The sequence below is a fragment of the Mercenaria mercenaria genome, chromosome 12, assembly GCF_021730395.1.
Source record: "Mercenaria mercenaria strain notata chromosome 12, MADL_Memer_1, whole genome shotgun sequence".
NCBI lineage: Eukaryota > Metazoa > Mollusca > Bivalvia > Venerida > Veneridae > Mercenaria > Mercenaria mercenaria.
This window is the reverse complement of record NC_069372.1, coordinates 38,203,840-38,275,928: the sequence shown is the minus strand read 5'-3', so window position 1 is coordinate 38,275,928 and position 72,089 is coordinate 38,203,840. Positions and strand designations below refer to the sequence as shown.

At 35.4% G+C, this 72,089-nt stretch overlaps 2 protein-coding genes across 2 annotated transcripts in view; one reads left to right on the top strand and one right to left on the bottom strand.

Moving 5' to 3' along the window:
* Nucleotides 1-16,363: 16,363 nt before the first annotated feature.
* On the bottom strand, nucleotides 16,364-41,348 carry LOC123534477 (uncharacterized). The gene is made up of 12 exons (XM_045316754.2): nucleotides 41,209-41,348; nucleotides 37,110-37,140; nucleotides 36,468-36,500; nucleotides 31,802-31,888; nucleotides 31,531-31,596; nucleotides 31,189-31,254; nucleotides 29,983-30,036; nucleotides 21,910-21,993; nucleotides 21,387-21,416; nucleotides 18,439-18,459; nucleotides 17,853-17,885; nucleotides 16,364-17,600 (listed from the first exon to the last, which is right to left on the bottom strand). Exons 1-12 carry the CDS (start codon nucleotides 41,275-41,277, stop codon nucleotides 17,566-17,568), a joined length of 609 nt encoding a protein of 202 aa, XP_045172689.1. The 5' UTR covers nucleotides 41,278-41,348; the 3' UTR covers nucleotides 16,364-17,565.
* A 26,237-nt stretch (nucleotides 41,349-67,585) lies between these two features.
* LOC123534815 (E3 SUMO-protein ligase NSE2-like) overlaps nucleotides 67,586-72,089 on the top strand; it is a 5,485-nt gene continuing 981 nt past the window's right edge. The window contains exons 1-4 of the mRNA XM_045317244.2: nucleotides 67,586-67,748; nucleotides 69,902-69,973; nucleotides 71,202-71,400; nucleotides 71,801-72,089. The exon at nucleotides 71,801-72,089 is cut by the window's right edge and continues 981 nt beyond it. Coding sequence (XP_045173179.1) covers nucleotides 67,742-67,748; nucleotides 69,902-69,973; nucleotides 71,202-71,400; nucleotides 71,801-71,909 — 387 coding nt within the window. The 5' untranslated portion in view covers nucleotides 67,586-67,741 and the 3' untranslated portion in view covers nucleotides 71,910-72,089. The remainder of the gene's footprint in view (nucleotides 67,749-69,901; nucleotides 69,974-71,201; nucleotides 71,401-71,800) is intronic.

The window sequence follows — 72,089 nt, the reverse complement described above, 5'->3', positions numbered from 1 at the left end:
TGTTAACCAGACCGGAAGTACCATTTTCATCATTATTTAAAAAATGACAACATGAATACTTCGAGCGTTTCCAAAAACTAGACAATTAATCTATACTAGCTTGAAGAATAATCATTTTTGTATTTCAGAAGAAAAAATGTAGCTTATTACAGTTTTTAAAAGTTATCGGTTCAAGAACAAGAGCTGTCCGTAAGACAGCACGCTGCTTGACTCTGAATTACAGCTTTGCCAGTAAAAGGGGCATAAATTTGTTAAAATTCTAATCAGAGTTATGGGGATTGTTTCTTATGGTGTAGCCTTTGATAGTAAATAACTGTTTTAAGTTTCAAGTCAAGAGCTTTAATAATAACAGAGATATTGAACGTTATATAAAACTTTAACCAAAAAATTCTAAGTTAAAAAGGGACATAAATCTGACAAAATTCAAATCAGAGTTACGTGGATTGTTTCTCCTGGTGTAGAATGTGAAAATAGATAACTACTTTAAGTTTCAAGTCAAAAGCTTTGATAGTAACAGAGAAATTTGACTTTATCAAAAACTTTAACGAAAAAGTTCTAAATTAAAAAGGGGCATAAATCTGTCAAAATTCAATCAGAGTTATGGGGATTATTTCTCCTGGTGTAGACTGTGATAGTAAATAACTATTTTAAGTTTCAAGTCAATAGCTCTGATAGTAACAGAGATATTTGACTTTATCAAAATCTTTAACCGACGCCGACGACGACACCAGGTCGAGTGCAATAGCTCTACATTTTCTTCGAAATGTCGAGCTAAAAACTGCAATTAACCACATTTTGTAGCAGCACTGAGTAAGCATATCAGCATTCAATATGACTGAAAACTAGGCAGGTCTTACTTTTCGTGTTTTTGCTGATTTACTTTTCCAGTTGGAACAAACTTTCCTACACCCTTTATAACGTTACATTATATTCCATAATACATACAACATAAAAATGCTTTCTTAAATCATGGAAAGTTGAAATCATTTTTATATTGTTTTTCCCTTAAACAACTGATTGATTAAACAGGCTTAATTTTAACTATGATTGAAAAATTTCTCTACACATATGACATATAAACTTTCAGATTGATATGATTTTCTAAAGTTGCCACCTTCAATTATGTTGGTCAGTTTTCAAGTCATTTGTTATTGTTATTACTTAGCACCCTAGGTGCACAGCATGTCTTCACTATCTAATCAGAATTATAATTGATGTAATACATTGCACCATGCCATTCACAGGTACCACTACAGTCTAATTAACATGAATCTGCATGCATGGGGACTGTAGACAGGAAAATAATTTTGTGACTTTTTGCAGAGATTTATCTACCCTCTGACATAAGTAAAAAATCTTTGGCGGTATATTGAATAAAATGTATTTAATTCATTCACAAAAATGATTTGAAGGTATCTTAAAAGAAATATTTTTTTTTTCAATTTCAAATCTCTTCCCACTGTTTTTTCTTATCAAGGATTAAAACAATTCGTAAATAGAATTAAATTGACAGTATTTTGATGTAATTTATACATTTTCAAATTTAAATTGTAATTTATTTATACTTACTGGGATCTTTTACAATTAGTGAAAATTGATTTCTCTCTCTACCTTACTCACCAAGTCATAAAAGCAAAGCACTGCTTATTGAACTCTTGGGGCAGTCAGCCAAAGGTTACATTACATCATGAACACGCTTGCAATGATCTTAATGAGATGGTGATAACTAGCGAGTATGAAATCTGTCCGGTTCAGAATCGCATTTGTCCAGTCGTTAGAAACAGAGGCAAGAGATTTTGTAAATTCTTTTAGAAAGTGGTATCAGAGAGGATTGATTTTATGGCCAGGTGCTTTACATTCAATGACTCTAACGACTGATGCCAGTAGGCAAGAGATTTTGTAAATTCTTTTAGAAAGTGGAATCAGAGAGGATTGATTTTATGGCCAGGTGCTTTACATTCAATGACTCTAACGACTGATGCCAGTAGGCAAGAGATTTTGTAAATTCTTTTAGAAAGTGGTATCAGAGAGGATTGATTTTATGGCCAGGTGCTTTACATTCAATGACTCTAACGACTGATGCCAGTCTAGTCTTCAGACAGTTTCTGAATATATCGGCGTTTAATGTGCTCGATTTCATCAATTTCTTTTGGTTTCTGATATGTATAGAATATCAACCAAGTGCGAGGTCTCTCTGTGTAAGAACAACCTGTCTATGAGCCATATGTGTTTCATGAAGGTCGTAGCAGGTCCTTATTAAAATGGAAATCCAATGTACGAGGCCGATATGTCAGATTAATTGTCAGTCAATTCCTGAAGAAGACGAGGCCAAAAAGAATTTAAAAATTCTTACGCTGCTTTTATTTTCTGAGCGTAAATTTGAAATTACCTGTCGGTATTATGATTATGGTGATCTTGAAATAGAATGATAATAATGGTATAAGGCCAAATAGCTAGTTACCAGAGTGTTTACATTTATGATTTTTTGTTCACATGCATTCAGGATAAAAATTGACAAGGGCAAAGATAGAAAAGCGTCTAAACTACTTTATATTTAATACGTAATCCCAAATGTCAAATGCGCACGTCGTGCGCACGAGATAAGATGTCGAGCGCACGAGGTAAGATGTCGTGCACACAAGATGAGATGATAATTTAATCTAAAAACAAGTAAATGCATGTCCTAAACATACCAACGTACATATTACAATTTTATTCAATGTGTTTAATAGTTTCAGTAAAAAAAACTCGTGTAGTATCCTGTATTTGATAAGTGTTATTGAAGATTTTAAAGTGGCCGAGAGAGTATCACTAACGACTAGTATATTTGAAATCTGAAGACTAAAGTGTTCATTCAGTCACGTTTTGAAAATTAGTCTGATTGGTCTATCACAAATCATCAATATGTATTAATTGCGGATAAAAAGGGTAGAAATGTATATACTGACGAGAGCTTAACAGCTTCGGCATTCTACAGTTGTAAATATACTTATTTCTCTACTCCGTCTAAACAGCTGATCGCATGTATTGACATGCTGCCGTTAGGGGTACCCGTATTAATTTTATACTGTTGCAAGTAGTCAGAAGCGACAGGCCATTCTTATTGACATATGCTTTAAATCTAGGTCACATCTCATCATGGCTAAAATCGGATGCATTAAAGAGTGGCTGTGAGTCGGTCGCTTCTTATACTCGTGTCCTAGTAATAAAATAAAGATTTCTAAGCACTATTTCGGTTAGTTCATTCCTTATATATTGCCCAAGTTTCAGCCTACATACATCAAAATATCCTAGAGTCAGCTACTGAAAGTTCAAGGTAACATATGACAGGTCATAGCTGTCTTCTGATGATGATAGATTGTGTAGTATAATTATTTAACTTTTTATCATTATTCGACCGTTTCAATTGGTTATGTGGTACTTTCAACTTTATATGCGTCGCCTTTATCTTTATATGCTGTACATTTAACTATGTATGTTGTTTCACCTTTCGTTGGTCCTCTTCATTAGGTGTGGTTCGATTTTAATATTCGGTACTTTCAACTTCATTTGCGGTGATTTCAAGTGTTTATGCGCTGCATACTTCATTATGGTTAAACAACATTATGAGATCCAGTTTATTACGCTAAATAACGAACATCGCCGATAACATTTTTTCATGCAGAGGACACAAAGCGCTAGAAAATAGCGCCAAGATCTACTTCGTCAAGCGAGCTTTCACTTGACAAAATGGCGCGGATGAACCGGTGTAGAAGAAGCATAATGCCCTCGAATAATATCCGAGTTTGTAGTTTGCACATAATGTTATTTGCACCGCATGTAAAGTTGAAAGCACAGGATATAAATATAAAGGTACAGCATATTCAATGAAGCGAACCGTTTATACAATTGAAAGCACCACATATAAAATACAATGCGCCACATATAAAGCTAAAATCACCGCATGTAAATTTAAATGAAATGCACACCCAGTTGCAGGCATTTCATAAACAGATGAAACTTGAAAATCCGCACATAAAGTAACATATTTTATTCTATACCTATTTTATCTATCCAATCGCGAACGTTCATTTGCAACACGTAACCGTACAATATATTACGGTATTTGGATGCACGTGCGTACAAAAATCCTGTATTTTCTGTATATGGACGCACGCGCGTACAAAAAATCCTGTATTTTCTGTATTTGGACGGTTCAACAGTCCCATGTTAAACAAACGATAAAGCCCGAAACGCGTGAAAATGTTCCGAATGTAAATCGGATGAAGTAGGCGCTCTATGTACAGAGTTTGATTTCGCGTCTTGAAATCTGGATTTAATTTGGGTTTGTTTTTTGTTTACAACACACAAAAAGCGATTCAATGGATAACAAAGCTATCTGATTTAGATATTAAAACGTTCGTTAATAATACAAAAAAAACTTAAAAATACAGAAAAAAAGGATCATCAAATGTTGAAGTATTTGAAAAGTCGCTAAAAGAAGCCGTTCCGAACGAAACCTAGAAATTGGTATCAGCCCTGACTGCCTGGATAGCTACCTCAGCAGTTTTTATTTAACGGTTAAAAAACAAAATGGAGAAGATTATGAATGGCAACGGACGGGCGGTCAGCATCCAAAACATGTCTGCTCTATAATTCAGTTTTCGTCGGATCTTCACCAAACTTGCTGACAATATTTGTGGGCATTATATCTCGGCCAATTTCGATAACCAGCCAAATTGTACCAGGCACTCTTTGATTATAGTCCTTGAATTACTCGAAAAACGGGGAATTTAGCCTTGTCCGCTTTTTTAAGTCGAACAGTTTTCATCCGATTTTCACCAAACTTGCTGACAATGTTTATGGGCTTATATCTTAGCCAAGTATTATTACCACCCAAATCGCCAAATGGCTGTTGTAGGGAGGTTGCACCATATACTTTTTTTTAATGATGATACGCAGAAAAAACAACATTCAATGAATTACGTATATTACGTATGAAGTGAAATGAATATAGAATAAAAAGGTTATCTAAGGTCTAACATTGTTCTGTATAATATATATTTGCACTCATACCAAGCTGGGAAAAACAAGAAAAGGCAGGAATACAATATTCAGTGAAACATTTTTAATTTAAACTATTATTATAGTAAGATAAAATAGATATAGAATAAAAAGGTTATTTAACATTGTACTGTACAATACGAGATATATTTGGACTCGTACCCAGCTGAGAAAACCATTATGAACTCGCCTAGCGGCTCGTCCAATATGTTTTTTCTCAGCTGTAAAGCAGATATCTCACTCCGTATTGTACAGAACAATGTTAAATAACCTAATAGTAATTGTTCGCTTCTGTAAAGCAGATATCTCACTCAGACATAGGTTATAGCCTAGATAAACACATCTGAAAAATTGCCTCTACTGTTGTCCCTATGGTCTGTAGACAATAGGTTAGTGATGAAGCATAATACTTCTATAAATACTTTTCTTACTTTATATATAAATCAGCAGTTCAATGATTGTTCTGTACGATTGGTCTATATTCAACACATAGTAGTGTATACTGGGCTAATAAATCAAAACATTGAATTTAAAACTCTGAAAACTAACTTCTGATGTCACGTACCTTCGAACTTTGTGCGAGGATTTGTCTACAGGCCTTCCAGCATGGCCTTGAAAAGAAGTAGGAGAAAAGTAGGAGGACCTTACAATAAAAGTAGGGAAAAAAAACAGGAGGTATGCGGACGAACAAGTAGGAAAAGTAGGAGCTTATTAACATGAAATGTAGTCCAAATCCATACCGAAACACTACTAAAATGTGCTATTTAAGCACTCAAATACAACCAAGCACCCTCAGCAGAGCACCACATGCGTATGAAGTTTCCAATGATAGGATTATAGGTACCTTAATATGAGGCAATGTATTGCAGGAGGCACCAAATGTCTCCAGAAACTGCAAGCAATGTGTTACACATCATGTCAGTCCATCATTGGCAAATATAACCACTGAAAAGGCTGGATTTTCCCCTTTTTATGTCAAGCTAAACAGTAGAAGAAGTAGGAGCTTTTCGTCAAAAAGTAGGCAAAAGTAGGAAGCATTTAAAAAGTAGGAAAAAGTATGAAGCATTTAAAAAAGTAGGAAAAAGTAGGAAGCATTTAAAAAAAGTAGGAAAAAGTAGGAACGCCGGAAGGCCTGTGTCTGTTGACTAAGTGTTGATTGGTAAGGCTGTAATTTTGTTTTTGGAGACTATCTAAATAACAAATAAGTCAATATGTTGGTGGAACAAAGTTTCTGGTGTAAGTTAAAGGAATTTATGTTCTCTTGAGAAATAAATCTATGTTATTTTTCAGTAGGTACGCATGAGCTATAATTTCTGCTTCTATTACTCGAATCCAGTCCATATAATATAACGTGCCTCGATTAATCACTTTCACGCACGAGTGGTTCACGTGTTGGGTCGTTTTGATCAATTATATATTTCAAACCGGTTCATTCCTGCATAACTAAGCAGGCAAGTCAACACTTCATGTATAAAAATATGTTCATCACATGTTTGAAGAGCTGGCGTTTTCCAGTAATGTTGCCACAGAGAGGAGGATGCAAGAAAAATGCAGATAAGTTTTGAACAAATTGTCTTTTTCCTTTACAGCGTATTTCATTAAATTAAAGAAGGGTGCAAGGCTGCAGTGGTTGGCCGCTGGGGCACATGAATGGATGTTTTCATGTGTTGTTTGTGTCCAACAGTCATTTGTTGTTTGCAGTATCAGGGGCTGGGTTCTTTTTGAGGGAAATCCCCGTTTCTATTGAAAAGTAGCAGCAATCGTCATTATTTGTTTGTAGCCGTTTTGTGGGGATGTTGTGTTTTGGATATTGGGTGACAGTTTTACACGTCTCATGTCAAAGATTTGACACGTCGCAAAATTCTAATAATTTAGGATGAAAGCTCAAAGTTTACACTGCTTATTCAGTCAAAACTAAACGACTATCCTCAACGAATAAATGAAATATCTTTGAACATTTCAAGACCGAAGGCCTCAATACGTGCATATTTTACAACAGCATTATCAACAACATTTTATTTGTTTCACTACTGCCTTAGATATACACTCTATTACAAATGAAATGCAAAAATTAAAAAACGATTGAAAATTGAGAATGAATGAACGCATCTTTCTATGGTTGTTGCTACTAGCAGTTGAATACTTATAAAGCGTAATAATTTATCAAGCTGTCCATTATGGTCATGTTGCTGTCGTTGCAGATGGTTATAATACTAAGTATACTAGAACGGATTTAGTAGATTTATGTACAGAAAAGGTCGATGTTGGTGAACACGATTAGTGGTCAAGACGATTCTTATGATGATATTGGAATGGACGATTTGGATGATGATCACAATGATTATCAATTTATTACTGACGTTGTTATTATGTCTCTCAGAGGAGATACTGGTCCAACGCACTCGTACAGGAGAATTAATTTTGTTTGTTTGTTCAAAAATGTTTTTTTACGCGCCGTGTTGATCACGTGAGCTATATAAAATTTATATGATCCACAATTTTGGTATGCCTTTTAAAGGTTTGATACTGCGGTAGTATCTTAAAATTCAAGCTCACTTCTAGGTTGGCCACTAGATCCCAGCATCTTAAGTTCGGCGTTCGACTGGCCTTCTCTTATTATTGGTGTTAAGGGCGTGCGCTTCGTAACCGTTAGAGGGGGCCTTGACCTACATGGTCGGCCGTTCAGCCAAATTCCTCGAATTGACTGTATCTTATATTAAACAGGGATTACAACTCTTCGGCCAACTGGTCTTTGACCCGTCGAAAGTTGTTTATAAATGTGTACTTGTAAGTCAGTACATACTATATATTTTATATATTTGTGGATCACTTTGCTACAAACCTCTAACAGTTGGGTATGTTGAAACAGACACCACCCCCTGTTTATGTCCTTGAGTGCCGCTTAGTGGACGCATTGGTCAAGAGGGCTAAGACGCTTTCCCACGGAGGTGAAGGCCCCTGGTTCGGATCCTGGCTACTCCCATTGCGGTGTGTCCTTGGGCAAGGCACTTTATCACGTTTGCCACAGTCGACCCAGCTGTAAATGGGTACCAGCAAACTGCTGGGGGTAAGGTATAAATGGTTTTAGCTGTTCTTAAAATAGGGTCGCTCAAAAGCTCTGCAGAACTTATGTTAATTGTTTCACAAAGCGACGGTAAATAAAATTACCTTTACCTTTACCTTTTACCTTTTAGTGAAGTTGATTGCTTGGAGGGTTAACTATTGCGCGGCACAATGTGCCCGACCCTGGCCTTTGCACCCGTGTCTGTTGCGTACAAATGTATAACTAAACAAATTTATCAGTTTGTGGAATAGTATTCTCCAGTATTTTGTGCGTTGGATATCAACTTATCTTTTCAGTTTTGCAGGTCCGCATAGTGGTGTGGTCGCCATATATTATTTATTCCTCTGTGTGTGTGTGTGTGTGTGTGTGTGTGTGTGTGTCCGTGTGTCCATGCGTGCGTGCGTGCGTGTCTGTCTGTCTGCGTCCATATGTCCGTCTGTCACATAACTTGTCCGCACTCTAAGATGAACATTTCACATCCGATCTTCACCAAATTTGACGAAAATGTGTTTGATCATAATATCTCGGCCAAGTTCGTTAACTTGCCAGATCGGCTCAGGCACTTCGGAATGAAGGCCCTTGAAACTTGTTTTTTATAATCAAAGCATTGAAAGTCTGATAAGGCAGTCACGGTATAATCAAAGCACTGAAAGTCTGATAAGGCAGTTGTGGGAGATATGCGCCTTTTTCAAAAGCATTTCTAGTTTAAGAAATATAATATCGTGGTTATTTACTAATTGTTCTTATTTTATAATTTTGATGGTATCCTCATGATGATGATGATGTTGATGGTGACGTGTGGCTAGTAATCATACCTTGGAACGCAAAATTAAAATATTGTGATGATGAGGACGGTGGTGGCGGTTATGATGATGATGATTAGACTATGCATTTTACTGTACATTGGGTAATAATTACAGCAGTACTATGTTGACTTTCCGAAACTGGAAATGGTTTTAAATTAATCATACATTAAGTATTAGATTGCGTCACATTTTATTCATTATACAGCAGTACAATCTATTGTTTTGTTTTATTTTAAGCAGGTATTGAAAGTAAATTTCTTTTGGGCGATGGGTAAAGAAAACAGGCATGTGGACAACAGAAATTTATGCTGGTGTTGGGTAAAGTAGTTAAAATATATTATTTGGTAGCATTACCTGAAGGTAAGTAGTCAGGTAAAAGCTACATGTTATTAAACCGTTGTCTGCGGTCCCTTTTGTTCTACCAGCTAAATCGGTTTATGACCACATTATTTATGTTAACGCTTTTTATCAAAAACTATTTTGATGTGGATGTCGTAGAAGCGAAAGATAAAAAGTCGATGTTATTGAAAAGTTGCCGTATATGATACAGACTATACATTGGTTTATGTCTGTAATATCTATGTTTACGCTTGTAATTAGATTGTTTTACTGTGGCTTTTGTTAAATCAAAATTTCTAAGGAGGTTAATTTGATCGAACTGATTTGAACGGCATAAGTCATATAAATTTTGCTTTCGAATTACAATTTTGACTGTGTTTTCAGTGCTATTTGGTGCCTGCGCATGCATGTATTATGTAAGAAAATATTCCGTATTACACTGCCAGTGGCTTAGTCGTACAGGAATTGCAGTAACATTGATTCTTGAATATTGCAATAGTATGGTATCTTAATGCCGCCATCTATTTAATAATTTTCGTCCACACTGCCAAATCTAGGGCTGTGCGCTTTGTGACTTTATCGTAATCACGAAATCATTTATCAATAATCAACATCTGTATAGTATTTCTATTATTTAGTTATTTGATTCCGAGGGGATAACCCAACATAATAGATAATAATTTTGATACTATATTTACTTTTATTTAGATGCTTGTGTATGCAGCTTCTATATCCTCTTGTCACAGGCGTTGTGCTGTCGATATATGTCATTATACCGGAACCAAGGAAGAAGCACTGTCGAGTCAAACAATACACTAGGAATAGAAGCGCAGCCTGAGAGTACTGTCGAATCATTTGGTGGTTTGCATGAGACTTTGCTAATTCTAAATATAAACTCGGAGTGGCAGGGTGACATGACCTCGGTAGAGTTCTTTCACCTTAGACTGGTGAAAGTAAATGGAAACTTTGCTAGCAGGGTAAGCAAAACACTATTAAGTAAAATTTTTGATCTATTCAAATATACGTTATTACATACTTGAATAATGGCTGTATTATAAAGTGCGCGTCTTACAAAGATTACCACCTGACCTATTTCGGGTTAGATCCAACAAATTATCAGGGAAAAAGTAACTGCTGCATATTATTGATTAGATAAAATCAAGAGAAATAATGGCCTAATAGAGTTGAATATAGCTTATATTGCCATCTTTGAAAATGAAATTATCCGGAAAATCTCGTATTATTAAAGAAACGAATGCTTGCATGTGGCTATTCAGTAATTAGATACAATATTTAATGTACCATTTTATGGACGAATTTTATTTCATAAAATATTTGGTGGCCCTCAACACACTTTGTGCATTTCGGTATGCAGTCATTCTCATTAAGCAGATGTAAATAATGTCGCTGGTCCATTTTGCCGTGATAATTTAATTTCTACCATTTTCATCGTTTGCACGCGATCTGTTGAATATGGATCTACAGTGTGTATAAGTCAGAGTATAATAACTTTTGAACTTTTTGAAAAACACGACACCAAGCATTCTAAAATGACGTGTTCGTTACTGTCGCCAATTACAGAACTCTAAAATACATTACAATTCATTTTACACAGGCAAATAAGGTACGAATTTAAGGGATTTCTTTTGATACTATACGTTGGTACAATCACTTCGTTCTTTTATTTATAACAGTTTTCCTCTAGATTGATTTTCCGTCAGCATTCAAATGTTTAAATTTGACTGTCGCCGAAATCAGTGAAATGTTCGTTATAGGAGCTATAATCAGTGGTAGAATCAAAATTATATAAGTCCTCACAAAAGGTTTTACATATATTTCACCAGCATAGCCATCCTTTGAAGTATAGACAACATACAAACAATTGTGACTGGAAACATTCCCAATATTTTCCTATATCCAAAGCTTGCTTGAGAGGTAAATAACAAACTGACATGTTCGTTACGTGGGCTATCTCAGTTACACTGCTAAGAAGAATCTTTGTTGCTTTATTGGAATTTAGATTGGTCCATAAAGTTTCTTATATTTAAAATTCCACTACTCGTACTTCCACAATCGCTCAAAGTTTTGTCAAAATCTCCTGTTTGAAATGTTCGTGACAGAAATGTTCGATATCACGCCCCTCATAAAATGAAGCAGTATGGTGCAGGTTTCTTTCAAAGCTATGACGTTTATATATGACATCATAATTTTGTCAACTGTGCAAGGAAAAATGGCCGCGGTGTTTGTTTTGGAGAATTAAACAAATATTTGGTGCTGCAATTGTCCACGGATTGAAGGTATGTTTTTTTTGCATTGGCATTTCACTTTAAAGATATTGCCAACTGGTATTTGTAAGTATACTTGGTTTTAGAAAAATATCAATTTTATTGCCCTGAAAACATTACGTTGCCACGCATGTCATCATATGCGAGAAAATAAAAGTGGAATATATTGAAATGTTCGTTATGCGATAGTAACGAACAATTCACATATTTTGTTACGATTCTTAAGTCAGATAAAAGCATACAGTATAACATAATTTAAGAAAAAATGTCACAATAACTTTTTTAACACACACGTTTATAGTCTAAATAGGAAAATCATCATTTGTTGCTACTGTTTTTGAAATAACAGACAAATAGATGGACTGCCTACAGTAGAAATTCAAGACAGCACCTACTCCCATTAATTGTTCAATAAATAAAAAGTTAATTTTCGTTGGTGTCTGTATCTTTCTAGCCTATTTTATGTTTAAATTGATATTCAATGATTTCAGCATAAATAAATACAACATGGATTTATTTCAACGTTAGGTTTTTCCTTAAAAATTTGGTAACGAACATTTTATGGAAAGGTAACGAACATTTCAGTAAAGTTTATGATTTTATTTCAGATATAATGGTCAAGGCAAGAGCGGAGATCCAGAAGGCAGCGGCTTAAAGAAAAAGACTATGTCCAGTATCTGGCAAGAGAACGAAGGAGGCGCAAAGCAAACTATGTCCCAAGCAGTCAACTAAGCAGAGCAGAACGTGCCAACAGAAACCAAAAGAACAGAGACTATTTGAGATCATACAGACAGAAAAAGAAATTATTAGCACAAGCAGAGATAATAGATAACGTTGCTGGCGAAAATGAAGAGGTTTGTAATACCAGCGGGTACGAGAGTGCATCCTCTGTAGCTGTGGAACCTCAAGCAGGTCCAAGTCACCTTGTAGTCCAGATACGGTTTCCTGCACGTGCTCGTGGGCCAAGAGTAAGAATGCAAAATATTTTGAATGCATGCAGAAGAGAGATGAAGGTATGGAAAGAAAAGTACGAGATCCTTCACAAAAAGTACAGAAGCAAGTTACGAGCAATACAAAGATCTAGAAAAACTAGCTTGAGTCAGCTTACTCCACGATCAAAAACAGACAAGCAAGTGAAGAACCTTGGTTTGAGAAAAGACCAAATAAAGTCAGTAAGAAAACAGCTACTTTTCAGCAACGTGCTTTGTGAAGAAGTAAAAAGCGCTAAGAAAAAGACCAAGAAGCATCACAGAGGCATACTACGTGGTCTGGTAGGAGGAGAAATATTGAAAAAGTACAGATGTATACGAATGGCAAGTACAGAAACTGGGCTATGCAGAAACAAGTTGGGCCGTTCTTTATCAAAAAGTGTATCGATAGAAAGGTTTAAACGTAGGAGAGAGATTTTTAAGCACAGAGAAAAGGTTGTTTCTTTTATGGAGAGGGACGACAATAGTAGAATGATGCCGGGAAAGAAAGATTACAAGACAGAAAATCATGAGAAGAAACAAACCCGGGTTCTGACAGATTACTTAACAAATCTACACCAGAAGTTCATGTCAGAAAACAAAGGTATAAAGTTGTCTCTTTCCTCGTTCTGTCGGATTCGCCCCAAGAGTATACTGCTTGCTTCATTCATAAGTAGATCTACATGTCTCTGCACACGTCACCAAAATATGTCACTGACATTGAAATCAGCTCGAAATGAAAATGTCAGAGTATGTTTAAATGCAGACAAAATGCTTGACACGAAAGAAAACTTTCTTGAAGATCTGAAACAAACAGTGACCAGTGATGAAATAATCCTGAGCCAATGGAAACGTGTAGCAGTTGAAGAGAAAGGAAAGAAGAAGATGGTAATGAGAGTAGTTGAGCAGAAGGTTACGAAACAGGAGTTTGTAACTCACATGGAGGCCCAAGTAGAGGATTTGCGTCCCATGTGAACAGAGTCAAGACTCAGTATGGAGAAATGAGACGTTTGAAAGACAATTTGCCTGAAAACAATGTTATTGTTCAGATGGACCTTTCTGAAAACTGGACATGTAAGGCTTTGAATGAGATCCAGTCAGCCTACTGGAACATGACAAATATTACCCTTCATCCATTTATCATCTTTTACCGACCGACTGGATCCCAAGAGCTGCAGCACAAGAGTTTTGTCATAGTCTCGGATGAACTATCACACTCCTCCAACACTGTTTGACCTTTCTCGGGACTATCCAGCAGGAAGTAAAACTAATCTGTCCAACCGTGTCTTGCGTCCACTACTGGACAGATATTCCCACTTCGCAATATAGAAACAAGTTCATTTTCTATGAAGTGGCCAACCACAAAGATCTCCATGGCAACAACTCGAAATGGTATTATTTCGAATCGGGCCACGGAAAAGGCCCATGTGATGGTCTTGGTGGGGTAACCAAGAGGATGGCCGATGAAGCTGTAAACGCAGGAAAAGCAACCATCCAGAATGCACAAGACTTCTTTGCATGGACACAATCAGAAAAATGCAACTTGCATAATGTAAAGTTCCTTTTTGTTAGTAAGGACGAATGTCAAGAAAAGGCACTTGAACTAAACAAGAGGGCAGTAAAAGCAATTAGTGGGACTATGAAAGTTCACGCAGTTGTGGGACACGGGAACTCGGAAGTATCAGTGCGAGAAACCAGTTGCTATTGTAATGTGTGTCTCTCAGAACAGTTAATTTGCAGTTCATGGAGAAGGGATACAGTAGAGCCAAAAGCTTACGTCTCTAGCAAAACAGCAGAAAGTGCAAGTGATGAAAGTACTGAGAGTATTGTTGAGGAATCAACAAATGAGAATCAGGAATCTATGCCATGTGGTGTAAATGAGTATGTAGCTGCAAAGTATGGTGGAAAATGGTATGTGGGTAAAGTCACGGATGTAGATGAAGACGATATGGAGGTGGAAATATCTTTTATGGAGAATAGGAAGAGTATGTATCAGTGGCCACGTCGGCCTGACATTATCTGGATGAAATGTTCTGAAATTATCAAGAAAATAACAGAACCAGTTCCTACAGGAAAAACTAAGAGATTGTTCAAACTTTCAGATGAAGACAAAGCAGAGATTGAACGTATCTATTATGATCATAGTCAGAAGTAAAATTGTGGTGAAATGTTCGTTACGTTTATGTGACTGTTAGATTCAGGGCAGTGCTTAATAAGATTATTGGGGGTTTAAATGAGTGCTAGAAAATATATTAACTTTTGCAGATAGGTACGATTGTTAAAAAGTATGTGTATGTTCATAATTTCAATGTCACGATCAATGTTTGAATAAGTAAGAAGTTGGTAACGGATATTTCAGACGTATAATGCATATTGAAAATTGACTTTTAAATCTGTTAAAGAGTTAATTATTTTTGTAACTGTTTCGTGTTTATGAAGCTTATAAAAGACAATAGTAGTTTGTCGTTCAATGTTTTCTGTTGGTTAGTTTGCTTAAAGATGCGTACAAAACTGGCAGTTTAGTTACATATCGTGATTTGTAATATCTATAAAGGGGTCATGTAAAACAATAATAATGTTTTTGATGCACTTTGTGCTTCTCTGAGATTTGTTTTTATAAATTCCATGTGTTTTCTGTTCAAATAACCTGTTGCTTGTTATACTTTACCATTTCAAGTTAGTGTTCCCGCCTTCAAATATTATGAAATGTCCGTGACTTTTGACCAGCTTTTGAAAAAAATGAGTAATGAAGTCTCAGGCAAAAGCAGGTACTTTAATGTCACAAAAGAAATCTTCTCTGTAAAATTGTCACTCTTCATAAAAAATATCTATCACACTTATCTTCTTTATGTACGTTACAGTATATGCTTAAACATACTTGAAACTTTAGTTTTTAAGAACACCATAGTTACCGTTTTTAAACCTAAATCTTGCTGACTTTCTATTTTTAGTAAATATACTTGAAAACCTAAACATTGTATGTAATTTGAGATTTGAATATTCTTCTGCTGGAAAATCACATGAAAATTTGAATCTAATAAAGATAAGTTACAAACATACTCTTTTAAAAACATTTAATGTGAAGTAACGGATATTTCTGACGAAAAAAAAATGGTTACAATGGCGACTATTTTCCAACGTTAGACTTGAGGTTAAATAATGTTTTCTTGATGTAACACCTGTTATTTTCCTGTTCACAAATGTTTAAAGTTTAGTATTTTTTATGAAATAAAAATTTACTAGTAAACTACTTTTTCCTGTTCTTTTACCACTCATGTGCATCTGCTTAATGAGAATAGCTGATGGCATATTGTATACACAATCACTAGTATAATTTAGGCAATCAGAGCAAAATCCATTATCATGATGTTGAGAATTCGTTGAGCATCTTGGCCTCGGAATCTCGGCAGCTGGATTTGCTAGCAGAATTTGCAATTTTGCATTCTTCTTCCATTGTCTAGTACATGTGTACTTATCATAAATTTAGAGCTTCAGCATCATAGCGTTGCCTATTTTGTTTCTATGCAATTTGGCTAGAAATCTATCATTTCATGCTTCATTTCATGATACTTCTATCTCATACAATATGCCATGATATTTCATTAATTTTCTGTAATGATATTATAATAATAAAAGTCACGGCCTTATCCCATTCAATCAGCATTTGTTATTTATTGTCAATAGTCAGAAGCGACAGACTGCTCTTACTGATATATGGTAAAAATCTAGGTCAGTTCTCGTCATGGTTAAAACAACATGTCTCTCAGAGTGCGGACGAGTCTGTCGCTTCTTATTTTCATGTCCTACGGATAAAATAACTTTCCAGTTATTGGTACAATAGTATAACATAAAAGAATATTTGCAAGAATGTTTTTATTGAAAATAAGATGAAGAAATTAATACAGGATAGCAAGTCAATGTTTTCAATACATGTAACTAAGTAATAATGCTCTAGAGGAAAAAGCGTTTTGTTTCGTATGTACTACACTTTGGCAATGAAGTTAAGGTGGTGTAACTTTTAATTCACAAAAACTCTTCTTTAAATTCCTAAACCAAAATTATTTTGAAACATAATTTATCATGCTTTACTGAATACATTTTATGACATCATCAAAACTTCCTTGCAGCAATTTTATGTTTTATTTGAAAGTGATTAGTTTTCTTAACCCATTCTATAACATTATCATGATTTTATACTATTTGCCGGTAGCTGTTCAAATTACTTCAAATGCAAAGTTAATTCGCTATGCCACAGACGCTTCAAAAGCACTTATTCAAAATGTCTTTATACATGTACATGTATCTACAATTTTGTAGCACAAACATAAAAACGACAAAGAAAATTTCAAAAAGAAACATTCAAACATAAAGTCTACAGATGGTAAAGATCAAGGACTTTTCAAAAATTATCTTGAAACATATTTTTGGCATCATCATTTTTTAATCAAATACGAACTAAATGAAACTATCTTCTTCCGTTAAAAGCTATTGTTAAGTGTAACTTAAGGGAATATATATATTTATATATTTTTGTCGTTGTACCGGTGAAAACCACATTGAGAATTTCAGCAAATCATTAAAAAATCGCGATTCAAAAGAGCCATTTTAACAAGGCGATTTACTTTTACCACCAATAAACACACAGAGAAAACAACAACAACAAAAAAAAAACAATTAAGAATGAACTATAAACAAAAAGAGCAATAAAGCAAAAAGATAGTGTTAAATGAACCGCGCCATGGGGAAATCTACCGCACAAAAGATGATTTACGCCATTATCATATAAGCTTTGACGTCATATCTGACGTAATTTTGCGATAATTGATCGCAACAGATTTTTTTCAAAATGTTTTATTGCAATTCAGTAAGTTAGCCAAATTACGATTTCAAACGTATATTTAAAGTTCTGATATATTTAAAACCAGTAAAAACACAAAAGAGGCAATACTGCATCAGGTACATTTTCACAGAAAGCGGCTCATTAAATCTGTCAATTCGTATCGGTTATTCAGTCCCAGTCGTTTTCTCCATTGCAAACTACATTAGTCAAGCTGATCGATCTACTTTTTCTCTTCTCCAAGTCTTGCGTATGCCTCTGTCAAAATGGCAAATGTAGGCTATATGACGAGATGTATTATCAACACATTTTGTTATAATATCTATCACAAGAAATGTACTCATAAGTTATGCTAAAGATGGAAATTTAAAAGTTCTCCAAGCAAAATGTAAATGACTTTAACTTGTGTATGACAAAATCATTATGTTGTCGCACTTATATGAAGTAAGGTAAAGAAAGAATTCAATGGTGAACAAAATATTAATATTACAATTATACTATGAAACTAACCTTCCTCTAGCCTGCCATAAATGCATTCATTTGCTGAAATATAAAAAAGATTCTCACCATTCAGACTATAAAGCAGTTAAAAAATATATTTATTCATTTTGTTGGGTTTAACGTCGCACCGACACATTTATAGGTCATACGGCGAGTTTCCAACTTTGATGGTGGAGGAAGACCCCCAGATGCCACTCCATGCATTATTTCATTACGAGCGGGCACCTGGGTAGAACCACCGACCTTCCGTTAGCCAGCTGGATGGGTTCCTAACATGAAGAATTCAACGCCCCGGGTGAGGCTCGAACCTACATCGATGAGGGGCAAGTGGCAAAACATTTAAGTAATACATCGATACACTCGTCATAAGGTATATAAGTTAGATCTGAACTCGGCTGCCTTAATGCTTCAAAGATGCTTTATTTTAGAAATTAACTGATTCCTTGCATATATACTTTTGACGAAGGATTTAAACTGGCCAGAGAAATACAGTCAATCGAAACGATTTTACATGACTGAGGTACAAACATGAAACGCTATAATCATGCACTTCATTACGGGGGATATACAAGTATCAAAACACATGTCAACATACCAATCAACGTGTTTATTGCATCTGAAATAAAAAAAAGAGTAATGTATGAATAATGGTCCTTGCGGAAAAAAAAGAAAGAAAAAAAACATAGTTCATGCGTAAAAATTATTATATAAATTCGTCTGTATTTTATTCTTTTCTGTGCCATATAATTTTAAAATTCATCCAGAATTAATGAACGTATCATCTAAATACCAAATTGAATCGAAGTTAAGTATAGTATCAAACGTGAGCGTATATACCAGACAAAGTCACGTTGCCAAAGTGCCATCTTGATTAATGCGTTTTGAAAAGTAAACAATAAATTAAACAAGAGGACCATGATGGTCCTGAATCGCTCACCTGACCCCACATGACTCAGTTTTGAACTGAGTATGACGTCGTTTTTTTCTATTATTTGACATAGTAACCTAGTTTTTGAGCTCATGTGACCCAGTTTTGAACTTGATCTAGATATCATCAAGATAAAACTTCTGACCAATTTTCATGAAGATCCATTGAAAAATATGGCATCTAGAGAGGTCACAAGGTTTTTCTATTATTTGACCTAATGACCTAGTTTTTAGAGGCACGTGATCCAGTTTCGAAATTAACCTAGATATCATCAAGGTAAATATTCTCACCAATTTTCATGAAGATCTCACGAAAAGTATGGTCTCTAGAGAGGTCACAATGTTTTTCTATTTTTAGACCTACTGACCTAGTTTTTGATCGCACCTGACCCAGTTTCAAACTTGACCTACATATTATCAAGATGAACAATCAAACCAAGTTTTATATAGATCCCATGAAAAATATGGCCTCTAGAGAGGTCACAAAGTTTCCCTGTTTTTATAACTACTGACCTAGTTTTTGACCGCACGTGACCCAGTTTCGTAACTGACCTAGATATCATCAAGATAAACATTCTCACTAATTTTCATGAAGATCCGTTGAAAAATATGGCCTCTAGGGAGGTCACAAGGATTTTCTATTTTTAGACCGACTGATCTATTTTTGTAACGCACGTGACCCAGTTTCAAATTTGACCTAGATATTATCAAGATGAACATTCTGACCAATTTTCATGAAGATCCATTTAAAAATATGGCCTCTTGAGAGATCACAACGTTTTTCTATTTTTTAGAAGTTTTGGATCGCACGTGGCCCAGTTTCAAACTTGACCTAGATATCATCAAGATGAACATTTTCACCAATTTTCATGAAGATCTCATGAAAAGTATGGCCTCTAGAGAGGTCATTAGGTTTTTCTATTTTTAGACCTCCTGACCTAGATTTTGTCCGCACGTGACCCAGTTTCAAACTTATTCTAGATATCGTCAAGATAAACATCCAGACCAACTTTCATACAGATCCCGTGAAAAATATGGCCTCTAGAGAGGTCACAACGTTTCTCTATTTTTAGACCTACTGACCTAGTTTTTGACTGCACGTAACCCAGTTTCAAACTTGACCTAGATATCATCAAGTTAAACATTCTCACCAATTTTCATGAAGATCTAATGAAAAATATGGCCTCTAGAGAGGTCACAAGGTTTTTCTATTTTTAGACCTACTGACCTAGTTTTTGACCACACCTAACCCAGTTTCGAACTTGATTTAGATATTATCAACATAAACATTCTGACCAATTTTCATGAAGATCTCATGAAAAGTATGGCCTCTAGAGAGGTCACAAGGTTTTTCTATTTTTAGACCTCATAACCTAGATTTTGACCGCACGTAACCCATTTTCGAACTTGATCTAGATATCATTATGATGAACATTCAGACCAACTTTCATATAGATCCCATGAAAAGTATGGTCTCTAGAGAGCTCACAAGGTTTCTCTATTTTTAGACCTACTGACCTTGTTTTTGACTGCACGTAACTCAGTTTCAAACTTGACCTAGATATCATCAAGATAAACATTTTCACCAATCTTCATGAAAATCCATTGAAAAATATGGCCTCTAGAGAGGTCACAAGGTTTTTCTATTTTTAAATCGACTGACCTAGTTTTTGGCTGCACATGGCCCAGTTTCAAACTTGATTTAGATATCATCAAGGTGAACATTCCGACCAATTTTCATGAAGATCTCATAAAAGTATGGCCTCTAGAGAGGTCACAATGTTTTTTTTCTATTTTTAGACATACTGACCTAGTTTTTGCCCGCACATGACCCAGTTTCAAATTTGAACTAGATATCATCAAGGTGAACATTCTCACCAATTTTCATGAAGATCCATTGAAAAATATGGCCTCTAGAGAGGTCACAAGGTTTTTCTTTTTTTAGACCTACTGACCTAGTTTTGGATAGCACGTGACCCAGTTTCGAACTTGACCTAGATATCACCAAGATGAACATTCAGACCAACTTTCATAAAGATCCCATAAAACGTGACCTCTAGAGTGGTCACAAGCAAAAGTTTACGGACGCACGCACGGACGGACGACGGACGACGGACGCCGCGCGATCACAAAAGCTAACCTTGTCACTTTGTGACTGGTGAGCTAAAAAACAAAACGTAACAGGACGTTCATACAGAACTTTTTTCGACGTAGACACTAATTCCTCTGTAGGCGCAAGAGGTAACAGACTCCGTTATTTTGACTGATCAGTAAGACTCACTTGTTACAAATACGAATGGAACTATTTTACTCGAGGGTAACTGTTTAGGCGGGGAAACAATGGTCTGCCGGCAAAAACTGTTACCCAAGAGTCAGACACTTCCATCCGCACCTTCAAATAGTGATAGTTTTTTTTCCGTGCAGGATATATTCTTCAATTCATAGAAGATATATAATAAAATGAATCCATTTTCAAAACCTTTTTGTTTAAGTAGCATTTACCTCCTGTGATAGAAAATATAACTCTGCCAACACACCCAGATCATAATATAGTCTTACATTCTATATTTACCAACTTTGCAGAAAAATCATTAACAAAAATTAAGACACCCTCACCTTCTGACACATCTTCCCAGTCTATTCCAACTGAAATAAATCAATTTGATAGTAAGATAATATTATGAGGATGCAACGTAAATTTCTAAATTTATGAGAGTTAGCTTTTTTTCCTGTTTTCATATGGAACTTGCGCTTGGTTTTGCTGCGAAAGTATTTAAGTATCTTTAATTCATATTTTATTTGTTTATTTATTTTGTTATGTTTAACGTCGCACCGACATAATTTTAGGTCATAAGGCGACTTTTAAGCTTTGATGGTGGAGGAATACCCAAGACGCCCCTCCGTGCATTATTTCATCACGAGCGGGCACCTGGTAGAACCACCGAAATACTGTAAGCCAGCTGGATAGCTTCCTCACATGAAGAATTCAACGCCCCGAGTAAGGCTCGAACCCACATCGATGAGGGGCTAGAAAATTGAAGTCATCGACTTTAACCACTCGGCCACAGGAGCCCACTCTTCAATTCAAAATTTCAGATGACTTGATTACTCTTAAAAAAGATAACATAATGAAATATACCTTCGAAGAAGTTCTCAAGCGCATGTATAAGTAAGTCTTCCAGATCATACTTGATAGGTTCGGCGAGCAGCTCACTCTCAAAAACTGAAAGTTGGAATATAAATAAGACATAAATAGAAAATAGGGAATGTTATATGAATGTGTCGAATAAAATACTCCTACACGATCCGCAGCCTATAATCAACTCGTACACTGTGAAAAAATACCATAAAATATTACGGGAAAAGTCCCGGCAACTGGTTTCCGGAACAGTTCCGTAAATTTACGTGCCGACTGTATCAGTATTAACCATAAAATAACGGGCAATACTGTAGTTACTACGGTACCCAAAAGTTACAGTCTCCCCGTAAATACACGGTCCTGTCCTAAAAACCAGCTGCCGGGACTTTGCCCGTAAAAATCTAAAATAACGGGCAATACTGTAGTTACTACGGTACCCAAAAGTTACAGTCTCCCCGTAAATATACGGTCCTGTCCTGGAAACAAGCTGCCGGGACTTTGCCCGTAAAGACCTAAAATAACAGGCAATACTGTAGTTACTACGATACCCAAAAGTTACAGTCTCCCCGTAAATATACGGTCCTGTCCTGGAAACCAGCTGCCGGGACTTTGCCCGTAAAAATCAAAAATAACAGTTTTCGCCGTAACTGAGATATTGTGAAAATGCATCAAAATTAACCAAAATGTCTAAGTAAAAGGGGACAATATTCATGAAATATTGGTACCAGAGTTATGGACCTTGTGTCATATGATGTGGATGATAAGGTGGAATAAATATTTCAAGTCTGAATCAAATCCATTAGGTAAAAACTGAGATAGAGTGAAAGTGCTTCAAAACTTTAACCTGAAATTCTAAGTAAAAAAAGGGGGTGTGTATGTGGAGGGGGGTGGGGGGGGGGGGGGTGATACTTCACGAAATATTTGTGCAAGAGCTATGTCCATTTTGTCAAATGCCGTGAGTAATGATGTTGAATAACTATTTCAAGTTTTAATCAAATCTATTAAATGAGATAAGAGTGAAAGTAAATGAAAACTTTAACCTGAAATTAATTCTAAGTAAAAGCGGGCATAATTCATAAAACATTGATATCAGAGTTAAGGACCTTGTGTTTTTTGATGTGGGTGATAAGGTGGTACAACTATTTTAAGTTTAAATCAAATCCATTTAGTAATAACTGAGATAGAATGGAAGTGCATCAAAACTTTGACCTGGAACTCTTAGTAAAAAGGGGGATGATGAGGAATAACTATTTTAAGTTTGAAACAAATCCACCAAGTACTTACATAGATAAAGTGAAAGTGCATCAAAACTTTAACCAAAGTGCGGATGCAGAAGGACGCCAACGCCGGGTCGAGCAGGACAGCTCTCCATACTTTGAATATAGTCAAGATAACTAGACAAAACGTACTGAAGTCAGTGGAAAATGGTCGGCGGACAAAGAGTTTAATCAACATATTACTTAGACATAATAAAATAATCAATTTCAAGATTTTCAAGACTTCAAGACTTTTATTTCAGTCATTGCTCATTTAGAGCATGTGACATAATAACAAACCAAGTGAACAAGTGGAACACAATAATCAAAGAAAAAGAACATATATTGCTATGTTGGAACATAAAATTTGACGTTTTATATAGTTAGAATAAAAAAAAAATTACTTCAACATATATTTAATTAGATACATACATCTTAAGAAATATATCAAATTTTGGTCACAAGAATATGATACCTAAATCATATGGCAAAATATTAAAGTACTGTCTATAGAAACAAAGTCAGTCTTAGAAATACTATAACAGTTATTCCAGAATTTGAACTCAAAGTCTGAACATCAAATTTCCAATTCTGAACAAAGTTTCAACAAACTCATCATGAATTCTTGTTTCTCAAAGCCAGCAGAACAGGATCTCATAGTAGAACACCAAATGCCCACCCCCACCCCCACCCCTAATGCATTGTATAATTGCATAAGAAAAAGAAACAATTTTTGTCCTTTGAATCATCAAGTGTGATCTTAGAACAAAGCATTCTCTAATTATTTGGCAAAGAAAAGTTCTACTGTTTTGGGTCAATGTGACCTTGACCTACTGACCTCAAAGTAAACAGGGGTCATCTGCTCGTCATGACAAACATCCCTTTAAACTTTCATGATCCTAGGCCAAAGCATTATTGAGGTAATCATCCAGAAACTGTTAAAATGTTGAGGGTCAATGTGACCTTGACATTCGACCTACTGACCTCAAATCAATATGGATCATCTGCTGGTCAAGATCAACCACCCTCTCTAATTTCATGATCCTTGGCCCAAGCGTTCTTTAGTTATCATCTGGAAACAGTTTAACTGTTACGGGTCACTGTGACATTAACCTATGATCTACTGGCCTGAAAATCAATATGGGGAATATGCTGGTCATGGCCAATCTCCCTATCAACTTTCCCGATCCTAGTCTAAAGCGTGCTTGAGTTACCATCCGGAAACTGATTGGTCTATGGACCGACCGATGAACCGGGGGTAGGGGTGTGTATTACAACAAGTCGACTGATCTTTAGAACCAATAACAGTGAATGCATACACTTACATATTTTTTTCTTCATTTTTTCTATTTAGTAATTTACACTAGAAGTTAAAAGTCTGCTTTTAATCTACATACACATCTAAAAAACAGTTAAATTTCACTGGAACCTGAAACGTCAATGTTTTTTTTTTCCATACTGACGTTCAAATTTCACATTTGATGTGTGACGTAATTTGTGATGTCAATTTCGTGTATGCCGTTGCATCTAACAGTTCTGTTGCGAGAATAATTTTCAATTTCACTGGGGCTAAATAACAAATTAGAATCATTTATGTAGTATTTTAAGTGTAGACATGGATGTAATAAAAAGATTATTATATTTATATCAAGAAACCTGCACCCATTCCTTCGCATGATAATATTGTGCTCTTAAAGTCGTGCAATATTTCCGCTGCAGAACTCTTGCAGATTTCTTGATACAAATCTAATAACCTATAATTACACTAAACGCATAACAGATTATACAATTTGGTGTGTAAAATTTCAACTGAAACTGATCAATTATGTTAAAATTCTCCACACCAAATGTTTCAGGTCTGTAACAAAGTACATGTACAATCACATAATTAAATAGAATTTAATTTCTTTACCTCACCATGAAACATCCTGAATTTACGACTCTTTCTTATAATTTCTACGACATACAATTGAAATATCATGTGTTTTAACAAATACTCATATTTATGGTAGTGGGGCAGGCATAGCAAGTCTTTAATTGAAAAATGTAAATTTGCCAAGAAATTATTGTGTCCAGCATGATGAAGGTTAAAAGTATAACAAAATTCTAGTGAGTTTCTAGTGAGTTATATCTATACACATTTTGTTAACGCCATTAATTTAGAAAATAGAATTTTAAAAAAATGTATAATTAAGAAATAATATATTTCATTTAGTGATTTGTCGCTGAATAAATCATTGTTTGGAGTTCAGATGGTTTCTTCTCTAGTGCGCCGCTATGCCGTTTGACGCCATGACGTAATGATTGTGATATCAGAACAGTGCATTGTTGTATAATGAATTAATAATTCACTGTTTTCAGCCTTCTTTGTTTAATAGGAAAATTAATCGGATTGTGTTAGAATTTCATATATCAAATGAAAGCTTCCAAAGGACGTTGTTTCTTTTATTTAACGTCGCGGAGGAAGACCCTAATGATGGAGGAAGACCCTATGTGCCCCTCCATGCATTTTTTTTTATCACGAGCGGGCACCTGGTCAGAACCACCGACCTTCCGTAAGCCAGCTGGATGGCTTCCTCACATGAAGAATTCAACGTATTCCATTCAAAAGTATTAGTAACACTATTCACAAAGGGAATAAAGTTTAGATGATAACCTGTTACATGTTGTTCCAAATGGAATGAACTTTGAAAATAGAGCCAAAAAATTCAACCTGACATTTACACCTGTATCATGGCTTACTTATAACTAATTGAATTATATACAGATTAAAGCGGTAGCTTTGTAGTAAATTGTACATGTGTTAAGTAGTACTGGAACAAGATCATCATAACTTTTAACAAAATTAGCAAAACTAGATTATGTAGTGTTTTTTTTTTATATTTTCCAACAAACATTAAAAATATCCAATCATATTTAATGGGGTTACCCCGCACACATTAAAAAGGAAAGATATCTATCCAATAGCTATCTTTCACTTTAGATATTAAGCTCACATGTAGAAGATTACAATCAAGTATATTTATTATAATAACTTTACCTAATATATATTAATAGTATATGTACATGTAGACCTACATTCATAAATGAATGTCAAGCAGTAACGATCATGTCTTAAAAAATACTTCAAGTTTTAGTGGTAGTACAAATTTATACTGTCTTTAGCTATACACGTTTGCAGTGAGTATTAATTCTAACCTATTTATAGTACTGTTAATATGCATAAACGTACTAATTTTAACGTTTTAACAATTTTGGTCTTGTATACCTTTAACAAAAGAAATTGTGCTACAAAGTAGACAAAATGAACAATATGTGACATGATCATGTGAAATGTTACTAGCTTCTGTGGGTTATCAAAAATTAAACCACATCCTTCATAAAGACAAACTAAGAGTATTTTGAACAGAATGAGCATAACGAGTTATGTGTAATAGAGTTCCGCTTAAGACGGTGCTAGGGGGCGTGAAAGGTGTTGCACATTTCATTACTTCTGATGAGAAGACTCAATCAAACCGAGTCTGCTATTATTCTTTTTGGTTGCATTCTTTGCTTCCAAAGGATCTTTTACAGATTTTATTATTTTTCATACATTCATTCTTGCTTTGACTAGTTCTACATAAATTAATATTACTTTTTCTCAGAAATGACCTTATCTTGCAAAGGAACTACATGTATATAATATATTATTGATTTCAATGGTTTGTAATTTTTCACAACCAGAATAAATAGTACTAGTTTCAACTTCAGAACGAAAAATAACATTTAGATGTGTTGCAACGATTCGAACAAATCAACTGCTTTCTTGGCCATGTTGGCGGGCTCACACTTGGTGTCTCCTTAAAAATGATCTTTTAAATTTATCAACAGCTTGCAAGTCAACTTCAACATTTAACTCTTCAAGAGAGGACAACAATTTCTCCGCCTTAAATGTACATTGAATGATAACATCCCTGGTATACACCTTTTTATACACATACCCTTGTAACACATTGAGGACTCCAACAATGTTTCTAAACTTCATTTTAAATGGAGTTAGATCATCAGATATGAACATATCTCTATACACTTCTGCGTTTTTTTTTCAACTTAAAAAACTTGAGAACTGTTGACCTGTCCAGCGACAAATTTTACAACACGCAGTATTACACTTGTGTCCGGCCATTCATGGTAGGTTTCAATTTATGAAATACTGATATCATCAATACTGAAGACATTAGCTATGACGCCCTCATCGACAGAATCACTATCATTCTGTGAAGTAAAATGGACTGCTCCTCATCCCCTTTCATGTCCTCTACTCTTAAGAGTATATGTACTGATACTGACAACAATGCTTTCTTAAGATCAGTCATGGTTGAGCTTCAACTTGAAGAATTTCAAGTGGCTTAACAACCAGTCTATGAATCCAAACATTTTCTCTTTGTGTATATTAGTCGAATATAAGTATTAAAAGTAGTCAAAACTACAAAAACTTTTTAAAAACAAGTCACTTTATTTTTAACCAACGTTTCGGCTACATCAGCCTTCTTCAGGGTTCAAAATAAACATAACAAAGGAAGTGACGTCAACGTGGATAAACTAATCCGACGTATAGTTTGTTTTATATTTTCGACAGTCAAACTGAATATTGGTTTAATTTATCGTTACATTAAAAGCTGATATGAACATACTTATTAACTTCACCAATTTTGTTGTCTGTTTTTTGTTATTGTTGTTGTTTTGTTGTTGTTTTTTTTTTGCATAGGCGTAGGAGCGAGTTTACTTTTGAGGGGCCAACCTTTTCGACATGGGGACCGGTGGCTTGCAAGGGATCCCCGGTGCATTCATGACAAAGCCTTGTCCAGGGGCCAAATGGGCCATAGGTCCCCTCTATAGGCATACGACTATGCGCTGAACTGCCTGCAGTTCAACTTAACTGGTCAAAATATGTATTGTTCCAATCAAGCTTGTCATTTTTTTATTTTTTTATATGGTCTTCGGTTGAAGCCCTGAATATACACTCAAATAGCGCTGCATTTGCCTAATTATGATATAAATTTGTGGAAATATGATTTCCCTTGGATAGACAATGAAAAATGTAAATACATAACGTTTACATGCATAAATAGGCTAAATACTTACATTGTTTTTGCAGACGCTCAAACCTGAACTTGATATTATATTCTTTTTATAAGATAGAATCGAACAATACTTGGTGCGTACAGGGTTTAAATACTCACACCTTACGGAAAGAGACAATCAGAATGCAAGGAAAGGTCAAATGCAAATCAGAAATCAGGTTGAAAAGAATTATATAATACTAACTAATTGTTATATTTATATATTAGACTGCAAGTTATATCTCTTTTCCAAAATATCTGAGGGACCAAACTATGCCAGCCTCCACCCCACCACCCCGTGGCCCCCGGCTCCTACGCCTATGTTTTGTTGTTTTTTTAGAGTACAATTCTTCAAAGCTGCCTCCAACTTATCAACATATTAACGCACATACTCTGCAACATTAGAAATGTCCTCATGAGCAAGTGCTACAGTTGTTTTCTTTCACAGCAGCCACGTCTAGCCGACCTTCCAACATGGTTACGAATATATTTGGAACGAACTCGAGTCCACGTTTATCCACGTGACTCATTCAAATACTGCAGTTTTCGATGTAAATATTGAACGCTACTGTAGACTTTTTTAATCAGTCACTGTTGTAATTGCGATAACTTGGATTCTTTTTAAATTAAACGACTGAAATTTTCTCGATTGTTCCCATATGCTATTTATTCGTGATGGTATTTTTCCATTCTAATATGCTTTTCTCTGTTGAAACACTCTTAAGCTAAAATGACGCCACGCCAACGTGTGGTGAGGTCAATGTTTTTGTTGCGACCAAGAAAGAGCGCTACTATATTCTATCTACTGTTTTAGATTAAGGGCATATCAAAATCGATATCATTTATAGTAAAACCGTGTTTTAACACTATTTATCAATCGGTTAGTAATACGTCGGTCGTACAAATAATTTTACCCGGGCTGCGCCCTCGTGAAATTATTACGCCTGACGTATAACCGCCCATCGTGCATAAATAGGGTTAAAACACTCTTTTGCTATAAATTATTTCTTAATTAAAATGGCTTAAATCAACCATGCGTGGTATACTTTATTATTTCATTTTCAGCGTAGTCTTATAAAGATATATGAAAATCATGGGTGATCGAAGTTATCAATGGATAAGAGTGTAGTGTGGCGGTAGTAGGACACACAAGATTTCGGAACGGACGGACGTACAGATAGCAGCAACGCCATGTGCCCAAGATGAATGTTGGGAATAACAACAACAACAAAAGAGAGAGAGAGGGAGAGAGAGAGAGAGAGAGAGAGAGAGAGAGAGAGAGAGATATCAAAAGATAAAACATTCTAATTAAAGGTGTGGGGGCATTTATATATATATATATAAATGCCCCCACACCTTTAATTAGAATGTTTTATCTTTTGATATATACTTCAAATGTAGAAAAATCCTCTCCATATGTATCTAATTTTACTAAGTATTATAAATCAATTGGTTATATGGAGCTACATTCATAACTAAATGTCATGCAGTAACATGATGATTATCAAAATATCTCCCAGTATTTGGTTATAGTATACATTTATACTGTGTGTAGTTATACATGTCTTAAAGTGTGCATCGTTTTAAACTTAACGCATATTGTTGTTAAAATACACGATCCTGATGATTGAATATTTACACATTTGAGTTAAAATTAATTCTGAAATTTGGATCAAGTAGACCTTTAAAAATAAAGTATAAGCAAATGCACTTACTTTTCTCCAAAAATTCCCAATCTCTGTCTCTTAACAATTCAACACCTGTTTGTTCTGCAAAGAAACATATAAAACAGTGTTACTGTATTTTGCCGATGTTAAGGTTTATGCCCGCTGGGACATTTATTACCATATTCTTGAGGTCACATAGCCTGGGTTACCTGCCCCTTAACTGCATTAGTACAAGCCGGGAACCAGGCTAGAGGTCACAACCCTCGATTGTCAACGACATATCGTGCATCTTACCCGAAGTTACCCGTAATCAAATCAGGCGTTGTGATGTGATGTCAGAATTTTTACCTCCCAATAGTCGCTTGTAAACGGCAATCTGACTGAAGTACTTGATCTTCTAAACGAAGATCTTCACATACGTCTTCTGTACATTTTGGATTTCCAGTATTGTTATTTTTATTTTCACAAATGTATTTTTATTTGAACCAATCAGACGACTTGTTCGAATGTTTAAGCGTAAATCTGCAGTCAATCCAGGGCTCGAACCCGGGACCCCTCGCTTACAGAGCAAGTGTCCTAGCGACTGAGCTAGCCGGCCATCTGACATCTAACGACATAAGAATTGTAGATATCAAAAACCAAGACTTTTTGAAGCTTGCAGAATGTTGTAAGTTAGCTTTTGATTGGCCAGCGGAAGGGTCGTCAGAACGAGGCTATCAATAGCTCGTGTTCAGATCCTAGGCGTAGCGTAATAGGAGATGAACTTTAGTCAGATTGTTGTAAACGGTTAATTTTACAGAGATACAAACTGTCTAAAGTACATCTCCTGATACGAAGACGAGCTATTGATAGCCTCGTTCTGACGACCCTTCCGCTGTTCTTCGCCTGTTCTTGTTCTTTTGGACAACACAGAAAATGACATCAGATGACGTAAGCTTTTCCCAGAAGTAAAGAAAATGAAAGTACACAGGCTAAACTTAAAAAATGAAAGTCGCATTTGCACTGGTCAATAGCCATGGTTCACGTGAAGGGGTCACCCCGTCTAAATGTATGCTAATGAGAAGTCAATTTTCAGCACTTTCCAACGATTTCAAAAGTACATGGGCTTTAACACGATATGTCAGCTAAATAAATGCACTCGGAATAAACACAAATTCATCATTCTGTTAGCTCCATAATTTCAATGCGGCGCCTCCGGTTCCCCTGCCCCAGCGCCTGTGCATGAATGTAATATGAAAGCATAAAAACACTTACCTTCGAAAAAGCCAATAAAGTCTCCCTCAATACCTTCAGCATGCTCAGAAGCACATTCAAAGAACTCTGTCATAGAAAACAAAATATGTATTTAAGACTAATCAGAGATGATACTTCATGATCCTTTAGTCAAAATAACCGGAGAATTTTCTTCCATAGCATTAATCATTTCCGAAATGGCCTCAATGATACATTGTAATAGGTAAAAACGTATACGGTCCCCATAAATTGAAAACATGCATCCGTAGTTCAAATAAAAATGAATAGTGTTATTTCATTTGAAAATGTTTCGCATCCTAAGTGAGAGAAACAACAACAAAAACGAACAACAACAAAACTTACCTTTGTCATCAGTAATATCAAGGCATGGAACATCCAAGTTTTCAGGACAGCTGTACTCTGATTCACCTGTAATACATTTTAGACTTCAGAGCAACGTTTTGTTGTTAAAGTAAATAAATGTACGTTTGATTAAAGCTTTTGATTTTGACGAATCTCTGAAGTCAGATGACTTACGTTAGAATATTCACACACACACACACACACACACACACACACAGACGCGCGCGCGCGCGCGCACACACACAAATAAAAAGAAGAAAGTACAACCTACCTTCAGTCCTTCTGAACTGGCTCAATTTGCTAGACTTCATCAGACTTCTTAAACTTGCTGTAAGCTGCGACGGTTTGTCTGCATTTCCTGGAAAACAATTTATGTAATATATTTATATACTGTTGTCTTCAAACAATTAAAATATTTCATATATTAACATATCTGTGGATTCCTGTTCATAATTATTCGTACGACATGTGCGAAACAAAAGTATGTACATAATGTTAGATGTTGAAACAGAACGCATAGGGATTAACCAATAGCCTTGGTGCATTCTTGCATTCAAGAAGCCTACTTTTCTCCAAGTTTTGGATGCAAGTTAAATGCAAGTATAATTTAAATTTAACGTGCAGACATGTCCAGAAATGAGACCGTGTTTTGAAGAGTATTGTCCCTTGATTATTAAGCCAGATCGGTTAAGTTGGTTGTTTCCCTTTATACCATCTTAACGCGAGTATCGACTTTTGTTAATCTATCTTATCTTGATAATCTTGACCATACACTGGTTTTGTTAATTAGGGGTATTGCGACAACATTGTGAAACTTTACACAAGCGGAGTGTATACCTTGCCCGAGGCAATTTGCAGTGTATTCCTCAAATTGGTGATTTTGAATGATAATCGGGTTTTTGTTTCAAAATTGAGAGCCGGGAAGGATATTCCCATTTTAGATATGTATTTAAACTTTTGATTATATCTTTTAAGGGCAAAATATATGTGAATCATAAATTAAAAGTTAATTAATTAAAAAATAATTTTTGAAATTTAAATATTTTTATTCAAACATGTAATCTAAAATAACAGTTTTAACCTAATTTGACAAAGACGGAATTAGATCGACGTACATGTTTATTACCTGATATACATAACATTCTTATTTCTTCAAATAGGTGATTTTGAATGATAATCTGGAATTTGTTTAAAAATTGTCAGGAAGCATATAATTCCCATAACTCAGCGTATTTTTAAAATATGTATTTAATGACCTCCAGATTTGGCTAAAATTAATCTTTCTCTCAAATTGAAGTTTGTTAGTACTAGAAGATGTGTTTTTGTGTCTAAAATATTTCGTCGAAACCAATAGCGCTATAGCGGAATAAGTGAATTATGACTTCAAAATATTTTTTTATAATCGAGACAGTTTACCTTGAGTAAAGCGTTACAATCGCTTTTCGATTTTCATCATATAAAGTAGAAAAACAGCAAATTCTCAAGTATTTCCGTAATATATAGTTAAACTTTGTCAGTAATTAAGTTTTAAAGCCTTCTTAAGAAATATAGCATTTATTTCCAGATATCCATAACATACCCAGAAATCTAAGCCAATTTGCTGGCTTATTGGCGAAATTGTCTCCCTTGAAAACAGGTTATCGGGTGTATCGATTAGCCATTATCGGTCAATTCACGCCTATTGAAATATAGAAGGAGAAAAACTTTAACACATCAAATGACATCAAAAGCATCATCTGACAATATTTATTAAGTTATTGAAGTAATCTGCAATATTTGCACTTTCTTTCAATATAATTTTTAATAAAATAAAATGTGATCTTCTTGCTTCCCGAAGCGTTTGAAATAAGTAACTAATTTTGATCCCGAGTCCCATTGATTTCTGTAGGAAATGACAGACTTTAAGCTTTACATGGTCTTTTAGAATGACTTATTCTTATATTTATAATCATCTCACAACATTTATTAAGTTATTGAAGTAAACTAGAAAAGTTAATCTTTCTTTCAATGAGTTTATTTTTAAATTACTTTTATGTCTTCTTGCTTCCCTAAACGTTTGAATATCACTGATTTTACTAATTTGGAAAATTTTGCCCGTCACAGTACACGTGTACTGATTACACCGGATAAACTGAATAAGATAGACATGTGTGTCAATCTAATTCCGTGTTTAATGTCATTACTTTGCCAGATTAAATAAAAATAAAGTTATTTCAAATTACGTGTTTAAATAAAAATATTCCATTTTTTAATTCATTTAATACCATTTTCACAACTAGAATTATTTATTGCATTAAAACGTATTAACATAAAGTTGATTAACATATAGAACTACATGTTCATATTTAAACTTGAATACTGTACATGTAAATATAACAGGTCCATTGGGTCGGGTGTAAATTTCATGTTTCTTGTTTGTAAGTATTATAATATTGTTGTTAAAAATTTCTTATCTTATCTTTTTGTAATGATTATATATGTATGATAAAGTCAAATAACGTGTTTGATAATAAGTTAACCGAATGCTGACATATTTCTGTTTATTACCGTTACTAATTGGATTAGTGTCTGTTTGTCTGACATGCCCCGCGGCCTAAAGGGACAATTATTACGGCTCTTGCATAAACGCTTTAAAGTTAAAATCTAAATTATGGATATGGAGTTATAAATTTTGATAATTTATCTTACAGTTCAAAATCCAAATTCACATTATTGTAAAGTAAAATGCATTTATAGGCCACGGATCCATATTTAAAAACAAATTTAAATTGAAAAGACACATTTTCAAGGAGACCCGAAATACACATATATTTCGCCCTCATAAAAATATTTTAAAAATTAAAGGGACTATCCTCCAGATCGTTCGACAACAAGAAAAAATACTTTTATAGATATCTAGAAATAAATGCTATATTTCTTAAGAAGGCTTTAAAACTTAATTACTGACAAAGTTTAACTATATATTACGGAAATACTTGAGAATTTGCTGTTTTTCTACTTTATATGATGAAAATCGAAAAGCGATTGTAACGCTTTACTCAAGGTATTATAAGAAGATCTATATTTTGAAGTCATAATTCACTTATTCCGCTATAGCGCTATTGGTTTCGACGAAATATTTTAGACACAAAAACACATCTTCTAGTATTAACAAACTTCAATTTGAGAGAATGATTATTTTTAGCCAAATCTGGAGGTCATTAAATACATATTTTAAAAATACGTTGAGTAATGGGAATTATATGCTTCCTGACAATTTTTAAACAAATTCAAGATTATCATTCAAAATCACCAATTTGAAGAAATAGGAATGTTATGTATATCAGGTAATAAACATGTACGTCGATCTAATTCCGTCTTTGTCAAATTTGGTTAAAACTGTTATTTTAAATTACATGTTTGAATAAAAATATTTTAATTTCAAAAATTATTTTTTAATTAATTAACTTTTAATTTATGATTCACATATATTTTGCCCTTAAAAGATATAGCCAAAAGTTTAAATACATATCTAAAATGGGAATATCCTTCCCGGCTCTCAATTTTGAAACAAAAACCCGATTATCATTCAAAATAACAAATTTGAGGAATACACTGCAAATTGCCCCGGGCAAGGTATAAACTCCGCTTGTGTAAAAAGTTTCACAATGTTGTCGCAATACCCCTAATTAACAAAACCAGTGTAAGGTCAAGATTATCAAGATAAGAGAGATAAACAAAAGTTGATACTCGCGTTAAGATGGTATAAAGGGAAACAACCAAATTTAACCGATCTGGCTTAATAATCAAGGGACAATATTCTTCAAAACACGGTCTCATTTCTGGACATGAAGTATTTTTTCTTGTTGTCGAACGATCTGGAGGATAGTCCCTTTAATTTTTAAAATATTTTTTATGAGGGCGAAATATATGTGTATTTCGGGTCTCCTTGAAAATGTGTCTTTTCAATTTAAAAAAGTTTTTAAATATTATGGATCCGTTGAATACTCCTTTTGATGTCATGGAGATGTATTTTACATCAGTATAAAGTAGGTGAAATTAACAAACAAGTATTTGGACGTACAAATCATAGTATACCGTTGATATGCAGCAAGCCTATCGTGTACCAAAATAAGCGCATTTTCAGATCTAGCAAGAACATTTCTGTATTTCATACCCTTAACTGAAAGGGTGAATATACTTGAATAAAATGTGTCGAAATATAACGTTACAAACTGATCGTTAAGCAAACATTCTGTATGAAGTTATGATTATGACCTCAATGGATTAAAAATTCATGTAAATGAGTCAATGACATGTGAAGATTCAAATGTTTTTTTATATTATAACATATACTGGCTAAGTATAATTGTAAAACTTCAAACACATGTACCCCACAAAACATCTTGCGAGATACATATATCTAAATGAATCAGTTTTATTTTTGTGCAGTCATACTGAGGACTTCAGTAGAGGGGTAATGCATGTTTTTCTTTTCGTGTTATTTATTTATTTATTTATTTTCCTGGGTTTAACGTCGCACCGACATAATTATAGGTCGTATGGCGATTTTCTAGCTTTGATGGTGGAGGAAGACCCCAGGCGCCCCTCCGTGCATTATTTCATCAAGAGCGGACACGTGCATAGAACCACCGACCTTCCGTAAGCAGCTGGATGGTTTTCCTCACCTGTGGAATTATACGCCTCGAGTGAGGCTCAAGCCCACATCGATGAATAACAAGTGATTCGAAGTCGGCGGTCTTAACCACTCGGCCACGGAGGCCCCGGTTTTTCGTGTTTTAACATCTGCAAGATCTCTACACTGGTCGCAGAGGCAGAATCAATCGTGTCCAGCATGAAAAGTGAAAAATGAGGTTTACTCACCTGTTTAAGCCAACGAAAAGCAGCGTTGCGCAATAAAACATAAACAAACATGTATATAGATAGTTTCCACTTACTTAGCCGATTTATGTTGTTTTTGGACAAGAAAGCTGTAAAAAGAAAGTTTAATATACATTTGAAAAGATGTAGAATAATCAGTAATGGTCTTTGTAACATTTATTAACAAAAATCAATAAAATATTTCTTTTACATTATTATTACAATAAAAAACTATCAATGTAACTAACTATTTGAAATAATTACGGTGTCTCTTGCTTATTCGAAATATAAACGATGTAGTGCGCATGTACTTTTTTTTTTTCTTCGTCAGAATAATTAGTGTCTGAATGAAAAAAAAATAATGTGCAAATTTAGCACAACCAAATAGAATCATGATTTTCATGACTTCAGTTTGTCGTGGTAGACTACTCTTTTAACAAGTGCTGTTGTTAACATTACAATTAGGAGGTATACGTAATAATATGAGCCACGCCATGAGAAAACCAACATAGTGGCTTTTGCGGCCAGCATGGATCCAGACCAGCCTGCGCATCCGCGCAGTCTGGTCAGGATCCATGCTGTCCGCTTTCAAAACCTATTGCAATTAGAGAAACAGTTAGCGAACGGCTGGTCTGCGCGGATGCGTAGGCTGGTCTGGATCCATGTTGGTCGCAAACGCACTATGTTGGTTTTCTCATGGCGCGGCTCATATGACTTACCGCTCAAGCCTTTACCACTCACACGGTTGCGCTGGAAAAAAAAAACTCGACTCCTTTAACAATATATTTCAGAAGAATAAAACATTTTTAAGCGGAACTATTAACCCCAAATAAAGGCATTGGTTTCAAGGCTTTAACTAGGGCACAAACATTTAGATTTCTGTAAAAGTATTTATGGAGAAAAAAGGTTAATATCTATCAATTTATTTTTTCAAAATTCACCCGAACAGCTTATAATGTGATAAAATGTAACATAATTTCAGAGTATGCTTGCGACAGTTGAAATGCATACACATGCGCTACATGTGACACTAAATGCGCATAACTTTTTTAGGTGTTTTACGAAGCTCGAGGACTGGCCGATTTACAAGGTCAATATCCAGCTAATACAATCCATGCCTCAATAAAACTAGTTATGGCAGTCACACAGATGCAGTTTCAGTCTTTCGTAATGATAATGCGACAGTATGCAAGTGGCAAAAGGGATATACTTTCAATGAGCATCTGCATAGCTCCAAAATTAAATAAAACAGCGTGCATAATGGTACTTCCAGGTTTATTTCAATGGAATAATTATTAGATACCAGTGCACGAATCATTGAACTCATGCAAAAATAAAAAGATTCAAATGAAAAAAATGATTTATATTTTGCTTTGATAATTTTCAGGACAATAAACACAATAGGCAGAAATTTTGAAATATATAATACCGTTTAGATACATGTTTAGACAAGACATGCATTCTTTATATTTGCAATGACCTCGGTATCGAGTACTCGAGAGACATAGCTTTTATTCGGTCCGTCCGTTATTTCTTCTGTTTGTCTCACCATCTTAATTATGTCATTCAATTCCTAAAGTTTTCATGATATTCAAATGAGACTTTAAATATACATCATCAACATCAGACGGACATGCGCATTTTGTCGGCAAGGAAATTTATTATCTAGTGTCTTTTCTTGAGTGAAAATAAACATTCTGACAAAGTTTCCGGAAGACTGGAACCAATAAGTGGCCTTTAGTAAATGTGGCCTCTATGTTGTTAACAAGCTTTTCCTTTGATTTGATCTGATGGCCTAGCTTTTGACTCGACATGACCAAGTTTCGAACCAGGCCTAGAGATCACCAAGATAATCATTGTGTGCAAGTTTCTATCCAATCAAAGCATTAATGAAACCTTTGTATGGCTGAAAGGGCCAAAATAGAAAATTTTGCCTCTTTCTGGGGCAGTAACTCTAGAACCAATGATAGAATCTAGCCAGTTTTCGAAAGGAACCGAGATCTTATTGTGAATTTAGTTGTGTGTAAGTGTGGTTAAAAGCAAATAAAAATGTCACTTCTATCGTGTTCACAAGGTAAAAATTACCAAAATTTGGCTCTTTCAGGGGTCAATCAGGGACCGTAACTCCAGAACTTATGGTTGGATTAGACAGATGGAATTCAAGATTTATTGTTGCTGAAGATATTTTGCAAGTTTGCAGGGCTCAAATTTTGCAATCGCTAACTCGCTAAATGCGAGTATATTTCATGGAATGCGAGTAGATAAAAACGTCACACGATTTTTTTTGCAAGAACAAATAATAGTCGAAATTGCCGCGATCATTGTTAATGTTTGCAGATTCCGTTTCGGTTTCGTTTGAGAACGAGGCAGTGACAGAGTTTTCCTCGCATTCAGAAGACGAAAACACGTCATCTTTTGTTGGTGAGCCATTTTGTTGAATAGATTTACCGTATAAAGGGACGAAGAGGTATATCCAATAATTAAATCTAGAATAGGCACAAGACCACAATTATTTGCACTTGGTTGACTATAATAAGGAAGTGGTTACGCGGAAAATAGTTCCTCTGTTTGATGGTGAATATTGATGAATTTTAAAGTGAAAGACCTGCAAGAAATGGCATAATTTAATAGAGGGGAAATGAAATAGTAGGTACATGTACAATTTGACAGAATGAGAATGTCAGAATATGCATAACATGACTTTTTGATAGGGCCTGTTTTGCCGGTTTGCGGCCATCTCGAGGGTATTCTTCATACGCGTGTGATTTGGTTCAAAATGGTGGAAAAAAGAGCCGGTCAACCCCATGTTTATTGTGGCTGGAATTTTTTCTCTTGAATAGTTCTGTTGAGTTCAGGTATTTTAGTGGGGTTGGAATGCATGCAAAATTGCAATAGTGTCTACAGCCTATATAGAACATATAGTAAAAATAACTGTGGTATTAGGCCAGAACACTGACTACCTTACTACTTCGTACCTAACGGTACTTACTTACAATATTGGGTACGAAAATTCGCATCGTTATTTTGGCCGGTATTTATCAGTGCGCTTAAACGTGCGAGAAGAAAAACCATGCAAACAATATTAATGCAAAGATGTCTCGCGAAACGTAGAAATCTTGAAGTTTTTGACCCGAGAATTGTCGTGCAAACATCAACTTGTCGACCCATAATCTAGGGCAAAATGTTGAAATTAAGTGGCCTATATTCAACTTTTCGACGAAGACTTTGGCCGATATTTTCGCGATATTATCGCTTAAATTTCGACATTTTGTTCTAGGACTAACTATATAACCCTAACCCTAAACTAAGTAACCCTAACCCTAACCCTAGAACGAAAAGTTGAAATTTAAGTGATAATACCGCGAAATTATCGGCCAAAGAACTGGCATGAAAAGTAGAAGTTAAGACATAAATTTATACTTTTCGCCCTACAAAATCAGTCGATAAGTTGACATTTGCACGACTGTTGTCGCGTTACAAACTTAGACTTTTCAATTTATCTTAGCACGAGAAGTTGTAGCTCTCTTAATTTCTACTATTCGCGCTTGATTCTAGGTCGAAAAGTTGACGTTTGCACAATTGTCGGGTCAAAACTTCAAGATTTCGCATTTTCGCGGTAAGATTTATAGCACGAAATGTTGAAATTAAATGCTTAATTTCAAGATTTCGCGTATCTGTCTAGCCGAAAAGTCGACTACGTGACAGGTCAGCTAACAAACCAACATTTCATTTTTCCCATGCCAGTTTTTAAAGGCACTGACTAAAAATATCTTTCTTTCAAATTAAAGTCTGGTCATATAAATAACATTAGAATATGAATTTTTGTTTCTAAAATATTTAAAAAAAATCAAAATCAAGAAAAAAAGATGACCGCATCGGGGATCGAAGGACCGCCGCGGCAATAAAGACATTTTCCCGTCGTTGTAACCAATAGCGCTATAGTTGAAGTAGTGAATAATGACTTCAAAAGATAGATATTTATAATCGAGACAGTTTACCTGAAGTAAAATCGTAAAAAATAGTAAAAACAGCAAATTCTCATGTGTTTCCGTAACATAAAGTTTGTCAGTAATTAAATTTTAAAGCCCATCTAAGAAATATAGCATTTATTTCAAGATATAAAAAAAATGTTGTCAAACAATCTGGAGGCCAGTCGCTTTCTCGCCTAAATCTTTTATTTTTATTTCTATATATCTCAATATTTCTATTTTATCATAAAATTATTAACATTCATTTGCCAGCGTACGTTATTTGCAATGCTATCTGCTGAAGTGTCATATACACAAGGACTTTCGCAAAGGCATTCTAAGTTCGGTTTAACAATTCTAAATCTTTATATGCGAGCTATGTGTATTTTTATATATTAGTAAAAAATAAGATATTTCATTTGAGGGAGTGTGGGTTCAAACTAATACCCCTTTGTTTTGCAACCTGGCGTCTTACAGTTAGGCACTTTAATTCAAAGTCTTGATAAAATAAAAACAATCAGATAGGTTTTACACATAATTGCTTTAGGTAGATAGAGCTGGAAGACAAAATAAGTTACAGTCGTCGAATTCATGCAATTATGTGCGTATTTACATTTTGATAATTTCTTCTTCAATTTGAAAACAAAAAGTTCATAGGAATTAGAAACATATCCTAGATTTCTGTCGGGTGCCATAAAATTTTAACAGTAATTTCAAACTGTTGCTTTTCAAACATTTGCTTATAAAATAAACATCACCCAATATAACTTATTTGCATTTGATGCGTTTTTAAATGGAATAGTGTGAAAATACAAATAATTAAATAAAAACGTAAATAAAGTATATTTACCTTTAACGTAGGTTTCGCCGAAGCGAGTGCGACAACCGCAAGAACGAAAATTGCTACCGAGATGCGCATTTCTATTCCTTAAATGTTCTACTATACCGTACGACTGATGATTTCAAATGTGAGCCACCCTTACATTGAGTGGGTATATATATTTGTTGAGTTGCTACGGTAGGATATTTCTATAACAATGTCCATTCAAAAACGTTAGAGAGCATGCGCCATATATTGGATCAAGGTACATGTTTACCTCAACTGAAAAATATTTCTGACAGAGTTAACACTTTTCCATATCATCAACTTTTATTTCTCTCAGTCTTTGTTGATTTAAGGCAAACATATAAAATTAAATATTTGGTCTGAAAACACTTCTTGTAAATCAAATAATATACAATTTTAACAAGCAAAGGAAAGACAACGAAACATATTTGAGTAAACTGTAAAGTTTTAACAAACAGATAGTATTTCGTGTACTTCGTGTCCAGATGCCTTGTAATTATAATACTTTTTCGGCGTGCCGTATTTTAAAGCACGATTTTATGACCTCGCAAGACCTTATGCCGCCTGAATAATGTACCAATCGGATTGCTTGGTAAGGTATTCTCGGTATTTTCAGCCATAATGAGAGATTTTGTAAGAGTGGCGCTGATTGGAGAAAAGGCTGAAAATGCTTCATTCTGAGTCATGTGTGACACTGAGTGAAATGACAACGCGTTCGTCATCTATAACCTCTGTAAGTACAGCACCATCGGGTTGTCTGCGTACCACTTGAACAGGTGTGCGTAACCAAATATTCATCCGCTCATCCGGACATATTTCTGTTTTGTTAAGTTTTCTTGTTAAGTTATTTCTGTTTTGTTAAGTTTCCTTTCCTTAAGTTTTGTTTTTACAAAAAGGTTATTCGTTTTATACAGTCATTAACTCTTACCCTGCATTACAGCAACAATTTCTTACCAGTGCAAATCATTACTAACCTGCAACAACATGTGCGATACTATCAAATTTTAGACTCTAAATTTTAAATTAATCTTTCCGGTGAAAACAGTGCTGTACATATTCTGAATGATAGACAAATTTGATAATAAGCTGAAGTAGGGTAAGGGTTCATGTTGCTTCCAACAATTCCAGAAATAAAGTAAAGAACATATTTCAATATTGTTTGCTTACTGTTACCATCTTTTAAGCACCAAAGGCTCAAAGTGAGCTTTTGTGATTGTTTGGTGTCCGCCGTGTGTCCCTCCACAATTTCTAAACACAGTCTTCTTCAGAACTACTGTCCTCATTTATACAAAACTTCACAGAGGCCATTTTCAACATTGTCAAAAGATTTAAAATACAGGTTTCTGCCCATATATAACTTGTGCTTCAGTTACATCACGCCGACCATCTTTTTTAAAGATATTTCTTCTTTATTAGTATTCACGTACCTTAAACATACGGTCATACAATGTAGTTCAAAAGTTTGAAATCAGACACTTACTTGTCAAATTTTAATGAATCTCAATATATCAACTTTTCTTAAACCGAGACCTATTCAACTGTGATATGATGCGGTGTATAGAAAAAAAGATATATAGAAATTATTGAAAACTTAATCATTTCGGATAAGGTTTTTCAACTTTTATAATTAGTATAATGAAGTGAATGGTAATGTATTTATTTTTGACCACACTTATAAAAGGATTTTTTAAAAGGAAAAAAATATTAACAAAAAGAAAGAACGACGTATTTGAAATTAGACGGTCGTGACATGGTTCGATATCGCTTACTTGAATACTAATTCATTTCTTAAAGTTTAAATGTAAATAAAGTATATGCTTGAGAAAAAAGCTTACATCTCTAAAGTACCTTTCAATAACACTAGATTCCACACGGGGTGAAATAACATTGTAAATATTTTAAAACAATGAGAGAAGATGACGGGCATAGTGTGAATACTAATTAATTTCTCAAAGTTTAAATGTAAATGAATAGATGCTTGAGAAAAATGTTTAATTACGTCTCTGAAATACCTTTCAAAAACACTAAATAACATTGTAAATATTTTAAAAGAATGAGAGAAATAATGTCACAAAATATGGTTTGAAAATTACGAAATTATTACTTATGAACAAAAACTATTACACTGAATTCCATAATAGCATTAATTAACTCAATTAAATTATTTTAGTAGTCTAATTGAAAAAATGAATTTGTCTGGTTCCGTTCCGTTAAATACCATTACCTATATGGGTATTGGTACCTTGCGGAACGGAACGGAACCACTTTAAACAGATTTCACATTCATCTGCAATCTCAGTGGAATGACCGGCTGCACTAACGGTTCCAGGAGGGGTGCACCCAGTGTCCCACACCCCACAATAAAATGTGTCAAAAGTGATGAATAAAAACTATTAAACTGAATTCCATAATAGCATTAATTCACTCATTTATATAAGAAATACTTTAGAAGTCTTATTAAAAAAATGAATTTTTGAGTATTGGAACTTTGCGGAACGGAACGGAACCGCACTTTAAACTGACTTCACATTCATCTGCAATCTCAGTGGAATGATCGGATGCACTAGCGGATGGAGATGGGGTGCACCCGGTGTCCACATCCCTCAATAAAATATGTCAAATGTTATGTATACAAACTATTAAACTGAATTTCATAATAGCATTTATTCACTCAGTTAAATTATTTTAGTAGTCTTATTGAAAAAAATGAACTTGTCTTGTTCCGTTCCGTTACGTTACGTTAAATACCATTACCTATATGGGTATTGGTACTTTGCGGAACGGAACGGAACCACTTTAAACAGATTTCACATTCATCTGCAATCTCAGTGGAATGACCGGATGCACTAACGGTTCCAGGTGGGGTGCACCCGGTGTCCCCCACACCACAATAAAATATATCAAAAGTTATGAATAAAAACTATTAAACTGAATTCCATAATAGCATTAATTCACTCAATTAAATCATTTTTAAATTAGTAGTCTTATTGAAAAAATGAATTTGTCTAGTTCCGTTCCGTTCCGTTAAATACCATTACCTATATGGGTATTGGTACTTTGCGGAACGGAACGGAACCACTTTAACCAGACTTCACATTCATCTGCAATCTCATTGGAATGACCGGATGCACTAGCGGATCCAGATGGGTGCAACAAGTGTCCCCCAGCCCACAATAAAATATGTCAAGCCTATGGTTTCACATTTTTTTTACTGTGTATTACTGTTTAGCAGTCGAGGAGCAGGTAATCCAGACTACAAACGTTCGCGCCACCCCGCCTCGCCCCCAACAAAAAATCCTGGATCCGCCCCTCGCCTGTAATTTTCCAACAATATCAGTAACGTTATACCGCTGAAAATGCCCTATTGACTTATACATATATCTATACTATTAATCACCTTTGGTGTATAGAATTAATGCTACCATCAGTTATGAATTAAAACTGGTACACTGAGTTAAATAATACCATGAATTCACTTAATTATATTGCTAAAATAGTCTCTATTTTTTTAGAAATGAATTTATCTTGTTCCATTCCGTTCCATTAAATACCATTATCTATATGGGTATTGGTATTTTGCAGAACGGATCGGAACCGACTAAAAATCAGTTATCACATTCATGCAAGACCTCTTTACAATGACCGTCGTTTATATGACTGAAAAATTGTTGTAAACCCGAACACACGCACACTCATTACAATGATTTGCTGTAGCTTTCCAACATTACCTCTACAAACTTGACCATCATTATTGACCAATTTTTAATCCTAGAAAATGCCCTAAAGATCGATGCATATTTCTGTATTACAAACCACCTATGGTGTGTACGTGTAGCTGCAATGTTACAAAAATACGGCTTGAAAATAACAATAACGAAACCGTCACTTATTAATGAAAATTATTGTACTGAGTTCAATAATATCATGAATTTACTTAATTGTGTTATGTGAATAGTCTTGATATTTGTAAATGAATTAGTCATGTTCCATTCCGTTCCGTTTAATACCATTACCTATATGGTTATTGGTACCTTGCGGAACGGAACGGAACCATCTAAGAAAAGATCCCACATTCATCCGCCACGTCATTACAATGACTGGCTCTAATTTTCCAGTACTTTCTACAAAGTTTTACCCCTGAAAATACCAATAGCCATATTTCTGTGGCGGGTACGTCGAATTTCAAGTTGTTCTAAGCTAGAAATAAGGTTTGGTAGTGACTCTCCAAGAAAATATGTAGGGTAAGTTCGGTTAATATCGCATTAAAAGGTAAAGAGTGTAAAAAGCTAGTATCTTAATTATTTACGGAAGAGGTTACGATTTCTTACTGGTAGACAAAATGATTCGGAAAGGAGAAAAGACGACGTTTGTCGGGGCGATATTCGGCGGGGCGACGTTTACCAAGGAGTCTTTAGGCGAAGCGATGTTCATCGGGAAGACGCTCGTCGGTGCGACATACAGCGGGGGCGACGTTTGGCAGAAGTCGCCATGACGACGTTTACCATTGTGTCTCTGCAAAAGAACGGAACAACGAAATGGTATAAAACAGCCACCATAGCAGCCGGAAGCATAAACCTTTTTGCATTAGTGAAACAGGTATGTGAAGGTGGGTATTCAAAATCAAGTTACGTTCTAATACAAGGCAACTCTTAGTAGGGTATGGCTAATATTCAGCTAGAGGTGAATACATAGCTAGCTTTGAGTTAAGTACACACAGCACGTAGACAAAATGAATATACAGCCGGGATTGAATACCCAGCCATGCAGCTCTGAGTTGGGTATTCAAATTATCAAATACAAATATCCAGCCAGAGGTGAATACACAGCTAGCTCTGAGTTGGGTATTCACGGCACATAAGAACAAAAATGAATACACAGCCGAGATCGAATACCAAACCAGCTCTGAGTAGGGTGTTCAAATTATCTAAGACGAATATCCCGCCAGAGGTAAATAAACAGCTTTCTTGCTCTACATGGTGTATTCACGACACATAAGAAAAAATGAATACACAGCCGGGATCGAATAACCTGCCAGCTCTGAGCAGGGTATTCAAATGGTCTCAGTCAAATATCGAATACCCAGCGATAATCATTAATTTTCTTATGTACTGAGAATTCCAAGCTAGCTGTGTATTCACCCATGGCTGAATATTCGTCTTAGATCATTTGAATACACAACTCAGAACTGGCTGGTTATTCGAGATCGACTGGGTACTTATATTTCTTATATTTACTTTTAAGATAATTAATTAAATTTGAGATAAAAGTAGTAAGATTTTGATAATTATGATATATTTTCTGGTCCCTAATGAAGAGTTACCAGGGGAAATTGACCCCCCCCCACCACGACCCTCACCTCCCTACCTTCAATCCATGTTCGAAACCAGCTGCGTCTACTCCAATATGACCGACTGGTGAGTCGCCAGCTAGTTAAAGATTGGTTATAAATTGCCTTCCTGTCTAACGCTTGGTATTAAAGTAGATGATTTGGGATGTATAGGTGTACAAAGCAAAGAAGTGTCATATACCTCTAAATGGCTGGACTTTTCAAAAGGGGTGACACTGACATTTTAATAAATACCACTTTATCTTTACCTTTTTTCATTATTTTGAAATAATCATTCATTCTTCTTGTGAGAAATATCCAACAGAAAACTTGATTGAAAAAGAATAATAGGACATCGGAGAAGGGCAATAAATTTACTAACCATGAGCTCTGTCAGGTATTATGAATCGCAGCTAGTCAGTTAGCAACCCAATTTTCACGAAAGAATATGTCATTCCCCATCAGAGCTAAATTCAACGTGTTTCAACTGATTCAAAATATAAAAGCGTTACTGCCACACCTCGCATCTTTCTAATACTTATTCATGATTTCAATAATTAGAGCGGACACAGTGGTCCAGTGGCGTAACACTGTCTGACAACGAAACCAGTATGAGAATATGTCAAATGATTGGTATCTGTACTATAAAGAAGAAGAAGAAACCAGAGGTCGTGAGTTCGAACTCCATCCCCACAAACTACTTAACCAGATGTTGTGAGTTCGAGACCCAGTCCCTCCAACTAATATTATTAATAATGGGACAAGAGTCCCGTGTATAGGTGTTTAAAACCTGGCCTGCTGGAGAATCAAGTAAGATTCTGTGACTAGAGCATCTTCTTATCTTGTACAGTCCTCAAAAGTCGTCTCGAAGAGTCACCGATCATGTGGATCACTTATGTAGATTAATTAGTAAAATTAAATAAAACAACAACAACAACAAATAGTAATGATCCCTCCTTGCCTTCTTGAATACTGTTTTCATAAAAAATAAGTAGTAAAATGTTGGGCACAGATATTGACAAAGGCTAATATGAAAATAACACGTAGAAACGAAGCACAATGATTTATTGTACTCTATTTTCATTCAGTTCATTTTTCTTTTTATCTATCCAGTGTCAACGGTCATTAAAATGACAATCGCTACCTCCTGGAGCCGAATTCATTATATCTAATTATGAATTTTCAAAAGTCATCATCTTTACTTTCATTGTTATTTTTTTTAAATAAATCATTTTTAACAAACACTTGTCCGGTTTTATCTTCAGTTATTTTGCTGTGTCAAAAGGATTTTGGTAAAATTAAAAGTTTTTGTCAGTCATCTCAAAATTATTATCATTATTATTGTAAAAGCAAAACAAACAAAAAGATTTCAAAACCAAGTTGGCGTTTTAAAGGACTTTTAATCGCCTTTAGTAAATAAAAGATTGAACTGATAAGTATATTTACCTCATAAAAAATCATTATATGTAATTATAATGTACGTAAAATGCCGTAAAAAGATTATTTTTTTTCTACGTTGATGTGATGCCCTATACCCCAGATATCAAAATTTATATACAAATAATCATATTTCATTTTTTTGGAGTGGGGGGAGGGGGGGGGGTGGGGGTGAGGGGGCGGGTAAATTGAATGCCTGGTAGATGTTTTCACATGCACTATCTATCGAACATAAATCAAGTATAGCTCTTGATAATTGCGGTCATTTTTGAACCTTTAACTTGCTAAATTTCTAAAATGGACTTGTCCACCATTCAATTTGGGCAGTATTATTTCAAATTCGAAGGGGTGTTCGCTGAAAATTTGCTGATTGAATATCGAACAGTGCAGACCATGATCAGCCACGAATCTGCGCTGGTCACAAAGGCAGACTCACTTGCAACCAGCGGCTAAAGGTTAAACATTTTTCTTAATTCAGTATACAGAAGAGCCGAGAAAAATAACACCAGTTTACAGTTATATGGTCATGGGCATTTAAACAAAATAAATCAAAATATTTTATCAACAAATAAATTAATAAATAGTTGAAAATAATTTTTCAAAAGCTGTCACAGTCAGACCCATAGAAATTAGTGCATACTGCTTTATAGTGCACGTCACCGGGGTGGATCCAAGGAATCGGAATTTTGGTGATCCGGATTCATCGCTACTCACATTGTAAATTTGACGAATATCTAACGGCGGGTTTTAAATCCTTTAAAGATATACAGTACATATATCTCACAAAAGAAATTTATTTTTATATCCTAACGTTGGATGTGGAAAATCTTCATCAAATGAATTTAACTTGACAAAATATGTAAACAACTAATTTAAAATGAATAGCCTGGCTCCCTGGCTGTATGGTTATTTTCCTATGTTCGGAGCCAGGGGCAATAAAAATTTCAATGTATAAACAACCTGCTGGAGTCACTTCCCTCTTAATGAATAAAACTTATATATATGTAAATAAGAACAAACATAGGGACGGGGGCCAGTCTACTAAATGGCATGTATTACTCATTTTTAAAGAAAAATTCAATGTGTTTAGTGGTAATACACATTTGTGCTGTGCTTAGCTACACATGAATTAGGTTGTACAATTTTAAACCTCTTTGTACTGTTTATATACACAAACATGTTAATACCATGTTAAACTATATAATATGAAGTTAGCCTGGGATTTAGGCGAAACAAATATTCTCCAAGGCCATAAAAACATTTAGGGTCGGGCCAAAATTTTAGGGTAGGTCGGGATACCGGAAACATTTTTTTACGCTTTATAGTTAATAGCAATAATATGACTTCTGTTGCAATGATAGATATTGTACCCATAACATTTTTTTCCGTAATTTAACAGAAATGATTATAATTTGACAAAAATGACCATAAATGTTTGATACTAAATTGACCATAAAGATTTGATACCAAATTAACCATAAATATTTGTTACCAAATTGACCATAATTGTATGATACGACGGTTTGCGAAACAAAACACTAGTTATCAACTGTTTACAAATTTATCAATTCTTTATACATGTATGTATTAACGAAACTTAAAAAATTGCAAGTAACCGTGAAATATCAAAGCATCGGAACGATGAGCCATGGTAAATCAGACAGTAAACCACAACTAAATCTTGAATATTTCCATTCTACAATGCTCATTGAAGTATTATAATAAAAATTAAGCTGATCTTCATTTTGTTTCGAGAAGTAACGAACCAGACGTCGTGCGGCAATTTGACATGATGATTGACGTCATAACGCTCTCTCAAAGGTCGTAGAAATTGTCAATGTTGTTTTCCTTCCTTGTTGAACTAAATGGCAAACCAGATAATTTTAAGTCCCTGTCACGCTGTCAGGTACAAAGGCTAGGCATTACTACGTTTCTCTCCCCTACGGATTGCCAAATATTTGCCCCAGTTTGGGTATATTATGTTTTACTAGGTTTCTGTCGTATCGCCCCTTCTGATATGCAGCAGGTCCTTTGTCAAAGCAGCTCAATGTTTGTAACGTTTCTCTTAGTCTAACTATAATCCAATATGTTCTTTTACTTGGGATTACTAGTTAATACGTAGTAAAACATAGCTTCTTGTAGTCACACTAGGTAGCCGGATATGTTCGGCGAAGGATCGATACAATGATTTAAGGTATAAGGCCCCTAATAGTAATGTTTTAAAAATGGCATTTTCTTGGAATATTCTTACAGTTGACCGTGCTTCACACTGTGTTGCAAATTCTTAAAAACTTTTACCTTGCTGTTTTTTTATAAATTTTGTGTTATTTATGGTATTTCCTCGAGCTCAAGTTGAGGCAAATTTCAAAGTGGTGGCCTTTATCTAAAACGTTTGCAGAGAATTCATTATACCATTATTTTTTATGAAAGAAACATCAAACTATTGGTAAACAATTATAAAACTTAAAATAAAACTGTCAATATTTTTTTTTCTAAGGTGCCTCAAGTAAACGGATTTAATGAGACAGAATTCTAACATCAACATTGATAAATTAAGGTCAAATCCTGCGGGTCTGTTTTGAACTTTGCTCACTTCATTCAAAAATAACCGTGGGGCAGAAGTAAAACCTACCTACATTTCTTCCACAATATGTTATCTAAAGAATGAAGGCAAAATAGAGAACTTTTACCGCATGTAACTCAGTATTTTTAAAGATGTCTAACTCTACCCCTTCTGTTTCAGAGGTAAATTTACTTTGAAAGGCAAGAAATCGCTTATCAAACGATTTTTCCCCACTTTTGTACAATAAATGAATAACAAGTCTTGAAAGAGGTAAACACTTACTAGAAAAGAAGGAAAACAAAGAAATAAAATTTTGGTCCCAGTGGGGCTTGAACCTACGCCCCCTGAGAATTGCAGTCAAAGTAGGTTTATGGTAGGAATTGAATACTCTTCAAAAAGGAGGTACTCTATTATGGGCCTAATACCTTAAAATCTTTATCGGGGGGGGGGGGGGGGGGGGGGGGGGGGGGGGGGAGTAGTTTCCTTATTTTTGGTCTATAAAACAAATAGCCGGGGAAATCACTTCTTGCCTGATCATGTAATAAATAAATTTTCCAAAGCTGATTTAAAATCCTGAAAATATGCCATTTTAAGGGAAAACGTCGAAGTTTAATGTTTACGCCAATTTCGGCAATTATAAACGTATTTATTTATTTATCGTCATATGGCGACTTTCCAGCTTTGATTTTGGAAGAAGACCCCAGTTGCCCATCCGTGCATTATCTCATCACTAGCGGGCACCTGTGTAGAAACACCAACCTTCCGTAAGCCAGCTGGATGGCTTCCTCACATGAAGAATTCAACGCCCCGAGTGAGGTTCGAACCTACATCGATGAGGGGCAAGTGATTTGAAGTCAGCGACCTTAACCACTAGGCCACGGAGGCCCCACACGTCAACGTAAGAGGTGGGTTACTGCATTGACTTTAAGGACTTATTAGTAGTAGACGATGACGGTTATTACAGGTAGATTAGTCCTAAATCTGGGTCACAGGAAAGGTCATTCCCCAAGGACACCATATGAAGGTCAATATGTTTCCCGCAGTTTTGTATGTAAATCAGGTCATAGTCCGCGTGCTTATTTGTTGCACCAAATGTCATAGACCTAGTTTGAGTAGGCGCGCTCAACTCTTTTCGGTTCGATTTCTAAAGTAGGTCATAGATGGCGCGCTTACCCGAAGATTAAATTAAGTCATGTTAGCGCGCATTTAAGGACTAATTTCATAACCCTTAAGTTCTGAGTTTCAACCACGAGAATACAGTTTGATATGGAATACTCTATATGGATCTATATGCTCCGAAAATATATGAGTAAATACCATCCAGAAATAGAACTTAAATGGTGTGAACATAGCTTGCAACCAAATTCCTATTCCTATTGCACCCGAAAATATTTATGTAGATGTACTAGCTATGATGTGTAATCACCATACTGATAGAAACTGGTAGACAATAATAAACATAATCTGCAGATATCGTTGATGCAATTATTCATTTAGAACTGCGAGAGACACTTACTGAGAAATATCCCACGATGTTAATAAAATAAAATAGTATATAGTATAAACAAACATGTTGTTTTATTTTTTTGTAGCCCACCACCTTCAGTTAATATTTTTCATTAAACTTATGGTGCTCTGTTTATTCCACAGATTGAACGTAGACTGTTAAAACCTAACATTTAAAATGTGAAAACGAACAGTATTTGTTCTGTCATTGAAAAAGCAATGTGTTTTAAAGTCTGACTTTACATACACCTTTTGTAACAGCAATATTGTTTTGATATACTGTAAATAAAGTTTTGTACATCACTTTTTGTTTTTTCCTTTATGTTTAACTGTTCTACTACTGAAGTGTATTAACTTCATTCACCTCTGCACTGATTGTTGAATACACAAGGTCAGACTGTTTTGACAAAGTTTATTGACATTATGTTTAAAATTATACCGTTTTAAGGAGTTTACCTGCTTGAGCGAAATTTACTAAATTGTACTAATAGATTATGATAGGATATTGACCTTTAGCACAAATGGTTAAAGATTTACTACATTTTTTCCGCTCGCGCCGCCGATGATGAAAAAGATAGATTATAATATTTTTCTATTGTATTTTAACAGGATGTTTATTTACGGTTTCCATTGTTGACCACACTGTCTCCTGTGATTTCTGGTTTGTTAAGATACTTTTATGTGCTTCATCATGTAAATTCTGTGATTTCTGGTTTGTTAAGTTTTAAGTTTAATAAAACAATGTTACAATACAAAAACAGCTTGTCTTCTTACTTCAAAAGGATAAAATGTTTCATTCCGGGAGGGCAATGACAGCAGAGACTTTTACCCATTTCATGAATATAAGCCTTTTAGCAAACAAAAGTCTAAAGCAGATAACTGTAGCCGTTTAAAGATGAAATACGATCGATCCAATCAAGTCCTTCGGTTTATTTGATCCCATGCACATGAGATTAGCGAAACCCATACTTCTGCATTAATTACCGTGGAGACATGAATGAAATATTGTTGAAAGTGACATAAAACCCCAAAACAACCATACCAAAGCATGTTTATTATTTCACCTAATGAAACAAACTATAAAGTTGTTACGCTGAAAGAATTATTCCAGTGTTACTCAGTGAAAAGAGTAATTTCTCTAGTGTAACTCAGAAAAAAGAGCAACTAGATCTACTACAATTTTACACTGAAACCATAAAATCCATATACATTGTATTTCAATCCCCAAGAAAAACGAAAATATAAATATCAATGAAATACAAATAACACGTTCGTTTGCCTATTTTATTCAGAGTATTATATATATTATACATAATACTGTTATTCAAATAAACATTTGTTTTTCATCTTCTAAATACGTGTAAAACGCATACAATGTCAGGATTTAATTAAAGTGTCAGTAATGTATACACGTATGCATTATATTTGTAAAAGTGTCACCCTTTTGTAATCTCTGGCGGGTTATAACCAGCCAGAAGTGCTTCAATGAGGAACTTTCTTTTGTTTATGGCATATTTCCACGCTTCTTCTCTGTCAAAATCCTCCGATTGCATAACGCGATCTACAGTCATCTTGACTGCTTGAACAGGGAACTGTCTTTGAGTGAGCTAAACCATAGAGTATTGTCCGTAAAGACCTCAGTAAGCGATTTTCGATAAACGCTTTTCATTGATTTGTACGTCCTGTCTCGAGTTTCATCTTCTGAAATGTGCCGATTCATTAAAGCCAGTACTTCTTCTTCATATTTAGGTTGATACTGTTCGAACACTTCATCCACAAGTCGATCCATAGGATCATCGCTTTCCGATGTCTCTGACATATTGCTATTTTCATCCATATTTTCAGAATCAAAGTTCTCTTGATGATGTTTAGCCTGTTTATGTCTCATCATATTATACTTTCTATCGAACGTTTTATCACACATGTCACAGGAGAACATTTTTATCTGCAGTTTTACAAATATTTAAGCGATATTTCATCCAAATATGTCGTCAAAATCTGTTGAGTTTCTTGGTATTTTTTTGTTCTTGTTTGCGAGTGGTTTGGTTTCCTTGTTTTTTAAAATGCTCTCTACTGGTATATGCGGTTTTGTTCTTCTGTGAATCTTTTTCTTGGCAAGACGTTTAACCTTTTTCTCTTGAGTGTCGCCTGTGGTTATGACTGGTTTTGAAGATTCCTGCTTATTTATACATGTACGTTCTAACTCCGACTTTGCTCTCTCCACCACAGTTTGAATTGGCGATACGAGCTTGATATTAGTTTCTTCCTCTTTGAAATCATCCCAATGTTTTGGTTTAAAATAATTCTTCCACTTTTTAGGCTTTGGTATGTATAATTTGGATTTAGAATTCATGATTCCCTTACAAAATGTAGTGTCAGCAACACGGGATCTTGTAAGAATGATGCGTCGCTTCCTTTCAAGTTCTTTATATAAACATCAAATTCTAGCAACACCTTTTCTTTAACTTGGAGTTATATCGGTGTATCAAAACATGCATCCCAACGGTTTCCTTTTACCGGTGTAACGCGCCTTAAAAGTGGTGTTTTCACGCCATTTACAATACTTTCCTCACAAATATTAGTATATATGAACAAAGTTTCGTTTGCACGATATAAAGTTTTCATCTTGGAAGCAAATGCTTGAAATTCTAATAACGCAACGGAATAATTTCTATCCAGTATGAGTGGTGTTTTAAGATGTATTTTAAATCGGTATGGTTTATTGTCAGGAAACCTTCGTTGCTTTGTAGATACACGATCATGTTGACGTCCTCGCCTGATATCCGTGAGTTGAATGATGAGAGAAAGCCGTCCCACGATACAAAGTATATTTTTGTGGTCACTAACCTTCTAAATCAGCTGTTTAAGGTTAACTTGTATTACAGAATGTTTAAACAGTAATTAACTAAGGTCGTGTGGATAAATGATGCTTGAAGATAGCCATCAATGAACCAAGCGTGAAAGCTACTGTTCAGTACATTTGTAAGATAACATTATAGACAGACAAATTTTGGCTCTAGCGGAAGAAATATATCGATTATATTGTGTTCCCTTTAAAAACTTCAAGTAGCTATTACCGGACGTTTTAATTCTTCGCCTTTACACACTCTATTAAAACGAGAGGATTGCCTCTTCTGAAACCTGAAACGGTGTTCAAATCGAAGCAGTCGTGCATGTTATTGTAAAAAGTTCTTTTTCGGCTACACAAAACGTGTCTAGCATAAGATATTGCATAAACGTTTAAGGTTTCGATGGAGGCCTTGAGAAACAAAAATCAAACAACACCAAATCATAGAAAGAAAGAGTTGTTTGACATGAAAATTGAACAGCATGTAAAACATGTATATTACTTTACGAAACAAGTGTCAGTATACTGATATAAACATTGAATTCCGGAAAAGGGCTGCCTAAAGGGGCTCCACTTCCGGACAGTTAAACGCCTTTAAAAACTCACCATTTTCAAAGAACAGTTACACATGTTCGTTTTGATGCATTTGCAATAGCGTGCGAGTGGTGAAATTTCGCATAACAAGGTGGAACACAGTTTTCAGCAATTGTTTATCTTTATTTCTTTGCAAATGGAATTCATTTTCAAAGGGAGACAACTGTTCCCGATTATTTTAAGTACAAATGGCATTCATTTTCAAAGGGAAACAACTTTTTCCGATTATTTTAGGTAATCTTTGAGAAAAAGTTGTCTCCCTTGGAAAATGAATGCCATTTGTAAAGAAAAAAAGATAAACAATTGCTGAAAACTATGTTCTACCTTGTTACGTGAAATTTCACCACTCGCACACTATTGCAAATGCATCAAAACAAACATGTGTAACTGTTCTTTGAAAATGGTGAGTTTTTAAAGGCGTTTAACTGTCCGGAAGTGGAGCCCCTTTAGGCAGCCCTTTTCCGGAATTCAATGTTTATATCAGTATACTGACACTTGTTTCGTAAAGTAATATACATGTTTTACATGCTGTTCAATTTTCATGTCAAACAACTCTTTCTTTCTATGATTTGGTGTTGTTTGATTTTTGTTTCTCAAGGCCTCCATCGAAACCTTAACTAATACTCAGTTGATATACAACGGTGTTCAAATTGTTAATTAAACTATCCATTTGAGTAGAAGACATAGGACATTACGCGTTATTAAACAGCACATTTTACTGCCCTATACAATTCTTTAAATGCGCGGTAAAATGACATAATTTGATCTTCGGGTAAGCGCACCATCCATGACCTACTTTACAAATCGAACCGCGGGGAAAAGAGTTGAGCGCGCCTACTCAAACTAGGTCTATGACGTTTAGCGCCACAAATAAGCGCGCGGACTATGACCTAATTTACATACAAAACCGCGGGAAACATATTGACCTTCATAGGGTGTCCTAGGGGAATGCCTTTCTTGTGACCCAGATTTAGGACTAATCCACCTGTAATAACCGTCATCGGCTACAACTCTTATTCACTTTTTGCGCTAAGGTGACGATGTATTCACGGTTTAAGCAGACGATGCACTGGTTTATATATGGAGACGTGTTTCTTTATAACGATTTTATTCAGCCGATAGAGTGCAGTGACTATTTTGGACCTGTCGAGCAGTTGTGTTTATTGTTTTTATCCGATTTGTTAAGGATACTATACTTCATGCAATTTTTTCCCATAATTTGATACAACAAGAGTTGCGTTAGCCAATTAGAAAGATCATTTATTATTATATACACATTTATCCAAATATCAAAAAATGTTACAGATTTAAAAGATGTCCGCAGATGCAGGAAATTGCATTCTTTCGTGCTATTACTGCCAAGAAAAAAAAAACCCAGATAATACATCATTTATGCAAGAGGCACACAAGTGACAGTTCAAAATAGAGGCACACAAGTGACAGTTCAAAATATACAGAAATGAATCTAAATTACTGTACTGGACAACTGGGGTATCGGACAAAACTATTCGAGAATGTGAAGCCAGTGTCACGTAACATACAGGTTTCCAAGGAAGGCACAATCCGTGTTAATCTAATCTAGGGATGAAAAATATCACAAGAACATTCCCAAGAAAATAAAGATTTACAATTGCATACAAAACAGAAGATTTTGAACACAGTCCGGAAGAAAAAAAAAGTATAAGTAAACTGATGCGTCAGATATTGATTTGCCGCAAACCAACTGCGAAGGAGGAGATATCAATGTAGTGATTTTGAAGAAATATATAAAACAATTCTTTGCGTTATTGACTCGCTCAGAGAACATGGTCAGCTTTACTTGTACAAGAAATAGTGTTCATTAGTGATAGCAAACAAAACGTATATGCTATCTACCCTTTTTAGACGTTGTCAATTTGTTTTCAAACACAACTACAATCATCCCAAATGCGATACATGCAGGAAGAGACACTAAAGTTCTGGAATGTTGGATACAGATTGAACGCTTTGTTGGCGATTAATCTACTTTGAATATATTTAATAATAATAACAATAGTTTCAAAGGACATCAATTAGTCTGATATATGTTTCCCATGATCTTTCATGCCTGGTTGTTAGACAGGTTATCCTCAACCCAATGGACAGCTTGGAGTGAAAACAGAGCCTTAGGGAGGTTTCCTTTCCATGCTGTCCCGAGCGTTGGGAAAATACCTGTCCTTCAAAGGCAGACATCATTTACGATTCTTCTTATTGCCTATCATGTTAAAAGACATTGTAAAATGAAAAATATCCGGCATAATGTATATTTCATGACGTCATATTATGATTAGCACTGATGTGATTTTACTAAAGTGCGCGCTATGTTAGCCAATGTATTCTCTAAGGAAAGACAGGGATACTCTTGGGACAAATCGTCTGTATAGAATTACCTTGTCTGATATAGCGTTTAGTCTCCATTGTTTCTTTTTTGTCAATTTCTTCAGAGGCGTAGTATTAACTATGTGTGTTCTACAAGTAGTGTCCATATTGAAATCTTAATCTCCCTAATAAAAGCTACAGGCAGCAGTACATGTATTCAGCTATCACTAAAACAGTCTGTACATTTTGAAGCTATACACGTCCTACTCCTGTTGAATAAAGTCGTAATATGCAGATTTATACGACAACACGTTTAACCTGTTAAATATCAAAAAAAAGTGCTTGACAGCGTCAAAAATGGTCATAGCGTTATATGAAGTTTATGATAACTGTTTCCGAACATCGCCGAAAAAATTTTCATCCTGTGCCAAACATCGCCTTTGTTTCGTGTATATAGTCTATTTCAAACTTAAAAATCTCTACTAAAACAACGATTTAGACATTATGATTTGGAAAGAATACAGGCGAAAGATTTATAAATATAGTCCATAAAGATATTGTCTCCGTTTTGTAATATTTTTAAAGAAATATGGCTATTAACTTAATAATTGCCGAAATTGGCGTAACGTTTAACATTTAACTTCGTCGTTTTCCTTTAAAATGGCATATTTTCAGGATTTTAAATCAGCTTTGGAAACTTCATTATTACATAATAAGGCAAGTGAGGTGATTTTACCTGGCAGTGCTATTGTTTTTAATAGACCAAAATGAGGATAATACTTACCCCAATAAAGTTTTCGATCCTGCGCCGAACATAGCATCCTGCGCTACCTAGTGTGGTAGTAATGCGTATTAAATATGAAGTGATACCACGCAATACATTCCCAATAAAACGTAGAAAAAGACACAGCAAGGCGTAGTAAAGGTATATGAAAGCGTAGATAATACTTACAATTGTAGTGGCTTGCCGAGGGTTTTAAGGCTTGCCTTACGGTTACGTGTCTAATGCGTTTAAGTACGTTTTGCGTTTTAGAAGGTATTTGCTACGTACACGGAATCGTTTACAAAACAAACGTGTCTGGAGTAATCATCATTACGTGTATAGCCGCATATAATATGTAGTATGTACTATATTGCCGTTCAATACGTTTTCAAAAGCGCTAAATACCTGTCAATGAAAAAACGAAAATATTAACTATACCATAGCCATGACAGCCAACCCTGCTGACTTGTCGGTATCTAGGAAAATCGCTCAAATTAGGTAACATATTTTCTTATAATTTCCTTAATAGTGTTCCTTCTCATGAGAAGGAACACTTATGGTGAACATGTCTCACTTGACTGAGCAGGTAATGGATACAAGGGTATCATCAAAGGCATCCGAATTCCAGTAGGGCGCCGCCATTTTGTACTCATGCATATTCATTACAAATAGCCTCTTTACGCATCTTTAAGTCAATCTTTAGTGAAAAACAACTACGTAATAAAGCAGACCTATAAAAAACAATAATTTAGTTTAAACTATCTAACTCCTAAATCTTATATGTCACATTGTAGAATCGAGATTAACTAAATGAATATTCATCATCTAAAAATAGACTCCCGCCCAAAAATATCGTTTACTATCATTATTCTCGGTTGCATTCTTTGCTGCTTCTAGAGGTTCTTTTTTACGATTTTATTTTATACCAACTTTATCATTTTGACATTTTAAGTACTACCATCAAAACATACTGTACTAATAAAGTTATTCGAGATTTTTCAGTTGTCTGTGAATGCTATTGCACGATACGTACCGTCACCGGATTACAACATTTCAATTACTTCCACTGTTTTTATCAAGAACTGTATAATGCATTTCTTCACTTAACTGAGCTATATAAATATTTCGAACTTTGTAATTTCATGCCTTTTGATTAATTGTTTTGTAATTTTCAAGTTGTGAACTTTTTGTACGCACTTTTTCCAAATCCATTAGTTTGTTGGTGCCGACTTATATAAAAGCCCTTTTTCTCCTGCTTTAGTCGTTCTGGAGCTGTAAGTATCCATTCATGCAATGCAATTACTGGCATTTGGCAGAACTTTTCTGCCATTGTATTGTTAATTAGAAATAGGTAAACATACGACCAAATTCTGATCTGTGCCACTAGGACAGCTGTCGACAATGGTTCCCTAAGTTTTGACAGAGTGATGGTATTTATTATTTATTGTCCGCTGATAATATTTAGGTAGAATTGCTCATCTAAAGGTGTTTGTTTATTATTTCAAGTTAAATAAATGTTGTGTGAAATAACTTTAAGAGTTCTTATAATAAATAGATAAGAATGCACGTAAACTAGCAAAACACATAGTTCATAATTGTTTTATTAAAGATCCCTTAAAAAGAATATTTAATATGAGCTAGAAGGAACATTTAAGCTAAATCTTGTTTTACAGATTTTGATAAAATTAAAAGCATCGAAGACAAGAAAATTACCTCGGAGTGACCTTTGACAAAGGGCTAACCTGGAATCCACACATTAGTCAAGCAGAAGGGAAGGCCCGTAGGAAGCTTGCCATGATGCGCAAACTTGCTGGGACAACGTGGGGAGCAAATGAGCAAATACTCAAGACAGTATATCAGGGAACAGAGAGACCTTATTTAGAGTATAGCTCAACTGCCTGGTCCACTACTGCCAAAAGTAACAACAGGCTTTAGACAAGGTTCAGAACCAAGAATTGCGGATCATGACAGGTGCTTCCAAGTCTACACCAATTTCCTTCATGGAGAAGCTAGCAGGAACACAGCCGTTACAAGACAGAAGACATGCAAAGGTTCTGCTTCAAGCAGAGAAGTTCAGGTCTTTTCAAGACCATCCCATGAAAGCCAAGCTAGATGGCTACACAAAGATTCGGCTCAAACGTAGCAGCTTCGTACATGGGCAAAGAAACTCAACCGAGAGTTCAAAACTGAGCTGAGCATACCAACGACTTCCCTAGGTAGTGAAGACATTATAAACCCACTAGCGAATGATCTGTCTTCAGTGACTGTGAGACTTGCTGTTCCTCGTCTTGACCGCGGGAAGCAAGAGGATGAAGGCATTCGGAAGAGCCTCACACTTGCTATGATCAATGAAGTCTATCCTCCGGAATCATGGACTCATGTCTATACAGACGGATCAGCCACATGCGCCGTCAAAGATGGAGGAGCAGGAGTTTTCATTCAATACCTATCTGGCAAGAGAGAAACAGTACATGCAGCCACAGGAAAACACTGCAGCAATTACAAGGCAGAGACTGAAGCACTCATGAAGGCCGTCTCAATGGTTGAAGACTCGGCAGAAGAAAGCTCCTCAGTCGTCTTTCTCACAGATGCACTGTCTGTCATGGAAGCTCTGATCAACAATAAAGCTCCGCAGCTAGCCAGGAGAATGCAGAGCCTGAGTATAACCTTCAAAGTAGCACTACAGTGGATTCCATCCCATTGTGGACTTGCAGGCAATGAATAGGCAGACAAACTGGCTAAGCTAGGAGCTCAGTCAGAACAACCAACAGAACAGAGTTACAAGGAGAAAGTCACCATCATCAAGGCACTAATGAGACCAAGGATGGAGGAAGATGCTTTTCATCTCCTTGATCGGTCTGAACAAGTGATGATGGTCACGTTCCGCTCAGGGAACAACAAGCTCAATGCTCACATGTACAAGAAATACAGACTGACATCATCGCCAACTTGTCCATGTGGTGAAGAAGATCAGACTGCGGAGCATATACTTCAGAGAAGTAAAAGGCATGACCAGGAGCGAGCTGCGACCTGGCCGATAGATACCTCAATCCACCAGAAACTGTATGGAGGCATTGAGGATCTGCGGCAAACCACAAGTTTCATCGAGGCTACTGGTCTGACAGTGTAGTCGCGAACGAAAAGAAGAAGAAGGAAAATTAGTTCTTGGCTCGCTTTATAGCGTCTGTCGGACATTCTTCATATTTTAAAACTTTTTGCCGAAATGCTTATTATTTCTTACTCACCAAATGTGTAAGTAACGTACATACTGCTATTCGGGCGAAGTGTTTGAAGACAGTATTGATAAAGTTTCGTGACGAGGATAGGACTCATTTCCCTGTCTTTGCGCGTGTTGACGATACCGAAAAGTCACTTGGGTTGGGCTGTGTTGAACTGTATACATGTGTTGGTATAAAGGTATCATTTAATAACTCTGTTGTAGACTGAGTGTGATATGCCGGTCCAGTATAGCTAGGAGACATGATACCTAATGCTTTCGGATATTTTAGCAGACGATTTTTTAGGAATTGCATATAACTACACATACGCGTACACGTAGATGTATTGGACGACAAAACCGCCGATGTTTTATCAAAATATATCTACACCAACACATCGCTAAAATGTTTTCAAACCTGCAGAATTACGAACTGTCATACATGTTGATAGTTTTGAAATCTCTTTTTGATTTACATATTAAACAAAAAAGAAAAACTGAATTGAAACATGTCATTTTAATAACAAATGACTATATTATTATATAGCTGCATAACAGTGAAAAGAGATGAACATCAAACTTATAAAATAATATAAATTATTTCCTTAAAATAATTTCATTTATTCCTCGAGACTTAAAATGTTTGTTAGTTGCTAAGGATTCGGGATTAATCGGCCTTTATTATTCAGTTGAACTGGTTCTCGTTTTATTAATACAGTACTGATGTGCATGTTCAGCGAGCCGAGAACACAGCCAAGTTGTTCGATATAAAGCAAAAAGCCGTGCAGATTTCTCACATTGCGTCTGAAAGGGCGAATAGACCGTTATTATACACTGACAGAATCTTACAGTTCTTCTACATGTCGTTCAGTAAAGATAAACTTAAAGTAATCTTAAATTGAGATGTCGCATGAACGTGTTAGACCTAAACGACAAGGCGGGAAAGGAAGACGAAGGTCACAGGCAAAAATGTAAGAGCAAAATCGTCACAACAGGAATATCACCATAGGACGAGAGGAGAGAAACAAAAGGCGGCCAGGAACGAGGTGCGGAATCAGATACCACCAAATGACTTGGAGCACGAGGGACCGGTAATTGTGCAAACGATATCGAGAAGGAAGAAAACAGACAGTTACAAGATAATGCTGGTGGGTGTATTGATAATATTATTGATTTTTAAGTATTTTACATGGTTCGGGTATTTCACAAGACTATGTCATGGTTAGAGGTAAAATTTCAAGGAGGGTGTGGCGGTGTAAGTGTATAGGTCATCTATACTAGGCTCGTCTGTATGGTCAGCATGTCTAATATTGAACAAAAAGTTACAGTCTGTAGGAAGATGCGCAAATTAAATCATACCTTCTGTTAGTCTTACCAGTGTCTTATTGGCGGCACATCTGCTTTCCTCCCTTGAACAGATTTTCAGAGACGAATATATCAATTTGGCATTATTGCCGGTCAAAGGGGGCATTTAGTTATCAAAACGTTTTTTGTAAGAAAGACATTTTAGACTGTCTACCGACGGTCAGGCTGAAAACACTCGGGCAGAATTATTCTATATGCAGTGGTCGTAAGCGTTCATATTTATGCGGCGACATATCTACCAATCAGTGATAAAGTTCAGAAAATGCTTTGTTACATGTACAAGTTTTAGCATGGCGTGTGCTCGGTGGGCAGTTTCAGTTGCGTCGGGTGATATCGCCCGCATCCTGGTCTTAAAACATAACAGACTTTTGGTGGCGATGTGTGCAGGTTAATGACGCAGCGGAAACGGTTCGGGCGAGTACACGTCACTGCATGTGCAATTACTTCATTAATATTCAAATTTTCCATAAAAAAGCACATACTTCGCTCCACATTCGGGAGTGTCCTGCAGTCAGTATAACTTTTCAGTGAAGTATCAAAACCCACATCCCGGGATAATTTGCAAGTAGAACATTTCAGAGACATTTTAGGGGTCAAGATTGGGGTCGCGCCCGGAGATGAAGTTCAAATGAAATTTCGTCTCAGAGCTCAAAAAAAAAAAAAAAGAAATATCGATATAGTTAACTTAGCAAATTCACCGGTCAAAGTAGACTATATCGACCCAAAATAACAGCTGTTAAATTTCTAAAATAGGTCAAGATCTAGGTCAAGGGACTTGTCATCAAAAAAACTCAAAACGCATACCGTCTAGTACGTTTATAGTCTTCTCTGCTAACACAAACACTGGACTGACACAGAAAGTTTTTATTTTTGATACAACACTTCCTTTTGAGGAATGGATAACATTGCAAAATTTGCTAGGATTTAAAGATACGCCACAAAATACCTGTATTCTGTTTGTATTTCCACGACGGTAGTTTTACATGATTTGCATGAAAAGATTGAAATATACAAGTATTTAGTACAAGTTGACGGTGACATGGATTAGGCCAAAACAAGGCGTTTAATGACTTAATACTATATTTAATCAATGTAACAATATGTACAGAAATAGTGTATTAAGTTAAATTTCGAACACATTTGGTTTCTTCATGTAAAGTAGTCATTCTATGCTATGCTCTTAAAACTATGATGATAAGAGATTGATTGAATAAGTTTTGCATACGAAGCTGTAAAACTCATTTATTTAAGGAAGGGCCTTGATTATCCATCATGGCTGTATATTACTTGTAATTTAAGAATGATTTTCATGAAGTTTCCGTGGTTAAAAAGAAAAGGTTACTAGGTCGTGGTGGGCATTTAAGAATTTTGTGTTGAAACAAACATGAAATCAGGCAAACAGCAGAACTATCTAGACGATTTTATGGAGGTGGTTTTGCGGCTTTAAATGTATTTAAGGATTTGATAGCAGTTGGCAAACGAAAAAACAAAGCAATATGATTGAAATTTTGGGGTTCAGAGCCTGATTTGTAGACCTACAGATGGTGATCCGAATTCTGACCACTACACTTCAGAAGTAAATTAAAAAAAAAAAAAACACAAAAAACGATTGTTTCACAGAATAATTTTTATTCAGGACTGCAGATGTATGTGGATTGTTTCGTCTCTGCTTCATCCGGCTCATTCTGTTGATTTAGCAAGCCTATCACCACATAAGGGTTGAGATTTATTTAGATTTAACAATACTAGGATTCTTGCGATATTACAGTCGGTATACCCGTTTTTTTTTGTTTTTTTTTAGGACTATTTTTGGACTACCAATCAGGGTAAACAGTTGTTTTTCTGCAAATGCTTGGGGTGAAGGTTTGGATTAAAGGTCATTGGTGTCACGCAAACTGTTGCTGACACGTGGCATAATGTGGCATAACTTCCGATAGAATTGTTCTAGAACTATTATATTATTCCCCATTTATCTGGGGTACCGACTTGTCGAATAAAGAAATCAAATTCAGTGGCGATTATGTTTGGGTACCTTCATATAAATATTTTATTCAAAACCAATCACGTGCCTGGTCGTTTTAATGGCATTTGAAATGGCCTGCTTCGCCTTCAAATTGAAAAGTTCAAGACATTCTTTATTTAGAACAAAGAAGTATAAAATACAATTTTATTTCATTGGTCGGAAATCTCTACCGATTCTCTGATAATGTGTAGCACTGCTTTTAAAAGCATTTGAAATATTTCGACAATTATAACCGGTAAAAGTATAGCCTATACTTAGTGAATACGTCATCATGTTTATTCATGACGTATGGTTTAGTGTAAGGGTTCTCATCAAAGTTTATCATACCTTACGAGCATTATTTTCATTAGTTTTTATATGAGAGTGTTTTAAAGTAATCTATTACAGGGTTGTCATACGGAATCAAATTCATTTTTGCGGCGGTAGACATAAACCTGTTTTATTGCAGATTTATTATAACTACGAATAAAGGATGTTTACAGTTGTTTTCATATTAGCCTATTTTGGCAGGCCACCTATTCAGATTAATTAAGTGTACTGGTAGATTCAAGCGTCGGTGGGATCCGGTATTTAGAGAAGAGGCTGACCTGTCTTTTACGGACAGTATTTGGTTATACGTTTAATAAATTCTAAGACAAATCAGAAAGGGGATTTTATTTTGTTGAAAATACAAAACGAAACCAGTGTAGCTTGCCCATATGAATCGGTAATTATACCTTAAATGTTAGGACGTCGCTCAAATAATGTTGAATTGAGGGGATCAGGCGAGATATCGAGTTAATTAGATTGCTAAACAATAACCGGTTGGGTGTTTGTTTGTGCGATTTATCGGTAGACGCCGAACTAGAGATATATCTATGCGTTTGGTGTGATGAATTTTATTCGGAACAGTTCAGTGTAATTTGCGTTGTCGTCTGTCAGTTATGGACACGGTCCGCTCAGTTTGGTGAAGCTATGTTTGCCTTTATCGGGCCCTATCACAAGGGCATTATTGTCTTAAACAGTGCACCAAAGGTTTTTCATTGCAAAAGATGCACCTTGCTATTTAAGGTTGGTTGACCTGAAGTTGCTTCGGGTCACTAGGATTTCGTCCTTATAGTACTGGCGAGTCCTAGATTGCATTGCGTTGCGTTGCGTTGCTTGCTTGTGAAGTGGTTGTAGTGCACCACTATAGGTTCTGGTGATGCCTAGGTTGCTTTGCTTTTTTGCGTAGTGAAGCTTCTATAGTGAATAATTACAGTATTGGCGAAACCTAGGTTGTGTCTGTAATGTATCACTATGGTACTGGTGAGGCCCAAGTTGCATTCCGTTGTCCGTAGTGCTTCACTATAGTGTTGGTAATGCCTATGTTGCGTTGTTTCTTGCGATACGAAGTGTCTGTAATGCATCACAATGGTACTGGTGAGGCCCTGGTTGCATTCCGTTGTCTGTAATGCTTCACTATAATGTTGTGTGGTGCCTATGTTGCGTTGCTTCTTGCAAGGTGAAGTGTGTCTGGGGTGCATCAGTTGGTGTTTTGTGTGGTAGGCCGGTCAGTCCGTATTTTAGTTTTACTAGCTGAAGAATTGGGCTGTCTCATGAATATTTAACGCGTGCCGTTTTCGTGGACAATAATGCCAATATTGTCGTTCTTGTTTTAGCACAGACATATATCAGACAGCTTTCTAGCACTGAGTGTTTGGTAGCAGCTCTTGACTTGCTTCGTGGCATCGTTTTGGTGCGGAGCCGTGGTGAGCTGAGGTCTGCTGTCATACATTCGGGTGTGGTCCGTGTGCTGGGTGCCGTCTGCGGTTTTTAGGGGTCATCGCATCGCGTGTTGTCTCATGCTTGCGCCTGGTCTCCTCTCGCTTGAAGATAGAGCGGCCAAAAACATGCCAACTTAACTTTTCAATGTTTTTCTCAGATCTATTGATGCATTTACCTTAGCAGATGTAGAATATATTAATTTAGAAATCAAGTATTTTAAGTCATTTGTTCGTCATAATGTGTTATATGATCTTAAAACATTTAACAGTATAACAATGAGATAAATAAAAGACAAAGAATGGTACATGTTCTTATTTTATGTCGAGTAATATGGAATAATATGGCACTTAGATCTAATACACACATTATTATATTGTCTGCAACTGTTATACATGTAAATCTAATGTTGGGTACAACTACCCGCCACATATTGCAGACTCGAACTGATATCTAGTGTGTGCCTGAACTTACAACCATAACCTGCATTTTGCAATTATATCGGTCTATATATTATTTCAAAATATATCTGTACCAACCGTTCATTTATTATATCAATTTTCTGCATGAAATCGATATGCTAAAATAGTACATGAATTGTTTCTATTTATAGCAATGCTCTCTATATATATAACTGGAAATACCCACAAAATTTATTACACAAATTGAAAATCGAAAATGAAAGTACAGGAGGATTTTTAAAAAATACAAAACAAACAAACATACTGTTTGTCTCAGACTGGGTTATCAAAATAGTAATGTTGATATACATACAAGTGTTCATAAGGACTTGAGCAGAATAGAATATTTGAACATGAATGGTAAGGTTACAAGTTACACTGTATAATTTAACGTTTCGTGAAGAAACTTAAGATTATTTATATTCACTTAGTTAGTTAATACACTTTATACATGTTTGATTTTCTGGTCTCTCAGCCCATAGTTGATAAACATATTTTTGCCTCATGAATTATATATAAGATATATGACAACAGTACTACATCTGTCCAACAATTTCATTGGCAAGTATGTATTTAACTGAAATTCATTAGAATCTTTTTGCTCATATTCTATTAAATAGAAACTAGATTTTTTTTAAATTGAAAGTAATACCAAGTTTTTTTTAATACTTGCATATGAATTAAAGAGGTGTAATTACAACAGTTTATAAAATCAGTAAATCATATTTACTACTAGTGTGCAGCCTACTTTTTGACCAACTGATCAGTGATACAACAGGCAGGGACAAAATATGGCCTGACTGATAAAAACCCTTGTTTTCATCCTAAATGAGTCCAAAATGAAAAATATGTAGTTAAATATTGACCCCCTTTTTAAAAGATACATATGTCTACTGAAGGCCAGAATCTCGAGATTCGAGTCTGCGAGCAATGGGTTCACTGCCCGGACCATTGCGAAATAAATTTTCTTGACAATTAAATATACTATGTATCAATATTTCACACGTATATTTAACTACAAAATGAGACCAACCCCAAGTCTCTAGCCCTTCCCGTTCATGAAATATCTATCAGGAAACGAGCGCATTCCTGCTGCGAGTCCCAGGTAGACAGAAATGCGGCACAACGAATCGGTACGTAAACATTGACTAACGCACGTTTGTCAGCCGAGTTCGGGTCAAATTCACTAGAAATTACTTAGAAATATAACTAAATTCATAAAATGGGGCCATTCACAACCGCCAGTAGCAACTCATACACGCCAGATTGGCGTTTCAATTTTCTCCACGGTCTTTCGATTCAATGCTACGCCATTGAACAGAATTATTTCGGTATTTTTAAACGCAATATCTGATTGGCCAATAGCGACACACCTCCAACAGAACCGTAACGTTAACAAAATTACTTGGGTATTATCATATCGCTTTCAATGGCGGCGAATGCAGTTGAAAGACCGACGGAAAAATAAAAAAGTAAATATCGTATGTAGCAGATGCTGCTTATGGTGGTGAGTTGCCATAATTTACATATGTAGTAATACTTGTTATTAATTATAGCAAGTGAATTTGACCCGAGCTAGGCTGACAAACATATTTTAGTCCGTGATTTCATACCTTTTTGTTGTGCCACATTTTTATCTACCTAGAACCGGCAGCAGAAAGGCACTCGTTTTCTGATAGATATTTAATGATCGGGGAGGGCTAGAGACTTGGGGTCGGTATTATTTTGTAGCTAAATGTACACGTGAAAAAAGTGATAGAGAGTTTGTGTAATTGTCTAGAGAATTTATTTCACAAAGGCCCGAGAAATGAACCCATTGCTCGCAGGCTCGAATCTCGCGTGAGATTCTGGACTTCAGTAGACATATGTATCTTTTGAAGGGGAGGGGGGGGGGGGGGGCAATATTTCACTATATTTTTTTTTCAATTTGGACTCATTTAGGATGTAAACAAAGGTGACCATTTCATTTGGTCCCAGGTCCGATACTGGTGCCTGTGAGTGATACTATTTTTTCAAAACGTGGCTTCCTATCCAGGAAGACCAATGTGACTGTACCAATAATTTTCGAAGAACAGCTCTACACGCTGAAGAGCGTCGACACGACTGACTGCAATTCTGATTGGCCAAACGTAGATTTCACACTATGTCTGATAGAGTCCATGAACAGAATTCTTCGAGAAAACGAAACATCGGTCAGTCACTCCCTATCGGTTTCTTTTTCAGGAAGAATTCACTTCATAAACTCTATCTATAATGTAGGAATCTACATGTAACACAGTATAATTGGTTTTTTTCTTAGTTAAATCTCTAACAGAATGTGCGAAAAGGGAAAATCATCACAAACTGTTGCAGAAGTGTTTAATATTACATAGATACCACAGAAAATTTCAGACGTGATGTTATGAGAAACTTCGTAAAGCATAAAATAGCAGAAAACCTTCTAGATTTTATATTTATGTATTTAACATATTACCAATTGTATGATGTATTTAATACGTAGCTTTCTTTGCTAGGTGATCACATTTGTATAACCAAAATAGAGCCGCCAAAAGATGTCATACTTGTTGAACATCCGGAAAATAAAGGTAAGAATCCAATGTTTTATATTCGCTAAAATAGGCAACTGACTGGAAAAAATGAATACAGTTCCAACAACCCAACATCTTTAACCTGAATAACGGGAAAATCGAGATGATCGCTTATAAATTGCACCTAATATAACAAATAGTTAAAGTATAGAAAGAATAAACAGCGAAAAAGGTAAGTTTTCACATTACATATGAGAATTGATCAAAAGTATTTTCATCACTGGAGCCAAGAATATGCAAAAAATAAATAATAATAAAAAAAAAATGAATAGACAAAATTATTTCACATCCATGTAACTTGATATATTTGTGATATGGTCCGAAAATATCATAAAGATATGTTCAATATATCGACCAGTACAAAAATCATGGTAACGGCAAACACTGACGTCACTGACGATATCGACATTCGTTCACCTTATATCAGTAACGTACGCTTACTCTACTCGCAGACGGTTGAAAAACGTAACCTCACATCTTTGTTATTTTATGTAGTTTTGTGCGTTACTTTATTGTAATTTATCATTGTCTTTCTTTTTTAACTGTTTTTGTTTTGATAATAAACTAACGTTTCAAGGCATCGATAAATGGCGTGGGGCGTGGATGATATACTTTGAATTTGCTTTTACTCAAAGCAGACACCTCCCCGAATATCATATTTACCCGGAAATTAGTTTATACATAATTTATTTTAGGTCGATTGTGAAGGAAGTTGTACAACTTATATTAATCACTCTCGACACCTCATTCCCGATGGAATCCATCGCCACGAGGGTATGAAAAAGAGGCCAGTTTCCCTTAATGCTAAGCGCCAAGCAAGGGAGCTATTGGTACCATTTTTCACGTCTTTGGTATGACGCGGCCGGGGATCGAACCGACGACCTCCTGCACTCGAAGCGGACGCTCTACCACTAGGCTATCGAGGCGGTTTTACCCTGAAATTCATAATTGAATTAGTGTGCATCTTGATATAATATCTATAATAGTACAATGATAAATAAATGTGCCTTGGACGCAATGACATAACTTGGAATAGCCCTCATATAAACTTTAACAACAATTTATTCCTTTTTTATAGTAGATATAGAATATATTTTAGCTACACTTCTTTTGTGTTTGGTCTATCTCTTTTTATTTAAACGAAATTTAATCAAAATCTCCCTTGTGTAAGTCTACACCATACGTATTATGAAGTCCAATGATTTTCTTCATTTGTTTATTACAGATACAAACTGTTTTGCAATTTCACATACCATCAACACTTCACCTCGTGTCGGCGACGTGCAGTTTGTTAAGGAACATGTTAGTGTTATTTGCCCTTACACCAGATGTGTCATGAAAGAACCCGTGAAAAACAAAATATGTGGACACACATTTGATAAATACGCAATGATGGACTATCTGAAATTGAGCCGGTACCCAAGGTAAGCTGGTACCCAAATAAATATGTTTAAAATCATAGTTTTGCTTACCTTTCATTTTCCGATCTGATCCGGTTAACATGTTAGTTGGTCCAGTTAATATGTTAGTTAACCCGGTTAACATGTTGGTTTTACTTCGTTTGATTAAATCAGTTACATTTCAAATAACGTATCATGTCTCCTTCTACGCCTTTTAAAAGTGAAATTGTGAATGACAAAATGTTAATGCATTAATTTGCTAAGTATAAACTCTTCCTACGTCCTATGCATTTGTTCAATATTTATCAATATTCATTATTAGATATATTTATGATAGTATTTATTTTAAACATATGATAAATGACCAGCAACTTAAAAAAAAATTTACTTATATTATGGTTATGACATACTTTTTTATCATCAGATGTCCTTTGGCTGGTTGCACGAATGTAAAACGCCTTGAAGCCTCTGACTTTGAAGTGAACAAAACTGTGCAGTTGTACATCGATAGAACTAGAGGATTACGACAATAACGAGACCCTTAACGATAAAGAAAACATCAAAATTTGTCAAGTAATCTAGGGCGGAAACGAGGACATCATCGAAATCTCAGAAATCTGACAGTGCTATTTATTCAAGTATAAACACTAGCTAGCTAGCTAGTAAATAGTCAATTACTTCATTATTTATTTCATGGACAAAACATCAACTAT

Bases quoted from the DNA above. Each gene is read 5' to 3' on its own strand.
- LOC123534477 (XM_045316754.2), bottom strand. From the start codon at position 41,277: ATGCGCATCTCGGTAGCAATTTTCGTTCTTGCGGTTGTCGCACTCGCT. The intron at 21,994-29,982 runs GTAAGTGCATTT...TCCAACTTTCAG, and splicing joins TTGGGAATTTTTGGAGAAAA to TTTTTGAGAGTGAGCTGCTC. The intron at 18,460-21,386 runs GTGAGGGTGTCT...TTTTTATTTCAG, and splicing joins CTGGGAAGATGTGTCAGAAG to ATGCAATAAACACGTTGATT.